General features: G+C 43.2%; 1 protein-coding gene and 3 pseudogenes across 1 annotated transcript; 1 reads left to right on the forward strand and 3 right to left on the reverse strand.

Annotated features, from left to right (window-relative positions):
• Positions 1–33,240: 33,240 nt before the first annotated feature.
• LOC148091498 (transcription factor BTF3-like) lies at positions 33,241–33,759 on the reverse strand. Its single transcript, XM_087824235.1, has one exon. The coding sequence runs from the start codon at positions 33,757–33,759 to the stop codon at positions 33,241–33,243; it is 519 nt and encodes a 172-aa protein (XP_087680361.1).
• Positions 33,760–39,622: 5,863 nt separating this feature from the next.
• LOC107532551 (metastasis-associated protein MTA3 pseudogene) lies at positions 39,623–41,424 on the forward strand (annotated as a pseudogene).
• Positions 41,425–41,705: 281 nt separating this feature from the next.
• On the reverse strand, positions 41,706–45,118 carry LOC107532550 (S-adenosylmethionine decarboxylase proenzyme pseudogene; annotated as a pseudogene).
• A 17,530-nt stretch (positions 45,119–62,648) lies between these two features.
• Positions 62,649–63,098, reverse strand: LOC107532549 (ubiquitin-conjugating enzyme E2 B pseudogene; annotated as a pseudogene).
• Between the last annotated feature and the right edge of the window lie 8,991 nt (positions 63,099–72,089).

Consider the following 72,089-nt stretch of genomic DNA (forward strand, 5'->3'; position numbering starts at 1 on the left):
AACCAGAATAAGTAGAAGGAAGGAAATAATAAAGATCAGAGAAGAAATAAATGACATAGAGACTAAAAAAATAATACAAAGGATCAATTAAACCAAGAACTGGTTCTTTGAAAAGATAAACAAGATCAATGAATCTTTAGCCAGACTCATCAAGAAACAAAGAGAGAAGGTCCAAATAAATAAAATCAGAAATGAAAGCGATGAGGTAACAATTGACATCACAGAAATACAAAGGATTGTAAGAAAATACTCTGAACAATCATATGCCAACAATTAGACAATGTGAGAGAAACTGACAAATTCCTAGAAACATACAATCTTCCAAAACTCAATCAGGAAGAATCAGAGAACCTGGATAGAAGGATAACGACTAATAAATTCAAAAGAGTAATAAAAATAAATAAAAAACTCTCAGCAAACAAAAGTCCTGGACCAGATGACTTCACAGGCAAGTTTTACCAGACATTCAAAGAACTAATGTCTACTCTACTCAAACTATTCCAAAAAACTCAAGAGAAAGAAAGACTTCCAAGCTCTTTCTACAAGGCCAGCATTATCCTAATTCCAAAATCAGATAAAAATACTACAGAGAAAAAAAATTACAGGCCAGTATCCCTGATGAACATAAACACTCAAATCCTCAACAAAATATTAGCATATAGAATCCAGCAATACATTCAAAAGATCATATACCATGACCAAGTGTGATTTATTAGGGATGCAAAGCTGGTACAATATTTGCAAATCATAAACATGATACACCGCATAAACAAATGAAGGATAAATATCACACAATCACATCAATAGACACAGAAAAAGTATTTGACAAAATCCAACACCCATTTTTGATAAAAAACTATTAGCAAAGCAGGAATAGGGGGATAATACTTCAACATAATAAAGGCCATATATGGCAAACTTATAGCCAACAATATACTCAGTGGGCAAAAACTAAGAGCATTTCTCTTAAAAACAGGAACAAGGCAAGATTGTCCACTTTCACCACTCTTATTCAACATAATACTGGAAGTCCTAGCCACAGTGATCAGGCAAGAGAACATAACAGGCATCCAAATTGGAAAGGAGAAAGTAAAACTGTCATTATTCACAGATGTCATGATATTGTACATAGAAAATCCTAAAGACTCTACCAAAAACTTACTAGATTTAATAAATGAATTTGACAAAGCAGCAGGATACAAAATTAACATCCTAAAATTGATGGTATTTTTATACACTAATAATGAGCTCTCAGAAAGAGAAACTTAAAGAAACAATATCATTTACCATTGCAACAACAACAACAACAACAACAACAAAAAATATATATATATATATATATATATATATATATATATATATATATATATATATGATACATAGGAATAAATTTAACCAAAGAGGTAAAAGACCTATACTTGGAAAACTATAAGGCATTGAAAAAAGAAATAGAGGAAGATATAAACAAGTGGAAGAATATTCCATGTTCATGGATTGGAAGAATTAAATTATTAAAATGTCCATACTACCCAAAGCAATCTACAGATTCAACACAATCCCTATTAAAATACCAACAGCATATTTCACAGATCTAAAAGAAATATTCAAACAATTTATATGGAACCAAAAATAACTCCAAATAGCTGCAACAATCTTGAGAAAGAAGAACAAAGTTGAAGGGATCACAATACTGGATATCAAACTATACTACAAAGTCATTGTAATTAAAACAGCCTGGTACTAGCATAAGAACTGGCAAATAGATGAATGGAACAGAACAGAAAACCCAGAAGTCTACCCAAGCCATTATGCTCAATTAATATTTGACAAAGGAGGCAAAAACATACAACAGAGTAAAGACAGTCTCTTCAATAAATGGTGTTGGGAAAATTGAACAGTTACATGCAAAGAAAATGAAACTAGATCACCAACTTACACCATACACAAGAATAAATTCAAAATGGATAAAAGACTTAAAAGTAAATCACAAAACCATAAAAATCCTAGAAGACACGTGGGCAGTAAAATCTCAGACATCTCACATTGCAGGATTTTTGCCAATACATCCCCTAGGGCAAGAGAAACAAAGGAGAAAATAAACAAATGGGATTACATCAAACTAAAAAGCTTCTGCACAGCAAAAGAAACCATCATCAAAATAAAAAGGGAACCCACTATATGGGAAAACATATTCACCAATGACACATCTGATAATGGGTTAATATCCAAAATATATAATGAGCTCATATAATTCAACACCAGGAAGACAAAGAATCCAATTTAAAAATGGACAAATGACCTAAATAGACACTTCTCCAAAGAGGACATACAAATGGACAATAGACTTATGAAAAATGCTCAGCATCACTAATCATCAGAGATGCAAATTAAAACAACAGTGAGGTATCACCTCACACCTGTCAGAATGGCTCCATCAATAACTCAACAAACGACAAGTGCTGGCGAGGGTGTGAGGAAAGGGGAACCCTAGTACACTGCTGGTGGGAATGCAGACTGGGGCAGCCACTATGGAAAGCAGTGTGGAGGTTCCTCAAAAATTAAAAATGGAACTACCATTTGACCCAGCGATCCCACTTCTGGTAGTATATCCTAAGAATCCCGAAACACCAATCAGAAAGAATAAATGCACCCCTATGTTCACAGCAGCACTATTTACAATAGTTAAGTTCTAGAAACAGCCCAAATGCCCATCAGTAGATGAGTGGATGAAAAAGCCGGGGTACATTTACACCATGGAATACTACATGGCTGTGAAAAAGAAGGACCTCTTACCCTTTGAGACAGCAGGGCTATACCTGGAGATTATTATGCTAAGTGAAATAAGCCAGTCAGAGAAAGATGGATACCACATGATGTCACTTAAATGTGGAATCTAATGAACAAAATAAGCTGACAAAATATGTCCAGAGGCATGGATGCATGGAACAGACTGAGAGCTGTCAGAGGGGAAGGGGTGGGGAGGACAAGTAAAGATTAACCAAAGAACTTATGTGCATATATGCATAGCCCATGGGCACCGGCAACAGTGTAGTGAAGGCCCGGGGTGGGGGGGACTGGGGGGGTAAAGGGGTGCAAATGGGGGACATTTGTCACACTATCAACAATAAAAAGAATCTGACAACAAGAGAATCTTTATTTTCCTAAATTGACAAGAACAAAGGGTCCCCAGTTTTACATTCCCACAAGATCTTTGCCTCAGTTAATTAATCAGCTAATCAAACCTGTTTCTTGAATTCAGTCCTGCTAAGCCCATTTTCTTATCATCACAGACTAAGACTTTTGGTAGAACAGTGTCAGATGAAAAGGAAAAGTAGGTCCCTGAGATGAAAGAGGAAGAGAGGAAGGGAGGGAGGGAGGGAGGGAGGGAGGGAGGGAGGGACATTAAAGCTATAAATGTCCCTCTAAATATTAGTTTAGCTGTACCATGCAAGTTTTTTTTTTTTTAGAGGCTTAAACAACAGCCTTTTATTACCTCTCTTCTATAGGTCGTAGATCCAGGCAGGCTTGGCTTGCTTCTCTACGTAGAATTTCACAAGGTCAAAAATCAAGGGCAGAGCTCTTATTTGGAGGCTCTGGGGAAGGGTCTGCTTCCATTGAGGTTGTCAGCAATTCCTTGGTGTTGTAAGGCTGGTTCCCCTTGCAGACTGTCAGCCAGGGGCTGCTCTCGGCTCCGGGAGGCCACAAGTCAGCAGTGGCGCATGGAATCCTTCTCACACTAAGAGCGTCTCTTATTTCCACTCCTGTGACCAGCTGGAAAAACCTTCCTGTGCTTGTCCCACACTGTGCGCCTCAGGGATAGAAACCTCATCGTCATCTTCGGCCCAGCACCTCCACGTATGGCTCCTGGCACTTAAAGGGTAAATGCTTAGATTGATTAGTAAACGCTTAGATTAAATGAAACCGGGCAAGGGCACAGTCGCATTGTACCTGGTGACAAGTACACAGTGCTTCTCTTTTCCTTTTCTGGTGGTGGTGACCTGAGGTTCAAAGCTGCAGATGCTTCTGAATATTTCTTTATTTCTTTTTTATGTTTCTGGACTTTATTCCTCCTGGAATCTGTTCTCTGCCGTGTCCTCGGTGCCTAGAACAGTGCCTGACCGGGAGGGCCCATGGCCGCTGCCCTTTCTTCCTTCTCTCCCACAGTTGCTGACCCTCTTTCATCGCCCTCTCCTCTGCACACCTGCATCTCCAGTTTCAAAAGTCTGTAGCATGCAAGTTTTTATATGTACTGTCTTATTTATTTTTTAGTCCTACAGAATTTACAGTAACTACAAAAGACCCTGAAAAAGCAAAGCAATCCTGGGAAGAAGAAAAAAAAAAAAGCCTGAGATATCACACTCCCTGACTTCAAACTACAATAATCAAAACAGCATGGTACTGGCAGAAAAACATACACAGACCAATGGAACAGAATTGGGAGCCCAGAAGCAAGCCCACACATATTTGAGCAACTAATTTTCAAAAAAGAAGCCAAAAAACATAAAATGGAGAAAAGAAACCTCTTCAATAAATGGTTCTGGGAAATTGGAAAGCCACATGCAGAAGCATGAAACAAGGCTATCTGACACCACACACAAAAATTAACTCGAAATGGATTGAGGACTTGAATATAAGACCAGAAACAATAAAATACATTTTTAAAATAGTACTAAACTTACAGACTTTGATCTCAAAAAGGTTTTTGTGAACTTGACCTCAAAGACATGGAAAGTAAAAGCAAAAATAAATGAATGGAACTACATAAAACTAAAAAGTTTCTGCACAGCAAAGAAAACCATTAACAAAACAAAAAGACAACCAGCCAAATGGGAGAAGATATTTGCAAACCATACTTTCAATAAGGGCTAATATCCAAAATATTTAAAGAACTCACACAACTTGACAAAAAAAAATTCAATTTAAAATGAGCAGAGGACCTGAACAGGCACTCTTTTTTTGACAAGAAAAACTTTTGTCACAAAAGTGCAAATTTATTCTTTTTTGAACACATAACACAAAATATTCCTGCAGGCCAAAAAAAATTGCAAAATCTAAACAATAATTATCTTATCTCAACATGGGGATCCCACCCCTTCCTTAACAGTTTAGAAAGTGCTTCATATTGCTAGAGGCATACGTATAGCCTAAATTTACTAAAATACACTTTAAAATGTTACAGGTCTAACAAAATAGAAAAAAAATTACACCATTAGTCAAATAAACAAATACAAAAATTTTCAGCCATTAGACATAGAAAGAGCATGAATATGTGAATAGCTAAGCATAAGAATATAGTTAATCGAGAACAAGATGTTCTCTTAAATTTCACAAGGAAAAAGCCTTGGAGTTAAAGCTGGATTGACACAGTGCCCTCAGCATCCACCTTCTTAAAATGAAAGCAGAGTTACCACCTTGCTATTGAGCATGAAAATCTTACAGCACATCCACAAAGGCTTGCTAGGGCAGGATGGAGAGGGTGAACCCGCACAGGCACTTTTCCCAAGAAGACACAAAAATGGCTAACGAATATATGAAAAGACCCTCAACTTCACTAGCTATAAGGGAAATGCAAATAAGACCACAATGAGATACCTCTTAGAATGGCTGTTATTAATAAGACAAAAATTAACAAGTGTTGGAGAGGCTGTGGAGAAAAGGGAGCCCTCATTCACTGCTGGTGGGAATGTAGACTGGGGCAGCCACTATGGGACACAGTCTGGAGATTCCTCAAAAAAAATTAAGAATAGAGCTACCATATGACCCAGCAATCCCTCTCCTGGGTACCTACCCTAAAATTTTGAAAACATTTATTCATAAAGACATATGTAGCCCTATGTTCACTGCAGCATTATTCACGGTGGCCAAGACATGGCAACAACCAAAGTGTCCTTCAGTAGAGCACAGGATAAAGGTATTGTACTTATATACAATGGAATCCCAGTCAGTCAGAAAAAAAGATGAAATACTGCCATTTGTGACAATATGGATTGATCTTGAAAGTATCGTGTTAAGTGAAATAAGTCAAACAGAAAAGGGCAAGAACCGTATGGTTTCACTCATATGTGGGACATAAAACAAAGCAACGCATGAACAAAGTAAACAAACAAGCTCACAGACACACAGCAGTGTGGTGGCTGCCAGAGGGGAAGGAGGGGAGGGGTGGGGAGGGTAAAGGGCATAAAGTACATGAAGCTGAACACACAGTGCAATGTACAGATGATGTCACTCCAGTGCGTTTAACTTGAAAACAGAATATTCATTATGATTTCTTATTTGTCCCATGAGTTATTTAGAAGTATGCTTTTAAACTACCAAACAGATGATATTATTAAATAACTTTCAGGTTTTGATTTCTTTCTTTTTTATTTCTAATTTAATTACACTGCAGACTCAAAACGTGGTCTGTTCAATAGTGATTTATTAGGCAAACCCAGATTTGAAATATCATGTCTTCCTGGAAATTGAAAACTTTATCAGTAGTCATCCTCCACTCCCCCTCCTCTGTTTCCTCTCACCCCTCCTTTGAGAAATGTAAGTAAAGAACTTGAATTATTTTTAAATAACTGTTGGTAACAGCACTGTGTTCATTTGTTCACAACACTGCCCTGGGACTGAACCACATGGGTCCCAGCTCTTTGTGTTACATAATATTAGGGAGCTCATGAGATGTTAAATCATCTTCAAAACAAATTCTTCCCATAACCTCCTGGGCAGCAACCCAAGCGAAATCTAGATGGCTCAGAGCCCCACTGTGCCCTGGAGCTGCCTCTCTCTTAAGTCAGCAGGATGAGATGAATGCTGACCAGCAGTTTAACTATGTCTAAAAGCCAACCACTGGAAAATGTACTACAGAATTTTTTTAGCAGGTAGAAGGCCATCAAAACTTTGAAACAAATATAAATGTTTCTTTCGAAGCAAATGAACCAGAACAGATTGGTGAAAAATAGATTTGCAGTGTCACTTGGAACAAAACTTTCAGGACAGTGCTTGTGTGAGAAGAGCCATTGCTTTTGCTGTCCTTTAAAATTGCTAATGAGTAGATGTGCACCGAGGACATGTCCACACCGTTCCAAACACACAAGTTAAGCAAGTTATTTAATTCGTTTATAAAACTCACTTTTGCGTACATAATGTCAATTCTCCAGATAGCTAGAGTCATATATCTATTTAATTAGGGTTCTTCATTAAAAGCAGGTAAACATAGACAAATTTCATAATGTAGTGAATTTTCAGTCCCTCACATTAACCTGAATTTTTTCACAGTCAGAAGAGAGCATATCCAGAGTGATATTAGAGAAGAGCCTTGTTAATAAAGCCATAGAAAATGACTCTCTGTGCTTAGGTCACAGATACTCAGCAGTCCCAAAAACAAGAGGTATTTTTATTGTCTGCTGAAACTCCTTTGTCATGAAAGACAGAGTTAGCAAATAAAATTACAAATAGAAAATGCAAACTATCATATAATGTCAATATATTTGTAATAGAATCCAAGTCTGTGACTTTTTCTTTATAACGTTCTAACATATAATACATTTCTCAGAAAATGCCACAATTTGTATAAGTGGTAAACACACACACACCCCAGAAACAGCATTCCCAGGACACCAATGACAACGTTGTTAAAGCACTCTCAGATTATGCATTTAATATTCTCTGTTAAGGCCTCACAGCTCTCATAATTTCCCCCAAATAGCATTATGAAGTCATGTAAGGGGTTAGTCAGATGGAAACAAAACCATTGAAAATATCCTCCAAAAGAAATGAAAAGATGCCAAAAATCACACAAGAACTTAATAACCATAGTATTTACAATAGAAAATAATGCTTCAGCCCTGGCCAGTGTGGCTCAGCTGGCTGGGCGTCGTCCCGTGCACCAGGTCACTGGTTTGATTCCCAGTCAGGACACGTGCCAGGGCTGCAGGCTCGACCCCCAGTAGGGGGTGTGCACGAGGCAGCTGAACAATGTTCTGCCCTCACATCAGTGTTTCTCTCTCTCCCTTCCTCTCTAAAAATCAGCACACTATTCTCTAAAAAAGAGAAAATAATGCTTCTGCCAGGAACAGCACTATTTTTACCATCCAGGCATGATTTTTCATGTTTAATTTTATATACAGGCTTTTTGCCTGGATTTATCATTAAATTATTTTCCACTCAACCTCCCCTAAATTTTACTCCCCTGCTTTTACAGATAACAAATCATTTGACTTGGCATCAACAGCAATAAAAGTAAAAGCTAACTTCTATATAGTGTAATTGGGTCCAGTTCTCATCATTGAAACAACCCTAGGAGCTAAATACTATTGTCACTTTTTACAGGTAAGAGATCTGAAGCACATAGAGGTTAAGTAATTGTCCCAGGTCAAACAACCGCTAAGTGGCAGAGCTGAGAGTTGAACCCAGGCAGGCTGGCTCGAGAGCCCATGCTATCTAAACTGCTTCGTTATAGCATTTATAGAACTCTCAGGGCAGCAATCCAGCTATTTTTATCCAAATTCTTGGATTTTGCAAGTCACAAGTCCTACTTTCCCTTTGAACAAATCTGTCCTGAACACAGTTGAATTTGCTTTATGCATCTGTATGCAAACACAAAGGCAGATGCAAAATTATATATATGCATATGTATGTTATATATATATATATATATCTCCTAATCCTGAAAGAGTGCCATGAAATTGTAAATTCCATGTGCCATTTGACAAGAGAAGCTGAGCTCCAACTACAGCATCTTCTCAGCATGGTCCCCATGCTCACGGCATCCTTCATGCCTGGAGTCCTCTGGGAACCTTCTCTCTGCTCCACCTGCTCTGTAGCCCACCTCTCCGGCCCGGGTCTCACCCCAGAATCGCCCACACGCATTATGGTGAATCCTGTCTCCAATGCAGCAGGTAGAACATCTTCAGCTCCTCCTGCTTCACTCACAGGGAAGAGTCCAGACTCCAGCTCTGAAGGTCCTAAATAATGTGCCACAGTCCCAGGGTCAGCTCCACCATCTCCCATGACCTTCTGTTCTCAGCATACAAGCATTCCCTGGCTCTTCTGCCTTTGCTCGGGTCACTGTCTCTTCTCTCTCCCACCGTCTCAGCTCTTAAAGTCTATGCATCCTCCAAGGTCCAACTCATGTGCCATCTCCTCCAGGAGGCCTGCCCACCTCTTTTGGTCAGAAGGAGAGATTCCCACTTTCTGTGTTCCTGGGTCTTTGCACCTGCCTTGATCAGAGCACTCACAGCGATGCTGGCAGCCTTCTAGAGAGGAGAGAGCCTTTCGCTGTCTGCCACTTCCTCGAAATAACACATCCCCTGAGGGCAGGTCATCTGCTCTATGTGCCTGTATCCCTCAGGATTTATCACAAAGTGCTGATGTGAACGGTGGGAAACCTGTCCTCAGGCCCAGTGTTCGGTGCTGCCCCAGCTAACACCGTCTCTCCAGGGAGGCCGCTGCACCCTCGCTGCCGTCCGCCCCCTCACCTCTGTGCACTCCCATGGGGCTCTGCAAGGTTCCAGGACACCTGTGCTGGTGGGAGTGGGGCGGTGGGCTCCTCCGAAGGTTAAGTTTGGGATCTGCTGACTCACTTGCCCCCTCCCTTCCAAAGGTGAGAAGTAGCAGGTCAGACAGTGTCCCCTGAAACACACCAACCCATGTACTAGCCTGGGTGGTCTTTCCCTCCCTTTTTCCAGATTTCATTAGTTTTTTATGTGCAACAATTCAGACAAGGTGACCCAGAAGAGTAATAAGTTAGGCAGACTCTGGCCAGGCAGGGCTGGGCCTGGTCTGGGCCGCTTTGGTTCAGGTGCCCCACAGCCTCTCCTCCCTTATTCTTATCTAAGTCCCCAAGCATTTATCCCTCCCTCCCAGCCATCTCATGCTGTTGTGCACGTGACAGATTAAACACAATCCTCGGCCCTTAAAATGCTGCCAGTTTGGACGAAATGAAACATAAAGTAACATTAAGATACAGCGTGGTGAGCAGTGTTGTACTGAGGTTTCTTACAAAGCCCCAGGGAGCAGGAAGAGATGGGTCCTTGCCAGGAAATTAGAGAAAACTTCCTGCAGGTGATGTTCTCCTAATTGAAGGACAAGGTCAAGACGGGATCTTCTCTTCATCCCTAAATCGCCAGCCAGAACTAAGTTTGGCTCCTTCAACAGCATCAACGCCGACTGACCCTGCACAGGACACACAACAGGCAGCGAACTTACAGAGACCAACGGGCCACAGGCACCCTGGAGGCACCCATGGGTTCCGGGAAGAGGGAAGCATGCATTACCCACCCCTTCAGCAAACACTGACCAAACCCTGCTTGCCTGGCAGACCTGAGAGTGTGCCGCCTTCCCACGCTCAGGGGCGGGCGAGGGGCACGGCCGTGACTCCGGATGCTGGGAGAGAGGGGCCTGCGCATGGATGGAGTGACAGGAGGTCAGAGAAGGCAGTCCTCAGCAGAGCTGGCCCAGAATGAACACCCCAGGAAGGGAGTGTGCCAGAGGGGCTGGGAAGGGAGCCTGGGAGGCATGCTGACTAAGCTGCAGGGTGATGTGGCTACGCTTCTGTGCTACCTTCCTTTCCCTGGAGTAGAAGGGGGCCGGTCAGCTTGGAAGGGGTTAGGGGCAAAGGCAGGAAGAGGTGGCCCGAGGAGGGGTTGAGAAGGCACAATGAGCAGCCTCAGGCGAGAGGAGGAGAGAGGGATGCCAGGAAGACACTGCGCACTTGCACCACTGAGCCTGCCCCTCCCAGCTGCTCGTGGATGTCTCCTTTCACTTACCATCAGCGAGCCAGCTATATTCTGGGACGGTTTGTAGAGGAAAAACATTTTGGACTCATGCATATGTGAAAACATTTTCTTGGCAGAAAAAAGGCTAAAATTAGCCTAGGTTTTATAGGAAATTTTTTTCTAATTTTAATGCCAGGGAGTTCATAGGATTTATTTTTTAATGCATTTTATCCATGGTATCTGTGTTTTTCTAAAGACAACACCTTTTTTTCTAATTTGTTTCTTTTCTGATCTAATCAATAAGCTTTCCTTTAATTATTAGGACAGCACTTCATTTCAGTCACTTTCAGAATCTCCTCCCAGGACACACCTTCCTTTCTCTTTATTCGTCTTTGGGTGAGCTGAGCCTGGCAGTAGTCAAGCTCGCCATCTGCAAGCAGACACGGTACATGGCCTGGGTGCAGAGTAACCAAAATGTCTGGGTTGTGTACGAGTTACCTATAGCCACATGACAAATGTCCCCACACTCAGTGACATAAAACAACTATTTTATGATGGTCCCAGATTCTGTGGCCCAGAGCTCAGACAGGACGCAGTGGGAACTTGTCCCCACACTAGCTTCTCCACATACATGTCTGGTGTCAGGACTGGGATGACCCGAAGGCACAGCTCAACAAGGCCTGTCACCTGAAGCACCTGCATGTGGACTATGAGCCTTCTGATATCATGACAGCTTTGTTCCCAGAGGGTATCTCCCAGAGTAAGCTTTCCAAAAGACCTGGGTGGAAGGCTTTTATGATCCAGCCTCGAAGGTGACACAGCTCCCCTTGTGTGATATTCTATTGGTGGAAACTCCACCTACTCAAGGTGAGGGCTCAAAAATCTCACCTCTTGTTGGGAAAAGTATCACAGAATTCGAGGCCATATTTTAAAGATGCCACAGGACAGCACTGGTCAATGTCAGCATCGCTCATCCCTGAGACTGCCCTGGGCCGCCAGATCCGATCGCACCCGGACACTGCATGTCCTGCTCCCTGTGCTGGTCTGAGGCCAGGCTCAGCCCCTCCCCAGAACCTGCTTCTCAGAAGCTGGGCTTTTTCACGCCTTCATCTCCAGGGCATGGCAGTCCGGGGTGGGGGCGAGGGTGAGCCAGGCCCGCAGGCCCACTCAGAGCTACAAGAGCGGTAAAGGCTCATGGGCATGGCACCTGGCCTCCTTTCTGTGCTGACGGTTACATGTACCTGTTGCAGGGCTACTGCATCTGTTGGCCCCGAGAAGTAATATATCTGTCGAAAAGTACTCCTTATGGTTAACTGGGCCAAAATGCACGACCAGAGTCTAGCAGCCACTGCTACCAGAGGCCCCTCATGGAGGCTGCACTTCAGGAAAAAGCCCGCTGCCTCGCCCGCTGCCCACGGCCACACTGTTCTGAGACTGGGCTGAATCGCATTGAGCTGTCACAGCCGAGCTGTGCCACAGCTGAGCTCTTATCACTGACTAGAGCCTGTCCCCTCCCTGCACCCCAAATTGGGGACTGGAGTTGTTGGTGAATTGTGACCTCGTGGACACGCCCTGCTGCAATAATCACGCTGGTGTTCATCTTCCTCTTGCAAGTCTTTAGAAACCCCGCCCTCCTCTCCCCCCTTCTCTTCTGACCTTTGACCCTCTACTTGAAGTTTCCATAGACCTCAGCCTGCAGGGTGCCTCAGCCATTCCTCCTCCTGCCAAATTACAGTCTCCAGTTTGCTTGCTTTTCTTTGTTTTCTTGAGAAAATTGTCTGGGAAGAAATATATTCTCTGGTTTTCTGGGCTTGAGAAGGGGTTCTCTAGCTTTCTGCTTTTCTCTACCATGTTTGTGGTTTCAAAGAAAGCAAGTTTCTTAGGAAGTTTGGCTGATTTCACTATGTAATTGTAAAATTCTAAGTGACCCGATAAGGAAGTGGTAAAAGACCTTAGAAAGTCTAGCTCCTGGTCAGCATAAATGAGAAATGGAAGTTCCCCTTGCACGCCAGGAAAAATTAGAAAGTCTATAAAGCTCAGGAAGTCCACAACTTCTTTACAGCAGAAAGTTCTGGGTTCGTGGTGATTCATCCAACTCAGTGCTGCAGAAAATACAAGCTGGGCTTGCTGGTGTCACTCCATCCCTTGCTCTGACTTGGAAGGCTTTGAGATGGCTCTGGCAGGACAACTCGGTACATCCGTGTCACCGGCGTCCATCAGTAGCAGCTTCTACCCCTCTCCATGGTTCTGGTGTCCCCTGAGGTGGAGGGGCTGGAAAGTGGGGACAAAAGTGACCCGTGGTGTCCTTGGAACACGGCGTTTTTCACAGAAAATTATTTTTTTCTCTTGGTCTAGCTGAAGTTAGCATGATCTTCAAAGTCTGACTCAAGTCCAATTATATCCAAGATTTTTCCCTGGTGACTCCAGACCACAGGAATGTCAACTGTTTCTCCACTCAAATTCCACTCATGGCCAGAGCACACAGATACACACATGGTTGCTTGTGTTTTCCACGTGTCATTTGTGCACCCCATCCCCCCACCTAGACGGTGAGATCCTTGAGATCAAGGGTTTAGTCCATGATCACCCAAAGCTCCCTGCTGTGAAGGATGGATTTTCATTAAAGACTGATGTGCAATAACAACAGTACTAGCAGGCCCATGTCTAACAGACTGACTGGTTGGTTAACTGAGGCCTTTTAAGGTGACGGCTCCCACGAAGAACAAATGGTTCTTCCTCTACTTGCCCAGGTGCCCCACTTTCAACTCACTCTTCATGCTGCATGAGATGCTCTCAGGGTGCCGATAGCTATGATGCATGACCGTGTCCATCCACTTTTCTATTTGTGAACTCTCTTCAGGACTAAAAAGTAAAAATCTTCCTTCTAGCTCATTCTGGGGTATCCTCCAGAGTCTGGTTTTAGAAAAACTTAGAGCATTAAAGGGCCCTCTAATTCCTTAGTTATGGAATGTCACAACCAAAGGGGGGAAAAGTCTATTTCTGGAAGTTCCATGATGAACTGCAGAGTCCCTCCAGACACAGTGCACCAAATAACTCCCACTACAGAGGGAAAGCTCAGAGGGAGCGATGTTTGCAGAAAAGGCTAACTGCTGCTTTCTAAAGAGAAGGACACTAATTTCCAGACAGCTAAATTTAAGATGTTTGATAATGGAATCATTAATCTACTCATTGGTGACTTCTCCAACTCACTTTCCTTGCCTATAAATACCTACAAGTTCTATGAAATTGTTTTCAATTTCAAGGTGCCTTTTGCAAGTGGCCTTACCTTGGCCTCCTCCACATCCTTATGGACACCAACAGAAGGAGCAGTTCCCAAAAATGACCTTCTGCAGTACTTCAGCCACACCCTCTTTCTGGGCCTCTGAAGTCACATGGGTGACCAGCTCCAGAGAAAAGATACCCAGTGGAATTGACTCACCTGGGACCACCTGAGCCACTGCCCGGCCATGGCTGCTGACTCTGGACAGGGCCCTGAGATCTGGAGATGGACCCACCCAGGGGCCTCGAGGTGGCCTGAGCAGGGGGCTGGGCTTTCAGCTCTTGCTCTTTGAGCCTAACTTTCCTTATCTGTTTAATCAGGGTGCCAGCCTCCATCATCCCTAGACCCACTTCCTCGCAAGTATTGTGACTTTAGTCCCTCATAGACCCTGTGATAAATGCTATTTTAACCTTAGCAGAGGCAGTTTTATTTCTTTGCGTTCTGGGGAAATGGTCACTGCTGTGACCTCCCTGTCCCTTTGAAACCTTTCCTGTTGTACCCCGGCCAAGATAGAGGGGCCTTCTCCAGCTCAGCTTCATACTCTCGACTTTGCATTTAGCATCTGGAGTGCTGATTTTCTGCTCGCACCCCAGCTGGCACACGCTTTGAGTCTATGCCATCTCTGCCTCCCTTAAACTGGAAAGTTCTCATTCACAGTGTCACCAGACACAGCCTGGCACCGGGGAGTTAGAGCACTTTGCCAGGAATGCAGCTGGCATCCAGGTCAGCTGGCTCTCAGGCGGCACACGCGCAGTGGCCCAGGAGCGTCCCGCGTGGGAGATCTCCCCTGTGGCCACACCTTGCTTGGATTCTTTTCCTCACAGGGAAATGGAAATGTCAGGACAAAGGGGCTTTAATGTCCCTCTAAGTCCTACAAAGTTGGTGACAAAGGGACACCGGGACATCACCCTACATGGTCCAGAACCAGCTCAGCTGGCAGCCTGTAGCGGCAAACAGCAGCTGAGGTGCCCGCTGCCAGGGCCACGCTAGCAGGGCAAGCCGGCAGCCGTCCAAACTGGGGGGGGACTCTGATGCCTTTGCTGACCCTTATGAGGACTAAACTGACGGGTCGGCAGAGACGTTCAAGCACAATTCTTACATCGCTTGGGGCTGGTTCAGTAGACACCCAATCAAGACTGTCTTGTGTTGCCCTGGCCTTGTGGCTCGGTTGGTTGGAGTGTTGCCCACACACCAAGAGGTGACAGGTTTGATCCCTCCGGGTTTCGGGTTCAATCCCCAGTTGGGGGGTGTACGGGAGGCAACCCATTGATGTTTCTTTTTCAAATCAATGTTTCTCTCTCTCCCTATTTCTCTCTCAAATCAATAAAAACATGTCCTCAGGTAAAGATTTAAAAAAAACTCATCTCATGCAGGGAAATAGGCTTTTCTTTCTATTCTTTCGGAAGCATTAAAAGGGGCAGCGAAATTTCCAGGCAAAGAGACCTCTCCCAGGGAACCTACAAGCATCACACACCCCTTTGCTCTCCTTTTTTGCAGTCTGCCCAGTCCCTCCTCTATGGCACGCGGCCCCTCACTCCTCCGTGCTCAGAAACAGAAAGCATGGTCACTGCCTGTCACCCACGCTTTCTCCCCATGCAAGGAAGACGTGCTACCCAGGCTTCTCAGAGCCTCCGAAGGCTCTCCTGTAAAAGTGCCAGGAGATTTGGATTACACACGCATACCACGCACTGGTGTTAGGCTTCCTGGAATATGAAAGCCTTAAGGTGAATCCTGAAAGTGAACAGGCTTCCACAGGGGGCAAAAATAACATTTGAAAAAAAAGAACCACATGATTTTGATATTTAATGGTCTGCACAAGGAGCTGGGGCCAGTCTAGGCCAGAGCATCAGAGGATGTTGTTGAGGCTTAGCTGTGCCCATCGCTCACTGTGACCTTGCCTGTCACTTATGCCTCAGCCTTCATTTCTGCACCCATCTATTGGACACCATATTAATCCTAGCCCAGCTTCACCCCAGGGTGCATATGATAAAAGGACCTAGAAGCCTGTGCAAGGAGTGACTTGCTAAAGTAATGTTAGTTGTTTATATTATTAAAGTCAAGGCCTAGCATTCAGAAGTGTTAGGAGGTCCCATCAGTTCAATAAGTTGAGCAGTTCAAATACAGAAGACTTTGAATGTTAAGCTGATTCATAGGAAACACTTGGACAAAGGGAATCCGTGAGGGAGAAAGAGAACTTGTATTTATTGAGACACTGCTATGTGCCAGGCACAAGATTTTATGAAGCTGGTGCTAAATGTTTACATTTCACTGGTAAGGAAATGGAAACTGTGGGAGGGTGGTTTACAAATTAACACACGCCTGGTGAGGGGAGGGTTTTTACCTGGTAGCCAGATTCCTGCCTACAAAGGGAGGGATTTCGAGGAGGAAGAACTAGAACACATCCCATTGCTCTTGTATCAAGATCCCCTGAGCACCCATACAACTGTCAGCTGATTTCTCAACAGAAACTTTGCAGGCCAGAAGGGAGTAGCAAGAAATATTCAAAGTGATGAAAAGCAAGGACCTATAACCAAGATTACCCAGCAAAGCTATCATTTAGAACTGAAGGTCAGATAAAGAGCTTCCCAGATGAGAAAAAGCTAAAGGAGTTCATCACCCCAGACCAGCACTACAGGAAAAGTTGAAGGGTCTTCTTTAACAAGAAGCTAGTGAACAAAAGAATCTGACGAACTAAATAGATCCAGAGACATTGACACATGCAACAGACGATCATATCTCAGAGGAAGGGGGGAAGGGGGGTGGAGGGTGGGAAGAGATTAACCAAAGAAGTTATATGCATATTTGCATAACCCATGGACACAGTCAATAATGGGGTGAAGGCCTGGGGACCGGGGTGGAAGCGGGGTGGAGGGGGTCAATCGGGGAGGAAAATGGGACACTTGTAATACTTTCAACAATAAAGATAAATTTAAAAAAAAAAAAAATTCCCCGACAGTGCAGAGGTCCCGGGAGCTCTGCACATGAGTTTTTAACCCAGTTGTGCCTGTTAAATGAAGGGTCATTTCCCAGCGTCCCACAGCCGCCTGCCTCTCTAATTCTGCCCTGCGACCACCTTCCCCTTGGCGGATGAGGCACCGTCCTTGCCTGAGACCCTCCCTCTATTTCCACACACCTCGGGCTGTTCCTCTGGGCCGCTCCTCTGGCTGCCCGAGTAAAACGTGTCTGCTTCGTGCATTTTTCCAGGGAAAAAGTTACTCATGTCTTCCAAAAATATGGAGCCAACAACTAATTACTTCACATATGCTTTTTCAAAAGTGAGCATAGACAAGGCCAGCGCATTATCTCCAGACTATTCTAAAAAGCTCTCAGCACTCTCAGAACTCACAAAGGACATGTGACCAATTGTTCAGTTAACAGATGACAGCCTATTGCTGTACGACTCCCACAGAAAACTTTACAGCCAGGACTCTGGGAAGATCTGGCAAAAGAAGAAATTGACTTCGACCTTGGTCAGACCGAAAGCTGAGGAAACAATTAAAATTCTTAAGACAAATGGGGTTGGAACAAAAGTATTACTCAGGTGCAGAAAATCGTTTAAAAATGCATATCCCTAAGATGCTGGAGTCAGAGGAAGCAGACGCTGAGCAAGGTTCATCTGCCCACAGCAAAATCCAGTCCCCCGCCCCACACACCACCCCAAGCTATTGTCTCTCTTGCCCTCCCCACAACGGGTCAGTCTTGCCTTCTCAGAAAGGTTAATCTCACCCAGGTTAATCAACCTAAGTCCCTCTTTTCTTTCTAATTGAAAGTGATCCCAGGCATGCAGTACCCCTCGCAGCTGGGTTTCAGACCACCTGCTCTCAAACTTTAAAACCATAATGGAATGGAATTCAAATTTTTGCAAAACTTAGGAACTCATAACTTGTCCAACTCTGCAAATTACAATTTATTTCTAAGAGAGGTGTCCTATACTATTTCAGTTTGCTGATACTGATGAGCCGTATCACAGATTCATCCTTAATTTTTTATCTAATCTTTTTTTAATTGAGAAGTAATACAAGTATGTGTCGGAAAAAATCCAAATACTATATAAAGGTTAAAAAATGAAAAGCTTATCTTCCTCACAAACCAGGCCCCCAAACTCCTGCACAACATAATCTTCATTAACAGTGTTGGGTATCCAAGGATGTCCTTGCATCGCGAACCCCTGGGTTCTTTTGTGTATGTGTTCAGATCCTTTTCATATCAAAAGAGTGTATCCAGTGCCCACTCTTCTGCACCTAGCTTTTCTGTACTCTAACAATACATTTCGGCTCCTACAGACCATCATTCTGTTTCAAGACCCTGTATTTTTTTATGGAAGCATGTCTATTGGATAATTCTTAGAGAAGCAATTGTAAGATCTAAGAATCTGTGCTCTGTTCGTTTGCTCTGTCGCTCTCCAAAAGTAACACATAGATGCACACTCCCACCAGAGGGTAGGGGAGGCCCTTTCACATGTCCTGCCACACAGGCTAATGAGACAATTACTCTCTGCTGGGCTGATAAGCGATACTCCACCAATTTTGTTGTTTTCAGTCTTTTCTTTTTCTGATGATTGCCTGTGCATGTTCTTCATCAATTTTCTCGAGTGTGTTACTTTGGTGATGGATTTGTAATCCCTGGCTTTACATTAGTGACATGTTCTTTTTCTGACATGTATGGCAAATAACTTCCCAGTTTGAAATTGTCTTTTAACTTCTGCCATTTTTTTCCTTGGTGAATATTATTTTTATTCATACTTACTCGCATCCATTTGTCTTTTCCCTTGTAGTTTCTGGGTGTTTTTTGGTTTTGCTTAGAAAGGCCTCACCCACTCTCTTGAGAGACATAAGAGAAGACTGAAAGGAGACTGAAGAAAATGAGATGTGCTTTTTTCTGGGAGAGAAACTCTCAGAATATGTCGTACAGTGATGATTAACTTAATGCCATCACAATAACAATAAAATGTTTTCCTTTTTAGAAACTTGTTTAAAATGAACTAACAAACAAAACAGAGACAGACTCATAGAGAGCAGACTGACAGCTGTCGGGGGCTGGGTGAGGGGCACAGAGGGATTGAGGGAAAAACCCATGGGCAGGACGCAGGTAACAGTATGGTGATTGCCAGGTGGAGGGGGCTGGGGGGTAGAGGAGGGTGTAGGGGGCATAAATGGCAATGGGCAGAGACTTGACTTGCGGTGGTGAACACACACAGTGTACAGATGATGTGTTGTAGAATCGTGCACCTGAAACCTGAATAATTTCATTAACCAGTGTCACCCCAATAAATTTAATAAAAAAGAGAGACTTGGTTAAAAATTGTTTAATATCAAGACTATTAGAAAAATAAATAGTTAGGGGGAGGTAATGATGTTTGCCCTGCCAGATATTAAAAACTAGAAAAGAATTAAAATCCCATAGTTCAGCCAGTAAAAAAAAAAAATGATAGTTCTGTAACATGATAAAGGTGATAATTATCACTGCAATGGCAGTGATATATTTATATTTGATATAAATATATCAAATTAATGTGGTACACCTTAGATTTACATAAGGCTATATGTAAAATATATTTCAGTTTTTGAAATCCAGCAGTTCAGGTGCAGAAATAAACAGAAATAGAACCAGACAATCAAAAAATGCAAGCAAGTATTAAATTTTATAAACGTGCCATTTTAGTGAGAAAGAGAAAATGAGTTCTTGAATATGGTGTCATAAAAAACAGCTAGATTGGGAGGTGAGGGCAGAAGGCAGAGTCTCCTACCTAAATTCTGATGTCAAACTTATTTGTTATTTTGGCAAATATTTAAACATAAGTGAAATTATAAACATACCAAAAGAAAATATATTTTTATGGTATTGGAATATATAAAATCTTTCTAAACAAGCACAGAATTAATAAATAATAAAGAGATGGACAAAAATAACTATGTAAAATATAAGTAGTTCTGCAAAATCATCATAATCAAAATCAAAAGATACTGTAAAAACTTGGGAAAATATACATACAATACACATGACAAAGAATAAGTATCCAGAACACATAAAAAATTTTTCTAACAATTAAGAAAGTAAGGAGATTGCCCGACCGGGCGTGGCTCAGCGGTTGAGCATCGACCTAGGATCCAGGCGATCGGGGTTCGATTCCCGGTCAGGGCACATGCCCGGGTTGCGGGCTCAATCAGTGACTCTCTCATCATTGATGTTTCTCCCTCTCTCTCTCTCCTTCTCCTTTCCTCTCTCTGAAATCAATAAAGATATATTTAAAAAAGAAAGTAAGGAGATTAAGGTAATGATAGAAATTAATACATTAGAAAGTAATAAGAAAATGGATACATAAAACCAAGACCTTAGAATTGACAAAGGTGTTGGGGGAAAATGGCCACAACCAGATACCATTAGTAGGAGCATTACCTGGTGTGTATGGATCTGTGTCTGTGTGTGTATGGTACATACATAAGGAGAGCAATTGCTGTGGCGGAAGATATGTACACCTTCAACTTGCACAAATTACACTGTGTATATATGTGAATTTTTCTCTAGGATACACACACACACAAGTGAATGCATGAATATAATTATATACATTTCATTTCATGGGACATGGAACTTATCTACATATTTTTAAAATATTTCCATATTATTTTTACAAGAAAGGTCATGGATTATGATACAAAGATTTTATTTTCCCTTGTTCATTTGAAATTTTATTTTCAAATCTTTTTCAGGTACCTACCAATGTAAGTATACTGAATTCATGGGTAACAGTCTCTGTGTCTCACATTCTTTTGTGTTTCCTCCTTAAACATAGTTGGGATAGTTTGACGTGAGAAAGAAGATACTTATCAAGAAGGGCTCCTGGTGGCTCACTGGGCTCAAATTTAAAAACAGAGCCCGGCAGCCGGTTCTGCACAGAGGCCTCTTGGACAGGCCTCGCTTCAGGGAGGAGCCCGCGCCAGGCGGCCGCCCCGCCCCGCACCGCCCACTCTGGGCCCCGTCTGAGCCCGTCTTCGAGGTGTCCGGGAGCCCTGTTTCCACCAGCAGGATGGGGCTTCCCCGCCCAGCGGAGCTGCTCAGCCACATCCCCATCAGCTTCCGCAGGGACAGATCAGAGCAGCTCCACTCCGGTCAGCCAGGACAGTGCATGTTTGTGCATGTTTCTTTGTTGTCCCCAAGGGTTGAAATACGTTACCCTCCACTTTCCTTGCTGTTTATTTGCTTGGCATTCCATTTGAGTTCATCTAGTGACCTCTCAGCAATGCCTCATTGCAGTATTTTTTAGTGATTGCTCTAAAATTCCTGTGCACGTCCTTCCCTTTCCAGCCTACTTAGAGTTAGCGTTGCACCGCCTTATAGGAGTCCTGCAGCCATATAGGATCTGACAACATTTGAACCCTCCCCTTAACACAGGGACTTGAGTGCTTGAAGTTTAGGGTCTTTTGCTTTTCTTTTTTCTTCTTCTGTCAGTCTGAGGAAGAGCAAAAACTGTAAATTCTTTTTTATGGGTATTTTTCTTAAATTCCAAAAGAAAACAAACCTTTCATTTCACTCCCTTTCATTTCTTATCCTTCCTCCCCATTCACGGACACGTACACGAAAGCATGAGTACTCCCACATTCACACACACACACCTAGCCAATGAAAATTCTCTTGCTGTATATTTAATTTTAAAGACTATTGTCATATGAATATCAATAAGAAAAGATTTTAATCTTCACAGACTTAGTCATCGTGATAAGGAGCTTCTCAGGAAAAGCCAAGTGAGGTGGAAAATGCACTGTAGTCTCATGTATTGTGCTTTGAGCCCCAGTAATATGACCACTAAGTTCCCTCAGATCCGAGGATGTTCTGGCTCTAGGAAGTGCTGTGCTTAAGTATGTGAAATATCCCATCAGATGTTTAATTTGACTTTATGTACCCACAATGATCAATAGACTGGCCATGTTTCAGGTAATCAACCAACCAGTGGCTTTGCTTGGCAGAAAAACTCTGGAGTGTGGGTCTTTCTCTGCTGGGGCACAGGCATGGGGGAGCGGGGGCAGGGGCATTGGCACTGCCAAGCTGGTCTACAAGGGCAGAAGTTGTTTCTGGGATAAATGAGCCATCAGAGCCATGTTCCATCTGGAACGCTCAAGATCTTTGGCAGCCAGTTGGTTTCCAACTATAGCTCATATGCCTTCTCTATAGGTAACAGAGAATTTAATGCTTCAAAGTTTTTTCATGGACAGAGATGATCAGTCATCATCTTTTTAAAGAAAATTAAATTTCAAACTAAAGTTGGCATCAGGCACATGAGATGCTATTGGCCGCCAGAACCCTCAATAGTAACTGAACCGATGCAACAACATGTGTTATTTGTAAGCAATTACGCATTCGCTGGAGGAAGCATAACGAACAAAACTACTTCTCTCGTGGTGACTCTTTAACTCTTAACATTTTCAGAGATTGTCAACATTTTCACAGGTGTTCTGTTTCCTCTTAAGAACCAGATTGTCACCAATGTCACCCCAATAAATTCAATTTTTAAAAAGAAATAAAAGAGATGATCTTCGTTTGTATTGAACCTTCCCATGGCATCAAGACTCAAGCCTTTGTTCTGCCATCTGGGGCCACCCAGGCCACAGAAGATATCTGTAAACAAGAGCTGTGTTCAGAGCTTGCCCCTGTGAAGCCAGGCCTGGTCCCTTAGTGTGGACAGCATGGCGATCCTTGGCCAAGGCCTGTCATTTTCTAATTCGCGTGCAAGCTCGTCTTTCTACCAGGTGGGAAGCTCTCTGGGGACAGAGACTGTGAAGTGGACATTTCTGACCTCCACACAGCATCTGGTCAAAGCACACAGAGCAGGACCTCAGGAAATTCCTGTCGAGTGAACGAACGAGCAATCTGAGGGGACCAGAATTCCCAGGGCGTGACTCTCCCCCTCTCCCAAGGCCATTTCTGGCATCGCTTGCTTGTCGCTCAGCACCTTCCGCATGTCTCCTCAGCCTCTGGACATGACTGTGCACTAGGAATACGAGGTGATGGGGAGAATCAGAGAGCAGGGGCGGGGCACTTGCTTGGAGATGGTGAAGGCTTCCTTGCAGGGCAGCAACGTGGGTAGCAGGGTGGGAAGAAGAGCAGGGTGGCGGGGAGGAAAGACGGCACTGAGGGCCCTGGAGAGGGTCTTAGGGAAATACTGAAAGTGAGACGTGAGGAGAGGTTTCAGGACAGCTGGAAGGCAAGTGAAAGGCAAGGAGAAAGGGGGAAGATAGGATGCTGGCCACAGAGGCAGAGCTGGGAGTGCTTTTGGTGTCCTTAGGAGATACAATGATTGCAACGATTTCTATTTCGGGGGACCAGATTGTGTTTCTCTAAGGGTGATACACATTTGGACTGGGCCACATGGAGCTCTGCGATTTATTTAGGTTACAAATGAATAAGTGGAATGTGGGCAGATTGGCCTGCCCACTCTCTGGCCCAGTCATTGGTGGGGTGGGGGTGAGGGTCTCAGGTCTGCAGCCACCTCCACACAAAAAAACAACCAAAAAAAAATATCCAAGGTTGTTAACATCCCATTAGTTAGCTTTCCATTTTGGTAAATCTCTCATTCTTTCTTTCTCTCCCCCTCTCTGGCTCCTTTTAACTAACTTCTTAAAATTTTTTTATAAAAGCAATACATGCTCAAAGTAAATAATTCAAACCATATGAAAAAGTATAGCACAAAAATAAAAAGGTCCTCCACCCCGGGACTCCCAGAGTTAGTAACACAAACATTGCTGTCTTTCTAGAATTCCCCTTCATAGCCAGAGAAACATAGATTGATAGATTAATTAATAAGAAGATGGCTGGATAATACTATATTCAATGCTCTAATGCTGTGTTATTTGCTTTCTCATACTTAATATATGTTAGAAATGGTTTCCTAGCAGTTCACAAAGAGATTTACAGCCCTTTTCAACATTTGCATTTTGTTCCAATTTAGAAATGTACTATCATTTATTTAACCAATATTCCACAGATAGATATTTAGATTAGTTCAGAGGTTTTCATATTAAATTTTCCAATAAATACCTTTACATGTATCTTTGAAAAATTGGGTTAGTGTATCAATAAGAAAATTTTTTTTCTTAGGCCTTTATAAAATTAAAATTTTTGCCCAGCCTGTGTGGCTTAGTGGTTGAGCATCAACCTATGACCCAGGAGATCACAGTTCTATCCTTGTCAGGGCACATCCCCCGGTTATGGCCTCGATCCCCAGCAAAAGCATGCAGGAGGCAGCCAATCAATGACTCTCTCATCATTGATGTTTCTATCGCTCTCTCCCTCTCCCTTCCTCTCTCTGAAATCAATAAAGATATATTAAATTAATTAATTTATTAATTAAATTTTTCTACCGATACAAAAATTTAATGATTGTCAAACATAGAGGAAGTGTGTGTGTTTTTAATTTCGTTCTTTTAAAGTTTCTTCTCATTCTCAAATGACACTCTTTTTTGCTTTGGTCTTCTGTAAACCTGCCCTAAGCTGTGACAAAGTTAATCTCTTTTTCAAAGTTATGTTGATTCATAGAGTCCATAAATTCTTTTTTATAAATCATTCAAACAACTGTGTTTTGTGGACACGGGAGGCTGGAGCATAAAGCACCCGCCCCTGCCCCTTTGAACCGGGTATTCCGGAGATTTTACCCCTCGGCTTGACTGGCCGACCTTTGTTGATTTTACTTGAAGCTATTATTTTAATTGACTGGATCCTGGCTGACATCTGGATGTGTTTTATAACAGACTGTTTTCATAATTCCACCAAAAAGTTCTCAGGATTAATACTTGTTTATTTTCATCTTTCATTGGACCTTAAATAAACTGGCAGCCAATCGTAGCAGACTCCTTACTGGAAGACTTTACATAATGAAGGGGGTGGTAAATCCATCAAACCTTGAGTTTTCTGTTGTTTTAAAACCTCTTGCCGATTAAACATTATTCTGAAATGACTATAAAGTCAACCAATAACAAAACACTTGGGAACATTTGCAGGTTTTCAAGGGTAGGAGCAGCAGATGTGTGAAGAGGAGATGCAGCTACCGGCCTGTGCGCTCAGAGGGGCGACTAGAGCATCCCTGCATGAGCGGATGGGCACCAAGCATACAGGTGGCGAAATATTTTATTGCAATATTATATATTTTGTACTCTCTGTTGTAGGTATTTTTTCCTCCCTCATATGAAGATTTTTCCTTGGCTTTTGAGATTACACTTTTAAAGACATTGAAGACACTCAGATTTCTAATTTAGGATGTTAATCCAGGGTTTTGATTTTGAAGACCTAACTTCAAGGAAGTAAGTTAGATCTCCTGGAGGAAAAAAGTTATATAGAAAAAAGATATATATGTACAGATATAATCCTTTTCCTAAGGAATCGGCTCACATAATTACGGAAGCTGGGAAATCCCCAAATTTGCAGTCAACAGGCTGGAGACCCCGGAGAGCCACTAGTGTGGTTCCAGTCTGGACGCCAAGGTAAGAAATGTCCCAGCTCAAAGGAGTCAGACAGGAGTTCCCTCCTGCTCAGTCTTTTAGTCAGGTCTTCAACGGATTGGATGGGACCCATACACACAAGGGAGGGCAATCTGCTTCACTGCCTTCTCCAGAAACACTCCCACAGACACAGTAGAGTAATGTGTGACCAAATCTCCGGGCCATGTCAACTTAGCACATAAAACTATCACAACACTTATGCCCCAAAATCTTAATGGAGCATCGCAGTTTATAGTTCATAAATAAATCCATGGCCAAACAAAGGAGCATGTGCAGCTCTAGCCACACAAGCAGGAAGACTCAGGGAAGGAATATGTTCTCCCATGTCACAGGCAGCACTCACAACCCAACATCCCTCCTCAGGAATATCCCAGAATATGTTAAAACCTTGCAATGAAACCCCTGTTTCACAGGGGGGGTGACCGTCCTCTTCCTGGTCCTTTAGTTTTATCCAATCCCTGACTGGGGCTTACGAGTAAGCCACAAGAAAGAAGGGGGGTAGAGGGTGGGACAAGATTAACCAAAGAAGTTATATTCATGTATGGATAACCCATGGACACAGTCAATAACGGGGTGAAGGCCTGGGGAGGGGGTGGGAACGAAGTGGAGAGGGTCAATGGGGGGGGGTATGGGACACCTGTAATACCCTCAACAATAAAGATAAATTTTTTTTAAAAAAAGTGAACTGTTCTGAGGCCTCTTTGCTCCTTCCTACTTATCTCACCCCACCCGCTCTTACCTATCCCTCAGGCTCCTAACTTCTCTCTGCACTCAGGGTGTAGATTAGCATCTTCCTCTCGTCCTCTCAATTTGGTGCTTTCGCAGACTCACTTTGGGAGTTCCCAGAACTTAGATTCCCTTTGGGCACTAAGCTTTTTATTGTGGCACTTCCTGTGTTCTCTGTAAAAGCTTCTCTACTCCAACCCCAGCCACAGGAGCCCCCAGGCTATGCAGAAATCTGTTCATTATATTCCCAAACAGCACTGTTAATTTTAGGTCAGTTCTATCAAATTTTCTTATAAGGTTTCTGACTCTAAGATCTTGATTCAAGAAGCCTTTTCCATCCCAAGATTACAGAATTATTCTCCCAGATTTCTTTTTTTTTAATATATCTTTATTGATTTCAGAGAGAGGAAAAGAGAGGGAGGGAGGGAGGAAGAGAGAGAGAGAGAAACATCAATGAGAGTCACCGATCGGCTGCCTCCCTCACGCCCCTGACCAGGGATCGAGCCCACAACCCATGCATGTGCCCTGACCGGGAATCAAACCCCGATCGCCTGGATCCTAGGTAGGTCAATGCTCAACCGCTGAGCCACGCCCCACCAGGCTCCCAAATTTCTTTTATATTTAATTAATCTGGTAAGAATCTAAATTTTTGTTCTTAATATTTTGCCAAATAAGTACATAGTTGTGCTAACACATTTTACTGAGTAATAAACTAGCTACGCTGATTTAAACACCACTTTCACTGTTTTAGAAATCTTCCTGTATATATACATCTGTTTCTAGATGTATGTTTCCGTTCTATCTTCCCCATTGCTCTGTCTCCCCTGAGATGAGTTAAAAGCTATTCTGATCATTGAAACATTGTTACATTTTTTAATACAACAAATTCTATTCAGCAATTACCAGACAATTACCCTCTTCTTTTCCAGAATTTTCTTGGCTTTCCTTTGCATGTTTCGCTTACAGATAAACGTTAGAATCTTTTGGCTAAGTTCTGAAAAATAATAACGTTGGGATACTGACTAGAGTTACACTAAGTTTGCATATTAATGGAAAGAATTGACATCTGTACAACACTGAACATTAATCCTGAAGCTTACTCTGCAGTTTTATTTTTTAAATGTTGTCTTTATGATGTTATGTTATCAGGCTTATGTACTATCTTTTAAAGCGACTTGGCAATTTTATTTCTCTTGCAGCAGTTTCTGGAGCGGTTTCAGTAAAATAATTATGTGTTCCTTAAGTTTCAGCCACATAGTCTAGGTTATTATTACTCTCTAAATAGTCTGTAATTGCAGTTCTGATTTCTCTGTGACATAAAGAGTTGTTTTAAAAAGTATTTTTGAGCTTCCAACTTGTGTCGGCTTAACCATCTGTCCTTAATTTCTATTTTTGTTCTATTTGGGAACACTTTTGAACTTTCCAAGTGACCCCTGTGCATAATTTCTCAACATCCTTTGTGGCTCCCCTATTATTCCCTATGAGTGCACGGACATCCATGGATCTCACTTCGCTTCTCATCTTTGTGTTCATCAGCTTTATACCTGTACAATTTCCTTTTACTGTGGGAGGGCTTTTATGTTATGCTTTAATAGCCACGTGGAAATTAACAACCAATTATTTGCTCATGCAAGTTCCTGCAACACCTTACCTGTTCATCATTGCTTCTGTGTCATTTTCATTTTTGGTAATGCTATCTTTTATCTTAAATCCATTGTTTTCTTTTCAAGGGTTGGTCTTCATAAATTCACAATACACTTACATTTTATTGAGAATTCAAATCCAAATTTTTAAATGATTTCTCCTTTGTCTTGGAATTAATCTATTGTTCTGATTCCCAATGAAACCAGGTATGTGGTTTCTTTCTGCCTGCCTAGCCTTACAAAAGGAGGTCCACACATATTAGGAGAGGTCTGTCAGAGGCTGTTAGCTTAGGTAGCTAGATATTAATAAAGAAAGGAAGCAAAGGGAATCAGATATTATTGAGCCTATCAACTGGGAAGCTGAATCCAATGTTGGGCCTGCTTCACTAGGAAGCTACAGCTCACACTCTCCCCAGGGAACCACTGGTCCATTCGCTGGAGATTACTGAGGAGAAGGGATAAAACAATAAAGGGGAAATCCCTATGCTGGGTGCATGCCCAGGAAAGGCCAAGATGATGCAGTGGGAAGTGCTTCCACTCTGAGGCATGCGCAATAGGAACTAAGATGATAACCATAAAGGGGGTTGTCTAATCTGGGAAAAGGATCTCATTGGATAAGGGTCACAGAACCCTGAACTATCTAGGAAATGTATTGGTTAGGGGGAGGCCCCAGCGCCAGCCCGTGAAAGCTTAGGAAGTTGACCGTTAGTTTGAAAGGACACCTGGTCCTTCCCAAGTGAGAGACAATATAACTCAAGCTTAACAAAGAGCGTTCTCTCTCGCTCGCTCGCACTCTCTCACTCAGTAACATGTTCTCTGTTTGTTCACAAGTTCTCTCTTCATAGCAGCCATGTGGCCCTAGCAACGGCCCAAAGCAGACCGTTGCAAGTTTCAGGTGCGAACCTGGGCATAGCACCAGGCAGACCAGAGCCTGGAACAGAAGCTGAGCTAGGATGGGGACAGAGACATGGACTGACCCAAAGGTGCAAGATGGCTGGACACTGGGCCTGATGAAAACAAGGCTGGACTTCTTTCACGGTGGGACAGAGAGGAGACACTGCAGCTGAACCCGGGACAGCCCTTTGTGTTTGCTTCAGCTTCAATAAATCTGATCACTAAGCCACAACCTTCCGTAGGTGGGCCCGTGGAATGCTTTCCTTGCGACTTCATGAAAGGGCTTCATTTCCACGGCAACATCACTGTTGGCTTCCAATGAGAATCTCTCAGACTAAGATGTAAGAACGGAAAAGTCAAGATCTCTAAGCATCCCCTTTCTCCAGGTGAGTTTCCACTCGTGTGTAGGAGGTAGAAATGGACTTAGAATTGGAGATGGAGGTAACGGGAGGTTTCGGCTCGGTGCTAAGTGATTCAATTTCTATAATTCTTGGGGCACTGACAAGGCTGTCCTTGTTAGGAGCAGGCACACCCTTGCCCCTGGGTTTGATTTTAATGGACTTCTCTCTCCATCAAGGCAACTATAAGCAGGTGAACAAAGCCCTCAACTCTCTCATTTGGGGCCTTAACTGTTGGGTTTTACCGTCCCCAGAAGCCATCTTTCCCATGAGGCCTTTTGCTCTCACTCCATAGGTTGCAAGCCTTCTTTCCTCTTTTCTCTAAAACATTCTTATCTTTCCTACAAATGATTTTGCATTTCTTGAGGTCTGCTCTTCCTCTAAGTCCTCCAGAAAACTAGTTCTTTTCCTTGAGCTGCAGAATCATTCCAGGGACCCTTCCTTTTAATGTTGCTCAAACAAGGAAGAACTGCATCCAGGCCTGGTGTCTGCAGGCAGACCCAGAATGTGATTTGCCCTGGGTCACAGCCCCATCCTTCCCTTTGAGCTCAGTGCACCACTACCCCAGGACTCTCAGAACTGATAAAAAGGCCCCTAGTTCAACTTTCAAGTCAGAGCAATAACTCAGGTAGAGCGCATCCTGGATCTCAGTAAGGTGATGATGTCCCCGTGGACCGCCAGGTTCAGTGGTTAGAGAGTCAGATGCAATCTATCAACAATTTAGGGCTCTGTGGTGAATAAAATCTACCCATCACATTATGTACCACTCTTATCTTTGCTTCTCGAACTTTCTCTCTTTAGGAATAAAAACAATAAGCACACTGCCAGCCACAGAGTACTTACTCTATGCAAAACACCGTGCTAGGAATTTCATATGCGTTATTACACTTAATCCTCATGAGATGGGAAAACTGAGCTGAGAGGTTGAGTGACTTACCAAAGGCCACACAGCTTGTAATTGGTACATATGGAATTCACCTCTGCTTATCACTTGTCAACCCTTTTGAAAGGTCTCTGAGATCAGAGACCCTGTGTGCCCCTCATGTGGCCCTTGGCCCCACTGAGTCATAGGCTGTGTTGTCTCCAAATGGAAGAACAGAGGCAGGGCTGTAGGTGGCAGAACACGCAAGGCACGAGTGCTGGCCCAACCTTCCTGTGCTCCTGTCATATCACCGTGAGGTTTGGGGTGGCTTCTGGATTCTTTGAGTTGGTCCCACCGGGGATTCTGGGCAGCCATTGGGGCAAGCAGAGAATTCCCCTGCCTCCTTGAGGCTGTGTTCCACATGCTGGCAGGGGGCACAGGGTCTGCGTTTCTCAGCCCACCTCTCTCTATGACACAGAATTGGGCTTTCTCACCACTGGCTTCCGTGTACCTCCAGAGGCATTTAACAGAGGTGGTAGGTGTGGCCTGTCTTCCCCCATGTTGACCAGGAAACCTCGGCATCAGTTTATTGGTTTGCATTTGTGCCCAGTCTTAGCCAGCCACCTGGTCCCATGCTCCCTGTTTCCTTTGTCGTGGTCTGTCATTTTCCTTCAGACTGTGGTTGCTTTGCCTTCACCTCAGCAGCAGTGAGCGGGCTCTCACTTCAGACATCATCCCACAAGTTCTGCTGATGGATCGGACACAACCTGCCCCATCTGAACTCCTCCTCCCCTCCTCCAGACCTGCACTTTGCATTTCACGGGCCCTACAGAGACCCTACACTACCCCAGGTCCACAGGCCAGAAACCGAGCCTCTTTCTCCCTCCATCCCCTCGGCCAGCTAAGCGCCACTTCATACGGTTCCACCTCTACGTTCCCTGTCTCCAGCTGCCTCCTTTCGGCTCTTCTGCCATCGGCCTGATCAATCAGCCTCCTAAACTGTCCTCCTCTTACCTCTCTGACGTACCTTTCATCTGCTGCTACTGACTGCCCGACCACGTGCTTCCACCGCGGAATACCCACGCCTGTGCCCCAAGGCTTGCCGAGCCTGGCGACCACGGCTGAAGCTCCAGCCTCCCCCCGGCCCCATTTCCACCTCCCGCCCCACCTCCCCAGCGTCTCCACAGCCTGGTGGCGCCTGGCCTCCCACTCCCCGTTTCCTGAACGAGCCGCCTGCTTGTGAAAGCTGGTGCCTCACTCAGGGACGTTCTTCTCAAACTGAACCTGCTTGTGCACATTCGGAGCCCGGATGTCACGCCACCTCCTCAGTGGAACTCCTGAGGACGCATTCCTTCCTGTCACCTGTGACCGCGTGCCTGTAAACTAACTTCATGGATCCCAGCCCTCTGGCCCCCCTTTGAGTGTCATAGCTGGGACAACCTGGTCGGCATGTAGCACTTGGAACGGACATGGCCATGGCCACAAGGACACTGCAGCCACCAACAGGAGTGTCTTCACCCTGCTCTTTTCTCAGGAACAATAAGAGCCACGTATTAAACTAAGTGGCTGTGAAAAGGTTGTCGAATCCTGCACAGCATAATGACATAACAATTATTATATATAAATAGTAATCACATATCACAACCATTGACAATAATGGTAATGAATTATAATGAAAAAGATTGACTTCTGATTACTGATAACATTAATATCAGTAACTACTATCATGAGAAACCTCCCTTGGGAAGAGGTGGATTTTCTCTAGAGCCGACTGCCCCAGGGTGGGGACAGGACAGAGCAAAGAGAATGGGCAATGGAGAGCATGGTTATCTGCGGAAAGGCAAGAGGGGCCCGTGAGGAGGGGCGGGATCGCGACAAGGCGCAGTCTGTCACCTTTCCGCTCAGCTGCTCTCCCCTCCCAGCTCTCTCAGGTAAACCATAACTGCCGTAGCGACAGTGGTAACTAACATGGGACACCAATGAGTCAGGTGAACATGGGTTTTCCTCACATTCAGTGTATCTGCGTCTCACAGCTTACGGGGCACATGGGACAGGGATCTAGAGTAGAAAACCAAGACCCCTTCCTGTCTGCCCCAGATCCTACACTCGTTATGGGCCATTTGTAAGGGAAGCCCCACTGGTGGCTAATGGGAATGAGGGAGCAAGTGTGCCCTGGAACCCACCAGGGGAGGGGGCAGTGACAGTGCCCCTCTGCCCATTGGTTGCCCTGCTGCTGGCAGAACAGCACACGCACCTGGGAGTCCTGGACCAGCCCTCCTCCCCGGGGTCCTGTGGCTGCACCGAGAGGACCCGGCCGCGATGGCAGGAAAGACAGGGGAGATCTCAACATTTACAATGGACTCAAATAGCTTGTATGAAACAGCTGAACTGACTCCCAGAGTCAGGAATCACCTTCCTCAGGAACTTCATTCTTACAAACCCACATTTCAAAGAACATCTGTCACTCTCTGAGAGAGGTGTTTGTTGACAAATATCTGGTCACATACAGCAGAGCCCTGGCCATTCGAAATTGAATCCACAGATGTGCTTAGCTGCGAGCTCCCCGTAAAGACACCGAGGGACTGTGTGTTGGTGATAAGCAATTAGCAGAAGCACGGGAAGCCCCCAACGGGCCGGGAAGGGGTGGGGAGGCCGTGGGAGAACCCGTCCTTCACGAGACCCAGGTCCTCTGGTCAGACTTCAAAATGGAAAATTCTTTATCAATTAAAATAAAATAAAGGAATTTAACCTAATTATATACTAAGTTGGTGTTTTCCAGAACAGCATTCAGAAAAACTGTTTTACGTAAATTCAAAACACAGTAATGAAACTACTCATCTCTGCTGGAATATATCTTAAAGACAAAAACAATGCAAAGAAATTAAACTGGAATTATATTAATAATAAGTAGTGCTGTTGATATTATTATTTTTAAATGACACACAAACACACACAGAAACACACACAGGCACCCCACAGTGTTAATAGGAATCAAGAACTTTTACTATAAGAGTAAAGAAAATTAACATAAAGTCAAATGTCTTAAATAAAATCCCTCTAATCTTTTTTTATTATTATTAACCTGTTTCAAACTTTATTCCCAGGCTTCTTCAGCTAAATTAGCTGCAAAGAATGATTTCTGTATAAACAAAAACTGAAAAGAGCTGCAATGTCCAGGGGGGTTGTGCTAAAAAATATTAGAGATCTAGATTTTTCGGATCCATAAACGAAATGTGGAAAAGCAGTCATGATACAAAACAGCGGCTCCCACTAACTTCAAGCTCATCTTCTTTAGGAGTTGCCTTGGCTCCGTTTGCTTCCTTCTTGGAAACCTCTTGAAAATTCTCGCCAAGGCCGGGGCCTTCACCATGATCGCCCCGTCCAGCAGGGGCGCTTGGCGCCCGCAGGCTGCGGGGCAGCCACAGCCTCCTGGCCCGAGCCCGGCTGCCGCCCGCGCTGCTCTGAGGCCGGTGGCATCTCCGTCGCTGCCTTGTCTCCGCGCGGCCTGCCTGGCGAAAGCCGTCGCTGCCAGAGCTGCCTGCCGCGGGGGCTGGTAAAGGGAGCACTGTTCCTTGGTCTGTGAGCATATTTACCTCTTCAGCGCCAGAGAGACTGGTCACCCCTAACTTCTTTAAGGAGAACTGAAGTTCGTTATCACGGCTGTGGCTGTTCTGTGAGCCACCTGCTTCTCCTGTGAGCGGCTCCCTTCCCTTCCCACCAGTGCGCACTTGCGCCTGCAGTTTGGCGAGTTTCTCTTGGTTCATGAGAGTTTTTCATCTCGTCGGAGAGGAAACGGGGTGCGCGGGAGACTAGGGCTGGCGCTCAGGGGGCCTTGGGCAGACCAGCTGAGAATAGGCGCACACACGGGGAAGCAAGATGCACCTAGAGGGTCTAATCTTAGATTTGACTTAGAAATGCAAGTTATAAACTCACAATGTATTTTTCTTTTTCAAATCAAAAGACATATATTTTCCAGCTCCAGGGAAATATGTACTTCCACCAAAAATATCTAGAAACAATGAAAACCAAGTAGGAATAATCACCCCTGGCACATAAACCTCAACGTCCAGTTCTTAGCAGAAAATATGTGAAATAATTCTAGACTATCTCATTGTACCAGAAATCAAGGAGGCTAACCAAAACTACCAAGGAAACATCAAAAGGTACAAAGGGCCAATCTGAGTTTTCATTGGCCAAGGGTGGGACAATGTAACCGTCGAAAAGAACAATGCTTGCAACGAGTTACGCTACATCAAAGAAGTTAAAATGCAAGAGTCTATAATGATAACTGCATTTGTCATATTGGAAATTGCTAGAACACCAAATTAGTATTATTCTAAAAACTGTAAGAATAAAGCATTTATCTGGACTTTCCTGTACAAACTGCCTTTTGGGGACACCACCTCATTGATGACCTAAAGTTCTTATTTTGGGATTAATTGCAGCTAATAAATATAGACAGAATTATTGTGCTAGAATACCATTTTGCAATCCTAATAAAATAATAAACCTGACAATGATGGTCAATAGCTTCCAAATCCAGTGGGTAAAAGATTGATGAGAAATTTCTTACTGGATGGTTCAAGCTGACATCACCTGAGCTCACTGATGAATCTTCACATCCCAAAACGAGAGACTCAGCCTTCCAGTGCTCCTGGTGGACGCAATGGAAAACACAGCACCAACTGATCAATAGTTTTGCAAAAAATCCAATTCTGATCAAGCCTTTAGATCTAATTAACAACTTACATGAAGCAGAAAGGAAAAACATCATCACAGAGTCGGCAACTCCAGAATGTGGAAAATTCTACAGGACAAATGACTCAACAAATATATAACAGGGGGAGAGGGGAGATTTTTGGTTGAGGAAAAACAGGTATAGATATAGTGCACATTGTTTTATTTCCTTTTTTAACTGTAGAAAGAAGCAGGAGGATTTAAGCATTGACTGGATATTAGGTGATATTAAGTAATTATTTTTCATATTCCTAGTGTGATAATGATAAAATGATTATATTTTAAAATACCCATTTATCTTAGATATACATAGTTAAGCATTTATTCATAAAATTGTATAATATCTGGATTTTCTTTCAGATAATTTGGGTGGAACATTAAAGCAGGGATGGAGGAGATGGGGTATGAGTGAAACAAGAAAAAAGCTGTAGCTTAATGCTTAACTTCAGTGTCTCTGATCTAAACATCCACTCATCACAGATATTAGCAAGTGTGTGATTACTTCTATCAGAGAACAAGAATCACATATGGAGTGTGACAATAACTTTAGTTTTTAAATTAAGATTATTTAACATATTTTCTAAATATTGGTCATGTGCCCCTCACGCTAAGCACACTGGATTGGCAAAACCAACAGCCCCTCCAACAACCCCAGGTCTCCTGCTGGGGAGACACCTCAACTGTGGCCTTGATGGCCATGCCTCCCCCAACCCCCACCCCAGGCCTGGTGCTGCAATTTGCATGGGCTGCTCTTGAGACGACAGAAACCCCACTCACCTGACCACTCATCTTGGCTTGTAGAGTCTCCTTTATGTCCAGCCAAGTCTTGACGGCTCAAAGTAATGTTTTCTGCTTGTTTTCTTGACATCTTATGACCTACATTTATCGAATTAAATTGGAGATTTCATGTAAACACCTTTCCTTGCTCCTTCCTGCTGAGCCCCCTTCCCACTCCTGTTAGAATTCTTAGCTCTGTCTTTTGCTGAAAGTCTCCTGCCTCAAGGAATTGGTTGAGACAGTCTCTGCCTTCTCAGCAGAGGGGAAAATGTGGACTTCCTTCTCACCTCTAACAAAAATGTGTCATTGCTCGTAAACCTTAACTAGTCTGAAATCATTGCAGCCAGAGAAAATGAATGGGCTTCTCAAAATTAGAGACACAGCTGCACAAGAAACCTACTGGTGTTTAAAGGCAGTGGGCAATCAGTGGTTAAGACCTGTCAACCAGTGGCTGTCCTGTTCAAAATGAGCTGTGACCCTGCTGCAGGACACAGGATGGTGTCATAGTGCAGGCCTGAGCTTTGAAACCAGACAGATGTTGATTTGGAATCCAAATCAGACTCTTGCTAGATATTTTAATTTGGACAATAACTATTGCTTTCTGGGCCTCGTAATGCCTCACTGGTTTGCTGTGAAACCCCATATGCAAGCCCTCAACACAGAGCTCACGCGTGGGAGCCCTGGTAAGGTTCACTGTGAGCACCAAAGGGCTACTTTGGCAGCAGAAGTTGATTTTTCTGGAACATTGTGTCTATGCTCAAAGCAAATAGTTTACTCATCTCTTCTTGTTCCAGAGGTCTTCATTTATCTTTTTGGGTTTTCAGTCTTGCTCTCCAGCCCTGAAAGCCTTTGACCCCAGCCCCCTTCCAAGTTCAGGGCTCTTGCATTTAGCAGGTCTCATGGCAGCAGCCTCCCAAGTGGTTTATCTTGATAAGGCACCGTGGGAGAGAAAGCTCTGGCAAGGACCAGCAGAGCTGCCACGCTGGAGCAGATTGAGGGAGGCAGTTAGGCGGTTCTGCAGTTCCCTGCCCATCTGAGAATGATGAACGATTTCCTGCCAAGGCTGAGCAAGCTGCTAATTAATGATCTGGTAATGGCACCAACTGTCCACTGCCTGGCTCATTTGTCTTCCTTGCGTGGAAAGATTTAGAGCTGTAAATACAGTCTGGCGCTCTTGTTCATTCCGTGGGTTTTTTCGTTTTCTGTTGGTTTAAGGCCTGATGACCTGGAGAAGGTGCCAGTGGCGAAGGGTGAAGTGTGAGCATGCTTTGCAGGAGTTCCCAGGGAATCCAAGGCAGAAGGACAGGGAGGGGTAACATTTGTGAGTGTCAGTCATGGGCCAGGAATATACAAGGTCTTTAATGTTTCTTATCCCATTAAATGCTCAGGGAGATGAGGTGGGGAAGATCACCCCTCTTTGAAGCTGAAGAAACTGATTTTCAGAGAGGGTGAATAATGTGTTTAAGTCCACGTAGCCAGTAAATGGTTCATCTGAGAGTTCAATATGATCAGATTGACTCCAAAACAATTGTAACCACTGTGCTGCATGCTCCTAAAGAAATGCAGTGTCTGCAGAATCTAGACAGCATATTGTTCAGAGATCCATACATATGTACACTTACAGGCACAGGAACACACACAAAAGTCAGGTTTCATGGAAGAAAGAGGTGGAACCTGAGAAGAGCACAAAGACAACCTTTCAGGTTGCTGGTAACTTCATGAGTATTCCTTCTTATTGGGCTTCATCACTGACATGGGCTACATATAATATATATCAAGGGTATGTCAAAATCTAGCCCTTTCAAAACCTGAACAGATGCTCTCATGGCCAATAATTTTCACCAAAAATAAGTTAAAGGTAAATCCATTCATCGGAATTATTGTGCAGAATGTTATACTAAGTTCTATTAGAAATTAAAAATAAAAAGAAGCACAAAGTTGCAGTTTGCATGACACAATAAGATTAGGAGGCTAAGCTAAGGTGCGTGAAGCAGACTGATCATTTTAGGGACTTGATTGAGGTCATCTGACCTTTGTTCTATTTTGCAAGGGTGTTTCTCTGGTTAAAGAGAGGATGCCCAGAAGGCTAGAATTTCACCCCCGCTCCTGGTGCTGCTTCGCGGACCAGTGGCCCAGGGCCTGACTCCGGCCCCTCCTGTCAGGGCCGCTCCCTGCCCATGGGGAGCTTCTGGAGCAACCCTCTCCTGTCACCTGAGTTGGGGTGGGGCGAAGCCTGTGTCCCTCTCTGCTTCTTAATTCAAGGTACTGACAGTTTTCATTTTTCTAGGCTTTGTTCCATAAATGTTTACAGTTTTTCAACATTAGATAAAATTTTTAAGCATATTCTAAAAAATCAGACTTCAAGCCAACAAATGTTACCACACCTCCTGGGATACTGTTCAAGAACAGACTCCACTTTGAGCCTCGTCCTGAAAACAGCCCGCAACACGAGGTGCTGGGCCAGCTGCAGAATAAACTGATCTCGCTGGCCAAGAGCTGCGCGGAAACTCAGTCAGCAGCCTGCTTAACAGGACAGTCCAAGCTGGGTTCCAACCACTGATTTCAAAAAAGCAGATTTTATGTTTAGAAACCCTCTAAAGGGTATGAAATAAAGGAGGAATAAAATATTGCTGCATCGATCTAAAATAATATTTTGAGGACAAAAGGAAATGCAAAGTTTCGTCCGCTCTGCCGGGCTCTCGGCGGCTTGAAGGCCGCAGCATTTGCGGGCATCGCTGAGAAGCGCCGGCTCTGGCAGCGGGTCGGTGGAGGCGCTCGCGCGTGGGCGTCGTGCGTGTGCTTAGAAGAGGCTCTGCTCGCCGTGGGTGTGGATGCCCTCAGCTCTCCTGAGGATCAGCCTGGCACATGAAGCCACGCTGGAGGATCCACCGCAGTGAGAGCAGCGGGCAAAACCAGACGCAATCACAAGGCCGCAGGGTCGCAACCTGGAACACAGTCTTCTCTGGCCCAGGTTTACAGGGTATTATTAGAAACCTGTGGAAACAGCTGCTAATGTAAGGTACGGCCAAAGATTCAAGCCGATGACTTACTGAACCCAGCACGACCTTCATGCTGAATCTCCCTGCGAACAGACTTAGTGATAAAAATCCTTGTGCCCACTATTTCGCAGGTTAGTAAAGACACGGTGCTCATGAGAACCTGACCTCGTTTACTGGGCAGCACAGGGTGGCACGCGGTTTCCGCAGGATGCCGGCGCACCTGGACTCCGTCTATAACACTCTGTGGGCTTCCTCGATAATCAACACTAGAAAAGGTGATTTTTTTGCCCTGCTGGTGTGGCTCAGTTGGTTGAGCGTTGTCCCATGAACCGAAAGGTCACCAGTTCGCTTCCCTGTCAGGGCACAAGCCCAGGCTATGGCCTCGATCCCCCTGTAGGGGGATGCGGGAGGCAGCTGATCAATGCTTCTCTCTCATTAATGTTTCTCTCTTATCTAAATTTCCCCCCACCACTCTCTCTCTCCATGTCCCTTCCACTCTCTCTAAAACTCAATTTTATTTTATTTTTAATATATCTTTATTGATTTCAGAGAGAGGAAGGGAGAGAGATAGAGAAACATCAGTGATGAGAGAGTTATTGATCAGCTGCCTCTTGCACGCCTCCAATTGGGGATGGAGCCCGCAACCCGGGCATGTGCCCTGACCGGGAATCGAACCCCGATCGCCTGGATCCTAGGCCGATGCTCAATTACTGAGCCATGCCTGGCCGGGCATCTAAAACTCAATTTTTTTAAAATATTTTTTAAATAAAATTTTTTAAAAATTTGAAGTTTATTTTTTGTCACCACCTTCCAAAAAAGCCCATACCATTAAAAAGGAAGTTAAATTCCCTTGACCTTAAAAGAAAGTTAAGCCCAGAATCTACCCTACCTTCTTCTTATGAGGTATACAATTAGTATAAACCCACATTGTAATAGTGTATTGCTTTGTTGAGCAGTGGGGGGAACGTAAGAAATCAATTATAAGACTACAAGTGCAGGGAGCAATAATGTTAAAGTAGTAATACACAAAATTAACAACTGCAATTATTTTCTTGAGAAGACTCAGTTCATGCCCCCTCCCTCCCACCATGGTGAGGCGGTGGGCAGACTGGTGGCCAACATGTGCCAGGTCCGAGATTGTGTCTCCTTTGAGAATTCCCCCAGCACTCCGTACCTAATCAGGAAAATAGAAGAGCTCAGCAAGCCTGCAGCTGGCAACATGGAAGCAAAGGTAGTGTGCTTTTATAGACAACGAAATATTTCCAACCTGCTTATAGTGCTTGCAAGCAAGCATGCTGAAGAAATTGAGGAAGAAACTGAAACACCTGAGGCCAGCTTGACTGATAAACAGAAGCACCGGTTGAAACAGGGAACTCTCTGTCACAGCAGTATGAATCCCTGCCTGCAACGCACATCAGGGGAAATGCAGTGCTGCCCTTCTCAATGAGACGGTCAGTATCGTTACCTCTTGATAAAGAGGATACTTTTTCTACTTGTTGGTCTATAACCTCTCAGCTGACAAAGGTGAAACCAGAGCGGGACCTAGTATCAAGCAGATATTCCAGAAATGCTGTTAGATGTTAAAGCTTGGGATCCAAATAGCCCTCCTACAGATGGACAGATGGACAGTTTTTAGTGGTAGCATGTGCTGTTGGGACATTGGCTGGAGCCCCTGACGGCAGCAGCAATTCTGTAAGGCGGCCCAGTTTGCACATGTGCGCAGCTGCTGCTTCTCTCACCCTGCTTCAGGCTGTGGGTACACTGCATGGACACAGCTATGACCTGAGCAGGGCAATTAGTATCTCAGTGACACTTGGAGGACCTGTTTTACTCAAAGATGAAGTGGAAGAATGGGCAGCCTCTGAAGCTACTTTATTTGAAGAGGTACTGGGAAAATATGGCAAAGACTTCAACTATATACAGAAAGACTTTCTCCCTTGGAAATCACTGGCCAGCGTCATTGAATATTATTACATGTGGAAAACTCCTGACAGCTACGTGTGGCATAAACATCTGGAAGCAGCAGAAGCTGAGAGTAAACTGAAACAAGTGTGTATCCCGACTTATAGCAAACCAGATTCCCACCAAGAATCCATCAGCAATGGCCAACCTGGTGACGTGAAGGGAGCTGAGGGGACCACATTCCCGCCACTGATCCCCCCTAGTGTCAGCCTGTGGGAGCCATTATGCTGCACAGTCTCACCGGTGGTATTCTTGGAGCCACCTAATATGCAGTGTGGATTATGTGCAACCCGCTGGCTCTACTGGGAAAAAACCATGGAGGCCTGAAATGCCCAACCAGTGAGAAGGAGAGTTATCTCCTGCCCACCTACAGAGGACCCCGTGTTAGACGCCACATCTCACAAGGCCATGCCGGGGATGCCGGTCCAAAACCCTGGGAGCCCAAAGTCTGCAGAGAAGGCCCACCAAGCTTTCTTCCTTCACGCTACATATTTCACAAAATTTGCTCATCGGGTCTGCAAAACTACCCTCCGGCTGCGGCAGGCAAGGAGAAGGCCATTCGACCCTGTTAATTACGCTGCCGTGAGGGCAGAATGTAAGTTGCTGTTAAATTCTTCGCCTTCCGTGTTGTGCTTGACCAGTTTCTCCCTTTCCCTCCCTCTCTGTTTTGTTTTTGTTTGCAATAAACATAGTTCTTGTGTAAAAAAAAAAGACAACTCATGAAAGAAAAACTTTAACTGCTCTTACAAAAACACATCTGTATGAAGTAGAAATCAGTTTCAATCACATTAGTAGAGAACACATTCTAGAAAGTAGCGGTAACTAGATGCACAATTCTGGCAGCAATTTAACAGAACAGTCCCAGGTGTTGAGGCTGAAGCCAACACCTAATGAGGACAAAAGCTTTGTGCGGAGTCTTGGGTGACAGCTGTAGAAATATTACACTGTGCCTGAACCAAGTTAAATTGTTTGCACGAGTGTTGTAAAGTTCTGCAGTAAAGGGGATTTTTCTACATGCGCTTCAGTTTCTCAGGAGGAGCGGGATAGCATACCTACGCACAGAAGAGGGAACTCATGCAAGATACCTAACTCCGTGAGGCACGATTCAGGAGGATCACTATCATCCCCGCTAGGCCTTCTGCAGCTACAAGGCGGTGGTGATGCCAAGTATGGACCCCGGTATCCATATCTATTAGCAGCCACCGCTTCTTTTTGCATTTTTTCCTTCATTTTTCTTAATCAACTCTGCTTCTTAGCAAACTGGTAAAAACAAAATTTTAATCACTGAACACAACACTCTGGCAATCAAGACATTTAAAGCCTTCGATGTTCTGGGGCAAAAAAAGCACCACGGGACATCTGGAACTCTGGCTTACACACAGGGCGGGCACAGGTTTTCCTGGCGCAAGGACTCCCACAGCTCTCCTGATCAGATCCTTCCAAGAGTTCTCACTGAAGTTTGTTTCAAAGCTACCATAAGAACATTCTGGTTCTGGAGTGATGAGGATGGTCCCATAAGTTCCCTCTGATTCCATTCCATTCATTAAATACAATGGCATCAATGACATCAATCAGGTCTCGAACTCTACCCTCATGAATGACGTTTTTGCAGTCCCACCTTAATTCCTGTAGAATTGGTCCATAACTTGTGGGTGAGGCCCACTCACCAGTATTTCCAGCGTTTGCTCTAACTGACTGATCGCCTGACTCTCTCGGAATCCAGACTACTCCAGTCCAACAGTCAGAATTCATCTGCCTCATACAACATGCTGCTCCATTTGGGAAAATTGCATTAAGAAACTATTTCTTCCTGGAAATTCCAGTGTGAGTTCCCTTGGTGAGAAAGCTTCACGAAATTCTTAGGAAAATAAAAAGAAGCTTTGAATCAAATCAAACCCACCATAATCCTTAACAAGGTTCAACAGGGGAACCAGTAGACGTCTTCAAAATGACACGTCCCTTGGAGACAAACATGCTGCCCTCGTTAGGGACACAGCTTCTTGCTTGTTAGCTTTTGTTACACTTATGATTGAACACTAAACAGCCTTCAAAAGTATGTCCCACTGGGATCTTGGGATGGAGTGAAGATCCCCAGGCCCTTGGTTTGCAGCAGGTTACTACCGGGAGAACCAATCCTCCAGCAGCTGCTTTGTCCCTTTGAAAAAAATGTACAGCTTCCATCACTGTGGGACCAGCAAACCAACAACCACAGAAAATTAACTAAATGTCTTCTGTTGCTATCACTGCCACCAATTATGCCAGCTGTGTTAAATTCAGGCTCCTTTTTTTGCTATAATTTTAACTTTTTTAATAAAAGAATTAATAAAAATTTCCCAACTTCCTTTTTGAGGGGGGAAGAGGGATGAAAGTTGAATGTGAGTCTGCATCCTTCTGGGCCCCCACTCTTGGCCCCTGCTGGGGCGTCAAGCCTGCTGGCCCTGAGACTCCCGACTCCAAGTAGAACTCCTGTCCTCTGCCCCAACAGGATAAACCCGCACAGGAAAAAGGGTGCATGAGGCCCAGAAGAGGCTGAGGCGGTAGAGATGCCTTTCCCTGTCCAGCTTTGTGCTGGGCATCTCAGAGCAGAGAAAAGTGGGGGTGCGATGTGCTCCCCCTGAGGACTGAGAGGAGGCAAGGGGAGCTTGTGTCTTTCAGGAATTTATTGCAGCCTCTTTTGGTTTGCCATAAATTAGCCTAACCAATTTCACCAATTTTTTTGTTTAAAGTACATTCTTCCGTGAGAAACACTAACCTGGCACTTAAAAGTTTGCTCTTTGGTTCCTCTGCAAAGTGTTCACCCCCATGCACAACCTTATTCTTTCTAATATTCCCATCATATCATCAGTTAATCACAAAAGAATACAAAGAGATGGTGGACCATTATCTCCACCATGCTGGGCTGTCCCGATGGCTCCACAGTGACAGCTCCGGCTCCCTTTGTGTTCTCTCTGAGTTTCTGTAATGCCACTACTTCCTGATTTATTGTTTTTAAATCAGGTAATTCTGGGTTTTCAAAAACAACTCAGCTGGATGTGAAAAAAGTCTTGGATAACCATTTTGTAGCAATATCACTGCCAAGTCAGTGGGCAATGATGCTCACCAGAGCTCTTATCTTATCTGCCCCAAAATAATTCTTATCTGTCCCAAATTAAGGGAAGTTTTTATTTCAAGTTAGAGCAATTCAGAGAAAAAGCAATGCCCTGACCTTTGGCAAAGAAAATTAGCAGTTGGGCCTTTGCCATTTTTCCCGTTAGCCAAGGTTCTCTCCACTCTGAATTTTACAGGGGCCACAGACCACTCAGAGATGCCAAACCAATCTCCACTTATCGATGGGACAGAGAAAGTGCCAGCCACATAATGGAGAAAATCAGAATCAGGCAAACATGAAGCTCCTCTAGGTCCATGTGCTGTGTGTCAAACACTGGGTGCCGTCAGAAATGGGTAACAATGACTTCTTTCTGAGAGCTACCAGTCCAGGGAGAAAGCAGGCACAAGATACGAGACCCGCTGGGATGTGCTCAAAAAATTAGGGGCATCTACAGGGGATGATAGATGAGATCTGGAAAAAAACTTGGAGGAGGTTGGACTAGAGCTGAGCCACTCAGCACTGAGATGGTGGATTTGATGAAAACATTTGCACAGAAGTAAAATAAGCAGGATATGTTCCAAAAATAACCCAATATACTAGAAGTGTGAGGTGTAGAAATATCCAAATATCCACGGGCCGGGAAGAAATGTTTTCCAACCAGTGTCCCTGACGATCACCCTGTCCCAATCTGGGGAACCTGGAAAGAACACCAAAATTATCAGCAGCTGTGGTCCTTCTAGGCTACTCTTACTGCACTGTTGATCCCAAAGTACCTGCTAGCCTCATCCAACCATTCAAAAAGCAGCTTTCAGGCCCATGTAGTGGCTCAATGCAGGTATTGCGTGATAGAGTGCTGCTTCCTGAAATCCAAGCAAGTTATCAGAGAAGCCGGTACTAAGTCATGAATCACAAAGGGAAGGTGCAGTGATCCAGACAGAGCTGCCTAAATGAAGGTACCGCTAGAGGCTGTAAGGTTTACTTTTTATTGAATTTATTGGGTGACATTGGTTAATAAAATTATATGGGTTTCAGGTGTACAATTCTATAATACACCATCTGTATATTGCATTGTGTTCACCACCCCAAGTCAAGTCTCCTGCCATCACCATCTATCCCCCCTTACCCTTTTCTACCTCCCCCAGCCCCTTTCCCTCTGGAAATCACCATAGTGTTGTCTGTCTATGGATTTTCTTTTTCTTTGCTTAATCCCTTCGCCTTTTTCACCTAACTCCCTCCCCTCTCACTGTATCTATGTCAGTTTCTATTTTGTTTGTTAGGTTATTTTGCTCATTAGATTCCACATATAAGTGAAATCATGTGGTACTTGTCTCTCTCTGGCTTATAGAAGGTTCTCCACAGCTGTTTCAGAAAGGCTGCAGGTTTGCTCTGGGGCTCTTGCACCTGAGCTGCTCTCCTAAGAATTTTCCACTTGTAAGGCAAGCAAGATGCAAGATAACTATAATTCTTTAATTTCTTTATTTTTAATTTGTTTTACTTTTCAATTTCAATTAACATGCAATATTGTATTACTTTCAGCTGTACAGCATAGCGGTTAGACATTTCTAAAACTTACAAAGTAATTCCTCCAATAAGTCTAGTACCCACCTGACACCATGTATAGTTATTACATTATTGACTATATTCCCTATGCTGTATTTTACATCCCAGTAACTATTTTATGACTTCCAATTTGTACTTCTTAATCCCTTCACCTTTTTCACCCAGCCCCCTCAAGCCCCCTCCCATCTGGCAACCATCAGTTTGTTCTCTGTATCTATGAGTCTATTTCTATCTTGCTTGTTTATTTTGTTTTTTAGATTCCATAAATAAGTGAAATCATATGGTATTTATCTTTCTCAGTCTGACTTATTTCACTTAGCAAAATACCCTTCAGGTCCATCCATGTTGTCACAAATATTAAGATTTCATTCTTTTTTATGTCTGAGTAATATTCCAATAAATATATGTACCACTTCTTTATCCATTTGCCTTTTGATTAGAGCAGTTAACTTATTTACATTTAAAGTAATTATTTCTAGCCCAGCCAGTGTGTCTCAGTTGGTTGAGCATCAGCCCATGCACCAGGAGATCTCCGGTTTGATTTCCTATCAGGGCACATGCCCCGTTGCAGACTCGATCCCCAGTAGAAGGCGTGCAGGAGGCAGCTGATCAGTGTTTCTCATCAATGTCTCTATTTCTCTCTCCCTCTCTCTTCCTCTCTCTGAAATCAATAAAACATATTAAAAATATATAAAGTAATTATTTATAGGTATGTAGTTATTGCCATTTTATTGTTTTCTGATTTTTTTTAAATATATCTTTATTGATTTCAGAGAGAGGAAGAGAGAGGGAGAGAGAGATAGAAACATCAATGATGAGAGGGTCGTCACTGATCAGCTGCCTCCTGCATGCCCCCGACTGGAGGTCAAGCCCACAACCCGGACACGTGCCCTAGCCAGAAATCGAACTGTGATCTCCTGGATCCTAGGTCGCCCCTCAACCACTGAGCCATGGCTGGCCGGGCCTGATTTTTTTTTTTTTTAGTTCTTCACTATTCCTTTCTTATTCTCTTGCTTTCTTCTCTTACATGTTGTTGACTTGCTGTGGTGTTGTGTTCGGATTCCTTTCTCTTCTTGTGTATCTCTTGTAGAATTTTGGTTTGTGGTTACCATGTGCTTCATATATACCAAGTTATGTTTATAACAGTCTATTTTAAGTTGATAATCACTTAAGTTTGAACACATTCTATAATGAGTACCTTTTTACTCACCCCTCCATATTTACGTTTTTGTCATCATTTTTATGTCTTGTGCATGTGTGTTTGTGTTTATCACTTAATTTCCTGTTGTAATTACACGTGATCATCTTACTGAGCTTTCCAAACTTTATACTAGCGTTAGTGTTCATTGATTCACAGCTTTTATTATGTTTGCTTTTGTCAATGAGAATGTTTTTTTTTTCTATAATATCTTATTCATATTTTGTATTTCTTTTTCTTCTTCTTAAATAAGTTCCTTTAACACTTCTTATAGTACTGGTTTGGTTTTGATGAGCTCTTTCAGCTTTTTCATGACTGGGAAGCTCTTTATCTCTCCCTTGATTCTAAATGATAGCCTTGCTGCATAGAGTAATCTCAGTTATAGGTTCTTGCTTTTCATCACTTTGAATATTTCATGCCACTCCCTTCTGGCCTGCAAAGTTTCTGTTGAGAAATCAGCTGACAGTCTTATGGGAGCTCCCTTATAAATAACTGCTTTTCTTTTGCTGCTTTTAAGATTTTCTCTTTGTCTTTAACCTTTGGCATTTTAATTATGATGTCTCTTGGTGTGGGCCTCTTCGTGTTCGTTTTGTTTGGGACTCACAGCACTTCTTGGACTTATATATCTGTTTCCTTTACCAAGTTAGGGAAGTTTTCAATCATTCTTTTCAAATATGTTTTCAATATCTTGCTCTTCCTCTTCTCCTTCTGGTACCTCTATGATGTGAATGTTGTTATATTTGATGTTGTTGTCCTAGGGGTCCCTTAAACTATCCTCATTTTTTTATTTTTTTATTTTTACTGTTCTGATTAGGTGTTTTCTGCTACCTTGCCTGCCAAATCACTTAGTCCTCTTCTTTGTCTAATCTGCTGTTGACTCTATCTAATGTATTCTTCATTTCAATTATTGCATTCTTCACTTTTGACTGGTGCTTTTTTACCTGTTTTCTATCTCCTTTTTAATGTTTGCTATCTATGCTTTCTTGAAGCTCTCATTGAGATAATCTATTCTTTCCCTTAGTTCATTGAGTATCCTTATAATGAGCATTTCAAAATCTGCATCTGTTAGATTTCTTGGCTTTATTTTGTTTAGTTCTTTTGCTGGAGTTTTGCCCTGTTCTGTTCTTTCATTTAGGACATGTTTGTTTCCTCATTTTGGATGACTCCTTGTGTTTGTTCTTGCTTATTAGATAGATCTGCTACATCTCCCAGTCTTGACAGTGGCCTTATGTATTAGGTGTCCCTGGGACCCAGTGGTGCAGCCTGCCCGTTCACCTGAGCTGGGTGATCCAGGGGTGTCCCTTGTGTGGTTTGTGTGTGCCCTCCTGTTGTAGTTGAGCCTTGATTGCTGTTGGCACATCAGTGGGTGGAGCTGAACTTCATGCTGATTGGCTATGAGGACCAGCTATGACTTTAGCAGACAAGCTGTTCTGTGAGGGCTGACATCACAGAGCAGGATTTGCTTTAGCAAGGCTAGCGTGCTTGCCAAGTAAACCCTTTGGGTGTGTCATTTATGGCACTAAATGAATGGTGTTCTGGTGTGGTCTGAAATTGGCCACCTGATGTGTTGGTTCTACAGTCTCTTGAGAGGGGCTCCAGTGCAGGCCAAGGTCAGCCTCTGCCTGTGTGTGGCCTAGGGCCAGCTGGTAGGAGCTACAAAGTGACCTTTTACTAGTAGTTTTCTGTGGTGGTCTTGGAGGCATCTGAGAGTGGTTATGCTGTGAACTGAGGCTCGCTGCCACTAGTGCTGGGCTTGAGGCCACTTAGTAAAAGGTATGGGGCTTGCTAAAGCCAGCCACTTTTTGTTTGGGGTTTGTGGACCTTTGAAAGGTTTATAAATGTCCACAGCACAGGCCCAGACTGGCCCCTTGTTTGGGTTAGCCTCCAAAGAGGTTCCAGCCAGGTGCATGAATTGGGAGGGGCGGGGTTCAGAAAATCACCAGGGTGGGGCAAGGGCAGTGTGACCCAAGTTAATGGAAACTCAGACTTAGTGCCCACCTTTGCCTGCAGGCTGTATGAGTGGAGGGCTCAACAAAAGCACAGTGAGGCCTGCAGGCATCCCCTGGAGAAAGCTGACCCGCCAGCCCTTACCCTGAAGCCAGACAATTCAGTTTCTCCCCATATGTCCCTGGTGACTTTTGAGCTGCTGTCCTTTTGTTGGAGCTTAGGGTAGGTGTTTGTGAGCAAGTCTGTGCATGGGCCCTTTAAGAGGATGCCTGGCATTCAAGCAGCCCTCTGACTGAGTCCCTGCTGGTTTTCACTATGAGTTTTTATGGGGAATCCTATCCCCGGCACTGGTGTTCCAGGCTGGGGAGCCCAGTGTGGGGATGGGACCCCTCATTCTTCAGTGGGGACTTCTGTAGCAGAGATATCCCTCCTGATTCTGAACCACCACATGTGGGTGTGTGAAAAGGCTATTTCACATCTTTTCCCCTCCTTCCAGACTTAGTGTAGCTTTTTCTTTATATCCTTAGTTATAGGAGTTCTGTTAGGCTAGTGTTCAGGTGGTTCTCAAGGGTGGTTGTTCTAAAATTTAGTTATAATATTGATGTAATATTATACACCAACATGGGAGGAGGTGAGCAGAGCATTTACCTACTCCACTATCTTGACCAGAAGCTCTGTAATTCTTCTTTTTAAAGTAATTTATGAAAAAACAGAATCGGTGAAACAGGAATTCATGTGTACATGTTATTTGATAAGATATTTGCCAAGTAATGATTTTAATTTTATGTCTCAAAGTATTGTCTTATTTTCAAATAGCAAGTATTTCTTTAGTGATTTCCAATATGCTAAGTTAGCTATGTTTCTTTTAGAATAGTATCATTTAATATTGTATTCTCTATTTTTAAAAATATTTTTGAAGATGAAGCTATCAATACATGTATACATATGTACAGCTAAATAAACTGTATGCTTAAGGATAATTTCTAGCCATGGCTCAGTGACTCAATTGGCTGGAGCTTCATTTTGAACACTGAAAGGTTGCAGGTTCAATTCCCAGTCTGGGCACATACCTAGGTTGTGGGTTCAATGTCTGATTGGGGCACATACAGGAGGAAACCAATGTTTCTCTCTCTCCTTTTTCTCCCTCTCTAAAATTAATAAACATATCCTCGGGTGAGGATTAATAAAAATAAATGAATAAATAAATTTTATCAGTAACCAGAGTGACTTGATTAGTTGGCGGAGAAGTATATACTATTGCTGTATTTATGACTGTCAGCATTTAAATAACTATTTGTCTTAAATTATTAGGTTAGATCAATTAATTTTACAAAAAGATCAAGGTATACAACTCATCATTCTCCAAAATGGGTCTTATACATAGGCCTTTGATAATATTTAATTTTCCTTCTGTATTATAGTAGAAAAATTGTTCTAAATTTATTATTAAAAATTATATACCATTTAACTACCTGGAAGAAAATGAGGATAATTCAACAATTTTTGTAAATATTTCCCAAATGCTTAGAATCATGATACTGTATGAATAAGTCATTGTTCATTGTATACAGTAACAAAAATATTTGCATTTTTTAGGATTGGGTTTGCCTTCCAGTAACAGAAGACCCAACAATGCTGGCTTATCTGTCTGCAGTGACAGGCAGTGCTCAGGAAGCAGCCCACAGCTAATATAAAGCTCACAGTGTCACAGGGATCCAAGCCCCATCTGTCATCCTGACCCACCATCCTTAGCATAAGGCTTCTGTACCATAGCTGCAGGGTGGCTGCTGCACTCTCAGGTACTGTGTACACATTCTAAGATGGAAGAAGGATAATGGGTGGTGAAGTGAAGGACAGAGGGCCAGAGGCACAAGCCAGCCTTGTTGGAGCATCAGAAATAATTTTTATTTGCTTTAAACTCTGCCTAACAACTTTTTTTTCTATCTAAGCAGCCATAATTAGATCACATGTTCACCCATAGCTGTTAGGTCACCTGTAGAGTTGAATGCCAGGGATCTATTAGTAAGAACATGGAGGAGAGTGGATATTGAGGAAGCAATTGGCTGTTTCTGCCACAATGGCATTATTTTTATTATGTGGTAGAAACTTAAATTGCATGGCACAAATTACTACTGTTCTTGATTTCTCCTACTTCAGCTACTCAGGAAGGAGACTTCCACACTCCCATGAAGTTAGGCACAGCACATGCCTACTTGCAATTAATGAAGTGTGAGCAGAAGTGGTGTGTGTAGCACCCTGGCCAAAGCATTGAGCTGCAGTGCTTGACTTGAAGCCCTTCTTTGTTACAGCAACCAGGGAGGGGAGTGTCAAGAGTGAGTGGAGTCAGAGCGATTGCTGTGACCAGAGCTCTCTGACAACCTCCACTTGTAGCACTAGAGCAAGCAATAAACCTTTGCTCTTTTAAGCCACCAGGATTTGGGGTTGGTTTGTTACTTAGCCTATCCTGACTAGCACAAACTGAGAGAAATTTGTTCAGTATTCTCAAACATGTTTTGTTTGTTTAATTAATTGGTGGAAATATATTGAAATGTAGTGACTTAATACGCCAGTAGCATTTCTTTAAGTATAAAGGGTTAAAAAAATTAGATGATCTACCTTTTCTTTTTTAACAATTTACTTCCTAAGATAATCGTATTTTGGATGCAGTGATAATCTCTAGTGATATGAAAAAAAAAAAAAAAGCATATAGTCTTTGAAGAGTTAAATTGGCTTTTTGAACAGGATGTAGAGATAAATGATCCCCATTAAGGAAGGTCTCTGGATAGGGGGCCAGTTCTTCAAGATGGAGAGGGTCCACTCCTCCAACCTAATAAGCCCTAACAAAATAATTTATTATATATTTTGAAATAGTATGACTTACAAAAATGTTGCCACATTAGTACAAAGAATTCCCCTTGACTTCACTCAACACCACACTCTCCTGCTTTCCCTTCTGATGATCTGGAAACTTCTCTTCCTTCCCTAGTTAAACTTGGGATGTTGGAGCTCCTCAAGGTTGCACCTAGGCCCCTCTCTTCCATCTACACCCTTTTCTCAGATGAACTTGTGTGTACCTAAGGCTTATCACCACACATGGCACCAGGTGATGACTTAAGCCAGACCACTCTTCTGATTTCCACATGTCTGTCTGTATAGTCTCTTTGATATGTCCAGTAATATTCAGTTGTTTACAGGATATTGACTCTTAAATGTACCTCAAACTTAAGTCCCAAACAGAACTTATTTTTCCCACCCTAACCACACCTGGTCTTCCCATTATCTGGTGTTTTCTGTTTCACTGAATTTTGCTATAACCCAACAAGTACTGCCAGCCAGAAATCTGTGCCCCTATTTGACACCTCTCCAATTTATCTTTCATATTCGGCATCTAATATCCCTTTCCTCAGGAAGCCTTCCCTGACCTCCCTAGCAGATAAATCTCCTAGAACTGTTCATCTCACTTTCATTGCACTTACCACAATTATGGTTTTATAATTACTTGTATGGCCACTTAACTAACACCTGTCCCCTCAGCTAGACCATGAACTTGCTGAAGGAAGAACTCTCTGGTTCAGTGTGGTATCCCCACTTCCTAACTCACTGTTCCAGATGGCCAGTACTCAGTAGGTATTCATTGAATGAACATGTGAAGGGAATCTTCATCTCCTTGGTGGATCACTTAAGGGAGGGAAGGTCAGTTTATGTCCCTCTCATTCAATCACCCCTGAGTATTCTCAACAGATTACATAAGGTCAGACAGACCCAACCTCTCTAATTCAAGCCAAAACTTTCTTGCATTACTAATATTCCAGAAATTGAGGTCCATTTTACCATAGCTTATAAATGATGGAAAGAACTCAACCTTGGTCACGCTGATAGTGGGCATAGCAGAGCATGCACACACTTGAAAGAACATCACAAGAGGAAGGCATAGCAAATACAAAGGTAAGGCAGGAGCTCACATGGGGTATTGAGAAAGATCGAGGTTGTCAGTGTCAGGAGTGGAGTGAGTGGGGGGCAAAGACTTTTACTCTGAGATGGAAAGCTGGTGGAGGTGCTCAGGAGAGTAACAGCATGACCCAACTTACATTTTATTTTATTTTATTATTTTGTTGTTAATCTTCACCCAAGGATATTTTTCCCATTGATTTTTAGAGAAAGTGGAAGGGAGGGAGGAAGGAGGAGAGAGAGAGGAAGAGAAACATCTATGTGAGAGAGACACATCAATTGATTGCTTCCCCCATGAACCCTGACTGGGGCTGGAGATCAAACCTGCAACCCAGGTATGTGCCCTTGACTAAGAATCGAACCTGCGACCCTTCAGTACTTGGGCCTGTGCTCTAACCACTCAGCCACACTGGCCAAGGCCTGACATTTTAAAAGAATCACTGTAGCTACTGCATGGAGACTAGACTATAGGGGGTGGATGGCAAAGGGAAAACTGGAGACCAAGTGCTGTTACCTATTTTTCCCACTTTCTAGTCCGCAGCTGTTTAATGTTTCCTTGAATGGATCTGGAAAGAGAAGTCTGTGGGAGAATGGGATACAGGAAAGAGGTCAGTAAATGGTGAGGGTGGTGGTTCTCTGGTCAACGTAGAGTAACTCCCTTGGAGGACATGAAAGGCTTAACCACAGCCTGGGCTTCTGAACCGGGGCCACCCCTACAGAGGAAGGTAGTGTTTTCCTCAAAGTGGACTGACACTTGCTCCATCTCAGGCCAGAGGAGAACAGTGGTTCTTATTACAGTATTCTCGATTATATTCTCTATGCTGTCCCTTCCATCCTCACAACTGTTTTGTAACTTTCAACTTGTGCTTCTTAATCCCTTCATCTTTTTCACCCTTTGGTGAAAGTGACTGACATCAGGAGGTCACACTGATAACACCTGCACTCTCCACCCACTCAGGAGGGGTCGGCCACACCAGGGTGATAAGCTGAACTTTTGGTGACTTAGGAACTTAGAATTCAATTTCAGGTCTGTTGCACTCTGAGGAAACCCAGACGACATGTGTACGAATGGATGTGTCCCTTTGGTTACAGGTAGGATGAGGTGAAGACAGGTTGGGCCCCTGGAAATAAATAAGAAGCAGACCACAGTGTCCTTAGGGGCCTCACAGAGCAAGTCAGCACCATGAGGTAGAGGCCTGGGTGCTCATGGCCAATCCCAGTGCCAGCATGCCTGGGATAGTGGTAGTGTTGAATATACAACTCACATGGCAGATTTAAGGACTGAGTCAGCTAGCTATGACAATCATTGATCCCTCTGTGTAGGTAGGAAACACAGCCTAATGCTTGGTTCAGAAAAGGGAGGGGCATTGAATTCCGACTTGTTGCAAATGTCCTGAGGGCAATGACCTCTGCTTCCCCGCCACCACCACCACCTGGATCCCAGCACTGGAGGATTTGACTAATTAGCATCTGGCTCTTGTCTGGAAAGAGCTGCCTGGCAGCAGTGAGGTAGCTGGGCACATGCCCCACCCCATTCCACTGCTGAAAAATCCTCCATTTAATTAGGTTGCCAGAAGAATTAGTTTTATATCTTTTTCATTCCCTTGTGGCCCCAATCATGCTTGCTGAAAGTTCTGCGCTCTCCCTCCCACTCCCACCACCTCGATAACAAGTGTGCTCCAATTAAAGTTACTATTCCCTGAAGAGCCAGGTGTCTGCTCCAGGCCCACACTGGCTGCACCGGGCACAGGCTCCTCCCACAGCCGCAACCCCTCTCACACTTTGAGCAATCAACAAGTTTAGTTGCTTCTGTACACCAGAAGTACTGAATTTTAGTATGATCCGCTGTAGTCTCAACTTTATAATTTTCAGGTAATTCCAAAGGCTTTTTTTTTCATCGCTTCACTGGTTCCTGGACTGTTAGAAGGCAATTTAGATACTTCAAAGTGTTGATATGGTTCAGATATTTGCAGTCTTGGGAATATTCAACTCTACAAATTGTGGAATAAAAAGCTTACTCAGTAGAACTTTACAAAGAGTGAACCTTAATACACACTCAGGACTTTATTTATAATAATTTATCAATATTGGTTCATCAAATGTAACAAAAGAACTGCACTAATGCAAGATGTTAATAATGGGGAAAATTGGGTAGGGAGAGCATATATCTGCTCAGTTTTTCATAAGCCTAAAACTGTTTAAAAAATAAAGTTTACTGATTGAAAAAGAATAATATTGGCAAAGGAAGTAGATAGAGACATTGATGTAACAAGATTAGCAAATAGTTGGTAACTTTTGAAGCTGGGTTATGGGTCCATAGATGGGGGTTTATTATATTATTCTGTGTTCACAATAAAAGCTTTTCTAATCCTATGTTATTTCAATAATTTCTTTTCTCATTATAAAAATAATTGAAGCACATTTTACACATTTTAAAAATATTGGCAAATACCTACAATGATGTCACATAAGTACCTACCATAACATTTTGACGGGGACATATATAAAATAAGAAAACTGGGATCATACTGAATAAGAAGATTTGGATCCTACATATTTTTGTAACTTAGTCTTGTACCATGAATATCTTTCCATGTCTTAAAATAGCTCCAAGAATAAACTTGCTTTTTAAATAGTTGCAATAAGACTTCAAGTATAGAAATTAAATACTCACCTGAATGGTCCTCATTCCATCTGGCTAAGGTTGTCAGAGGTGTGAGATATGCAACACACACCCAGTCCTGCGACACAACAGCCTGACAGTGAGCAAGCCATGTGGCCTCAGTCCCCAGCTGGTGGTGAATTTCTCACACTTTCAGCTCTAAATGCACCTCAAAGCTATTGAACAGAATAGAAGAGCACTTTTCTTCTTTAGAATGTACCCATCTAAGATAGCTTTCTACTTCCAAAACCACAGTGGGGCCAGATTAGAGTGTTTAGAGCCCTGCTGTGTGTGCAGACACTCTCCAGAGACAGACTGACAGCCAGCACTTGCAGGGGGTGCCCACGGATAAAGGCCATTCCTAGCACCCACTGAAACACCTTGACCCTTCCATCCTGCTGAAGAAAGCACCTCAGAGGGCAAATGAATGAGAATGGAGTTATGACAACAAAATTCACTTAGAAACTGTAGCTAATCCTCGCAATCAAGCTTACCCCAACCTGTGACCGTGCACCACCACCTAGAGGTGTGGCCCATTGGCTCCAGGTAGGCCCTCCCAATCCACAGCTGGGCCTAAGGACAGGTCTTCGCAGAAAGTCACACCTGCCATGGCATAGAAAGTCCCGCTTAAAGTAGGACTGCAGCCCAGCCAGGCATGGCTCAGCACTTGAGCATCGACCTAGGATCCAGGAGATCAGGGTTCGATTCCCCGTCAGGGCACATGCCCAGGTTGCAGGCTGCAGCTGATCAATGACTCTCTCATCATTGATGTTTCTATCTCTCTCTCTCCCTCTCCCTTCCTCTCTCTGAAATCAATAAAGATATATTTAAAAAAATAAATAAATAAAGCAGGACTGCAGTGGGACCAGCCAAGCAGCTGGAATGCGCACTGGCCAGCGGGTGTAATATCTGACTTCCGGGTGCGATCTGGAAGAAGCAGGCTGTTACTGCACGAGCCAGCTCTTCCGAGGCTGAGCAGAAACAGGCGCCAGCTCACTCAGCCTTTGCCAAAAGTATTTTGTTCCACAAAGCTGGAGATAAAAGGGGCTTTAAACTTTAAATCTGAGGAAATGTGTTTTCTAAAATCTAACTCCCTTGCCAATATATCAGGGCCTCTATCTTAAACAGTTTAACTCATCAGACAACTATAATTTGCACTGTGATGCAAACATCAAGAAGTGAAATGAGTGTTGGGAAGGACAAGCACCATCAGAAAAACCTACTGGACCAAGACCTGAGAAGCCTTAGCTCTCACTCAACCTCCTGGGTCAAGGATCATCTTTCAGGTCAACTCATCCAGAAGAGATTATCTATTGATTGAATTCCTGAGTCACAAGCTTCAGTGAGGTCACAGGCTTCAATGAGGTGCCCACCCTTGTGAACTGGCCCAAATGAAGAGTCTCTTGGGCACCCAGAGGGCCACCTTGTTGAGCAATGGGTGGGTCAGCCAGATTCAAGTGGCTGGTTCAGAGGGGCTGAGGGAAGCTGGCTTCAAAGGACAGGCAGGCAACCTTGTTTCAAGAGAAGAGAAAATGCTTCCACCAAGAGAAATAGCTCCTCTTGGCCCAGAGAAAACAGAAAAGCCAATGGCAAGAGCATTGCTGCAATACAGGGAGCTGTGACTGTGGATTCATGAAAATTGAACAGTCCTCTGGGGCCCTAGTCTTCTCAGCACTTCTCTACACTTGTAAGAAATAGGCCTCCTCTCTAACCCTGCAATGTAAGCAAGCCTGTGTCACTCACAAGGATCTCAGGTCTTCTGTCGCTGAGGCCTGTGGAAGTAACCCTAGCTCCCACCAGCTCTTCCTAGGGCCTGAGGAGGGACAAAGGAACTCAAAATTGTTACCCTGCCCCAATAGAAAGCTTAAAGTAAAATAAAAGAGACAGAGGCAAAGGGAGAAGCAATGGCAGCCTTTTGGCTGCAGAACCATGTGCAGCTTCCCAAGGACTGTTCACTTGGCCCCTCACATCAGGCTAGAGAACAAGGTGATTTCCTGCATCTCCTAGAAACTCCAGAATTTTGAATGTTCTCTCTTTGAGAAGAGATGATCAGAATGTGATTCCAGAGGGCACTGTGGGTTAGCCAGCTGCAAGGAGAACACCATCAATGTCCTGAGGACATTCTTTAAAGGAGAGGTTTCTGAGAGAGCCAGGATGAGGCTAGAAGAGACCAAGGGGAGAAGGTGCCGCAGCAATGAATCACTGCTATTTCCCAAATGACCACAGTAAAAACAAACCGAAATACATCATGGAAAAAGGAAATAGCCTGGCCAGTGTGGCTCAGTGGTTGAGTGTCAACCCATGAACCAAGAGGCCACTGGTGGGATTCCCAATTGGCTAGCTCCATCCCCATTAGGGGGCAGGAAGAAGGCAGCCGATGGATGTTTCTCTCTCATCAATGTTTTTCTTTCTATCCCTCTCAATTCCTCTCTCTCGAAAATCAATAACAATATATTTAAAAAATAATAAAAAGGAAATAATTTAGAAAATACAAAGAAGGGAATAGATAAAACTAAGAGATTAAAGGTGAACAGGCCATAATGCTAAACCACATAGAGAAAATGGCATTTAAAATATCATAAAGACAAAAAATTAAACTGAAAAAAATTATTTATAAGTAAAATATATAAGCAAAATAAGCTAAAATAATTAGAATAGATAAAAGAGCTATTAAAAACCAATAAACCAAACAAGCGAAATGAGTGCCATTTTCTTCAAATAAAAATGAAAAATATATATATTTTAAATGTTCACAATAGCAGACTAGTTAAATTATGATCGATTGTTTGGTACAATAATAAGACTCTCCAGGGAGCAGCCCGGTGCACTGGACCATCTGTTGTTCGTGGCCACGCTGTCAGCATCACCAAGCAGCGCCTGGGTGCAAATGCCCTTCTCTCAGAATCTACTGTGATTGCTCTGAGCCTGGGTATCCTTTAAAACAGTGGATCTTCCCAGGCAGACTGCCTCCTGCCTCCCAAAGGTAAGCGGGCCTCTCTCTTCTGTGCCACACTTGTACTTCAGATGTTCCTCGGTGGCTTTTTATTAGTTTGTGCTATAATGGATTTATTTACATGTTGAACTATTAGCCTATGAAGTCCTTATGACAGTGAATTCTTCTGAGGAGCAGAGTTCTTGAGCAGTGGTCTTTGGAGCCGGGCCGTCTAGGATAGAATCCCAGGCTCACTGCCTATTAGCACTTTTGAGAAAGCTACTTAAACTCTCTGTGCCATCCTCCTCTGTAAAATGGGGGCAATAACAAAATTGCCAACCTAGTAGGGTTATGGTAAGGATGAAAGCAGTTAATCCATGTAAATCACTAGAATAACTTATCAACATTATGAAACAATTTAGATGTGAATAGAAAGGGAAATTGATAAATTAAATACAGCATGTTCATACAATGGAAAATACCTTTCAGTTAGTAAGAAAAGCAATAGCTATACACACCACCACTGTGATCGATATCATTATATTCATCTTTGCATCCCCAGCTCCTGTCAAACCTGTGGCACAGCAGGTGTTCCATAAAGGTTTTGTCAAACGAATGAACAAAGAAATGTACTTATAAGACAGTGACCAGGGTAAAATAGAAACGTTACCTGCTCTAGTCTAGGGCAGTCACCACTGCCTGGGCCACATCTAAAAACATTACGATCACTGCTTTACTCAACAAAAGGATACACAGGAAATTCAAGGACTTGAACTTAAGGTTTCTAAATTTACATACCTAAGTGAAAAGCACAGGCCTCCACACCACATAATAAAGATCACTTATTTGTTAATAAAATATGCAAAGTAAGAAATTTTGTTTTAGTTCAGATTAAGTTGCCTGGCTGAAACTGCTAGAAGCCTATGAGAAACCTCAAAGACATGGACAGAGGTGAAAAAGACCGAAAAGGTATCCAACATACTCTTCCTCTTTCTTTTTTTCTTTTTTTTTTTTTTCTTTTTTGGTAACATTTTTTATTTTTTTAAACAATTTTAAATTTTATTTTTAACCACAGCTTGCATTTAATATATTCTACATTAGTTTCAGATGTACAGCATAGTGATTAGACAATCATATACTTTACAAAGTGTTCCACTAGATATTTCCAGTACCCACCTGGCACCATACTTGGTTATTGCAATAATATTGACTGTATTCCTTATGCTGTACTTTACATCCCTGTGAGTACGTTGTAACTATCAATCTGTACTTCTTAGTCCCTTCACCTCTTTCACCCAGTTCCCCCAAGCCCCTCCCCTTCTGGAACGTTTGATTTAGAACAGGTTGGAAAGGTAAACACTTTAGAAAACTTCCAACACAAAGATTTTCACATGAGGCTCTCTGGGTGGGGGTGTGTGTGTGTGTGTGTGTGTGTGTGTGTGTGTGTGTGTGTGTGTTTCTTTATGTGTGTGTTGAAGCACTAAATGGAAAAGTAGCAGATTCAAGGAACTTGTAAAGGGAAATGAGATGTTTACTTTCAAAAGCTATATACTTTTGAAAGTCAGGTCTTTCCTATCTAAAAGAGTTGACATCAAAACATAAGACAGCTTTTGGAAAGACTGGAAAAGGCCAGAATCTAAGATAATTATAGTACCTAATATTTGTATACTGTATTCAGCTTACAAAACCCTTTGATGTTATTTAAATTTTAAAAGATTAAAGATAAGTTTTATAAGTAAACATAGAGCAACTCTTACACATGAGTTCAAGGAGAAAAATATCAGAATTTTTATTGCAGTCTTTTCTGTTACACAGTCAAACCTCAGTTCTTGAATGTCTCCCCTCTTGAACAATTCGGTTCTCAACCAAGTTGTTCAAGGAAAATATCTTGGTTGTCGAAGAAAACTTGGGTTACCTACCCAACAACCCTTTTATGCTGATACCTGTATGATCAGTCACGTTTGTCTCAGGTGACAAAGGAGAGAATGCTCAGTATGAATCAGTTTACCACTAAACCTCACATTGTTAACATCTCAGGAAATTGTGCTGTTAATATTTTCGTGTCTTTTGGGGGTTTTTTGCTTTTGTTGCTGCTTATCATCATTAAATACATACAGTAAGTCACCGTGGGCCCTAAGAAGGTTAGTGATAGCATCAAAGTTAAAAGGAAAGTTGTGAGAACAATGATGGAGCTTAAAAAAGAAATAATTGCAAAATATGATAGAGTTGTTCATGTGTCTGATTTGGCAACCTAGTATGGCATGGCGAAATCGACAATTAGCACAATTTTAAAACATAAAGAAGCCATCAAAAGTGTTGATGTTGCTAAGGGTGAGAAAGTGCTCACAAAACAACAATCACAGGGCGACTGAGAAAGGTTAAACGGAATCATCTGGGGGTCTGGAACTGATTAATTCAATTAACATTATTTCTAATGGGAAAAAGTAATTCCATTTTCAACAAATCGCATTTTGAACAGCCTTGCAGAACGAATTAAGTTTGAGAATCGAGGTTCCACTATAGTGAAAACTTGAAATAGGGGAAATGCAATGAATAGACAGATTGGTAAATTCACTATAGTATACGGATACAATGACAAAATATCACAAAACAAATACAACAAATTGTACATAAATATGTGTATATGTATCAACATGAATAGATTTCAAAAGCATTAAAGTATAAAAAGGAAGTTTTTATGACATGGTTATATTTATATGACATGGTTATATTTATGGTATAACTTTTATAAATTAAAAGAAATAGCCATGAACTTCCAATGATATGACTTTCCGTAGCAGCAGAGTAGTTGTGTGTTTTTTAATCTTCTAAATTCCTTCTTAAAACTAAACAGTCCAAACACAAGAGTGGAAAAAAATAAATCCATGAATAACATCTTCAGTAACACTGGACGATAACACTCTATAAAAATGAGTAAGAGAGGAGGGCAAACAAGACTGCAGGAGATCAGCAGCTGTGGGGCTTAAGTTAGGGAAATGAGAGGAAGGCCCCAGTACCCGACAAGGAATGAAAACAAAAAGGCAAGAAAATAAATACAACCAAGATTTTCAGAACACATTGGGAGGATTCTGAAAAAGCAGCTACAATTGCAGCTGCATAGGTTGTGAAACCTCCCTCCTAAGGGCCTCTCTCCCTATACATAGAGCAACTAGACTAGCAAAACCTGAATCTCACAGGCAATATCTACCAAAACACTGAGATGACAACCTATCTCTATGAATCCCAAATTAAAAGTAGGCAGAAACTCTCTGACCAATGTAGCTTGGTCCTGTGCAACGGAAAGTTGCCAATCTGATTTCTATTCAGGGCACATACTTAGGTTGTAGGTTTGATTCTCCCCTCCCCCCATACAAGAGGCAACTGATCAGTGTTTCTCTCTCACATCGATGTCTCCTCTCCCTCTCTCCCTCTCTCTAAAATCAATAAACATATCCTCAGGTAAGGATTAAAAAAACAGTAGTCAGAAACAAACCATATGCAGCTCAGTGACTTGCATGAGACAGAGACTTCTGATAACACTGGTAGTCAACGGACAAAAAAACTTTCGCTCACCTATTTCACTGAGTCCCCCAACGCCCCTCCCCTCTGACAGATGTCAGTCTGTTCTCTGTATCTATGAGTCTGTTTCTATTTTGTTTGTTACTTTATTTTGTTCATTAGATTACACATATAAGTAAAATCATATGGTACAGTATTTGTCTTTCTCTGACTGGCTTCTTTCACTTCGCATACTACTCTTCAGATCCATCCATGCTGTCACAAAAGGTGAATTTCCTTTTTTTTTACAGCTGAGTAGTATTCCATTGTGCAAATGAGCCACAGCTTTTTGTGCACTCATCCACTGACGGGCATGTGGGCTGCTTCCAAATCTTGGTTATTGTAAATAACACTGCAGTGCATATATCCTTTTGAATCAGGATTTCAGATTTCTTCAGATATATTCCCAGAACTGAAATCTCTTTTTAATTTTTAATTCCATTTTTAATTTTTTGAGGAAAGTCCATACTGTTTTCCACAGTGGCTGCACCAGTCTGCATTCCCACCAGCAGTGCACGAGCGTTCCCTTTTCTCCACACCCTCGCCAGCACTTGTTGTTTGTAGAGTCATTGATGAGAGCAATTCTGACAGGTGTGAGGTGATATCTCATTGTGATTTTAATTTTTTTCTCTAATGATTAGTTAGTTATATTGAGCATACTTTAATGTCCATTGGTCATCTGTATATACTTTTTGGAGAAGTGTTTATTCAGGTCCATTGCCCATTTTTAATTAGATTGAGGGGGGTTGGTGTTGAATTGTATAAGTTCTTTATAGATTTTGGATATTAACCCTTATGAGATGTATAATTGGCAAACACGTTCACCCATTCAGTGGGTTGTCTTTTCATTTTGTTGATGGTTTCCTTTGCTGTGCAAAATCTTTTTAGTTTGATGTAGAATCATTTGTTTACTTTTTCTTTTGTTTTCCCTTTCAAAGGAGACATATCAGAAAGATATTGCTATGAAAAATGTCTGATATTTTGCTGCCTATGTTTTCTTCTAGGATTTTTATGGCTTCAACTCTTACTTTAAGTCTTTAATCCGTTTTGTTTATTCTTGGGTATGGTATAAGGAGGTGGTTTAGTTCCATATTTTGTTCACACCATGCAATAAAAAGTACATTAATCAAGATGCACAAGTTTTTGTAGGTTCTAAACTGAAGGGCTTTTTTATTTCTGCAGAACCCTTAAAACCTGTGGCACTTAAAATTTGTTAGCCTTTCTACTGAGAGGTAAATTATACCCAATGATGATAAAAAGTATCAGGCCAGTTGTCTATTATGAATCATTCTAGCTTCGTACAACAATGACTGAAACTTTTCTCACATTCTCACTTGTTTTCCTGACAAAGTTGTGGTGCCTGGCTATTGGCTGGACCGTTTGGATTTGGTTCATGCAGCAGAGACTGCACTGATGCTCAGGTAGAAGATATATCATGTATTGGACTCCATCGTTTCAGAAGGACATTTAAACATGTGCTACCATCAGCATGCATGTTTGGATGAAACATTTTAAACAAAAATCTAACAGTTGGAAGTTTATTTGGATATTCTTCAGAAAAGTCTATTACTAGTTTAAAAGTACCATCTTCAAAAGGATTCTCTTCAGGTCCAAATATAACCACATTCCAGTGCATGATGCTGTTTTTTAGATGGTGCACCACTGACAACTGCCAGTGGGCTTTCCTGCAATTGCTTAAAATTCACAGGAGCCTCCTCTGGGCCAGGGTGGACATGCTCCTCAGTTGCCCCAGTCAGTCTCAAAAATGAAATGCTTTGAAGAGTGTCTGACACAAGCACATACTAATTGCTAACTATTGTCTCTGTCATCACCGTTATCACCATTGTTCCTCTCTATCCTAGCAGATCTCAAGCTAACAATGAATCTAAATGTATTCAGCATTCCTGGATCACAAACACTGGCCAATTGCCTAGGCTCTGAGATAACACTTCCCCTTTGGAAAAAAAAGAAAAATGCTGCCTATCTAGTAAATAATACATGATAAATTGTTTATTAATGTTTGAAGTGGGAAAAGAACAGCACAGAGCTAACAAACTAAGGACAAACCTCTACAGAGGCCAGTGTGCGTGGCCGTGGTGATGAACTGTTGTTCCTGAGAGTGGAGCATAGATGACCGTTTCACCCAACATTTCCCTTGGGTCTTGGAAACGTGTCAATTAAAAATATATTAGACTGATTGCATAAGGAAAACATGCTCCTTAACAGTAATCATCTCATCCCAAGTTCCTCCCCACCCTGTCAGCCAGGTCTGAACACCATTCATTGCTACGAAGTGACAGACCCAGGTCCTCTGACAGGTGACAAAGGCCGGACCATCCAGTCAGTAACTCGGAAGCCAGGGAGTCTCTACCTTAAACACATTAATAAAATCAATTAAAATTAGGATATCAAAGGAAGATCCTCCTGTCTGACACTCTCTTAGATCCTGACACCTCAAAATGTAGGAACTGCAGTAAGTGAAAAGACATAGAAAAGACTGAGTGAGTCTTAAAATCTCACTGAGAAACAGGAAAAGACTGAGTGAGCCCTAAAATCTCACTGGTACCTGGGGCCGGGTGTGGGCTGGAGACGGCACAAAGTGGAATAAGTCGCGGTTTTTCTACAAGTTGGTGTCTGTATCTGTCTCCTATGCTAGGCTACAATCCTTTCCCTGTGGTTATTTCTAAAATTAACAGATATAATTAAAAGGTGAGTACCTAGACATAAATTTAAAGGACTTAAAAATCACAGGAGAAAGCTGAGATGGCCCAGTCACATTCAGACTTGAGGGTAAGGAAATCTTCTTTAATATATATCTTTCTCTTTAGAATTTTGCAACTTTAGATAAGGAGAGGGAAAGCTCTAAATAAAGTAAAACTTTTTGCAATTACTTGTTTTTCCAGAATACAGTGAGCATTGGAATCAACAATATTAAATTCTAAAGCATTTTTGGCCCTCCACCAACTATCACACATAAGAATTTTATCGTGTAAAAATTTCCTACAAAACTCAATTATTTTTGCCACCTGGACATGCCAGCGTGTGGTACATGGCTAGAAGTTTAAAAAAAAAAAAATTGCCCCCTTGCATAATGCTATTTAAGGATCTCTGGGTAGAAAACTCATCAACCAAAGCTTAGCTAAGGAAATAATGCCTAGAAAATGTGATTGGGGGGAAAAAAAACAAACTAAAAAGTTGGAAGATCTATACTGGATTGTATTTTACACTATTTTCATGAAATATATTTACAGACTACCAAAACTTGAAGAGTCAATAAAAATCAATTTCTTAGTATGTGTCTTTGGGATTTCCCAAGTTTAGGATTGGTTGGTATGTTTGCTTTGTACAGCTCCTTGTTGTCAATTTATCCCATAAGTTTACTCTTATAATAGACACATTTCACTTTGTGTCATCTATTGTTTTCTTTTTGTCTGTAGTGGGAGTCAGACCCTGTATATGTGGTTTTTATCCACAATAAAAAGCAAGAAAATAAAATCATTTAGCCCTGGCAGGTTTGGCTCAGTGGTTAGAGTGTCGGCTTCAGACCAAAGGGTCCTGGGTTTGATTTGGGCCAAGAGCATGTACCTTGGTAGCTGGATCGGCCCCAGTCGGGGCATAAGCAAGAGACAAACCAACAGACTTGTCTCTCTCTCTCACATCGATGTTTCTCTCTCTCCTTTCTACTTTCTCTGAAAAAGCAATGGAAAAAATACCCTTGGGTGAGGAAGAAATAAATAAATAAAATTTTTAAAAACAGAAAAAGAAAGTCATTTATATGGAAGAAATGACTTACTCTCCCTTATTACTTGTAAGAGAAAGGAAGAAACAATATTCATCTCAAAAGAAGATATTTTTTGTTGAACAAACATTAATCCAGTTATGGATACATAATGAAAGTTATATAGAACGTGTGACTGTAAGGAAGTAAAGAAAATTCAGCATTTCCCCTACACCTTTAAGAAATTACATGAAAGCGAGAAGGTGGAGCGATAAGCATTATAAACCCCATTCTTGAAACAGTAGTGAAAGTTCTAGAGCTATGAAGCACAAAACAGGGAGGTGCTCTGAAAGCATTTATGGTCAAACACAAGATAATGCAAAAATAAAGTGTCTGCAGCTTTCAGTCTTTAAAAATGAAAATCTGCAAAGCTGAGCTCTCCTGGTGAGTAATACAAATTGAGGTGCAAAAGCCATTATCTCTTGATTACTTCCGAGGGGGCTGGGTGCCTGGCTGATCACAGGAGCCACCTGGGCCTGGTTTGGTCCCCGGGAAGGAGCATCAGAGGCAACGGTGAGTGAGAACCCGCAATGTTACGCCATATTTGCAGGAAGCAGACAGTCTGTGAGGCAACGGATAAATTATGGAAAAAGAAGCTCTGAGCAGCCATTAGTTCCCACCTTTGTTGGGCTAAGGAGAAAGAAAGGAGTAATGACCAAAGAATAAAAGCATTTTTCTCAAAAAAGGAGAAGAGAAAGAGAGCTGCCTACAGCCCAGAAGAAAGGTGAGAAAAGAACACAAAGTTTCACAGATACAAAAATGTGAATGCTTCAATCTGGGAAAATAGTTTCAATCTCACTCTTAAAAAGAAGGCAAAACAAGCTACACACAGATATTTTTCATTCAAAATCCCAAACTGTGATGGCAAACTCTGAATGACAGTGAAGGGAAAGAAATACCTTCCCATCGCTGCAGCGGGAGTGCAGATGGGCCCCAGCTCTGCAGAGAGCCATTTGGTCATAGCTCTCAACATGTGGAGTTTGATCTAATAATGCCACCTCTAGGGAGTGTATTTTTTTAACATCAAAAGTCTGAAAACAATCTAAATGTTCATAATATGCAGCAGAATAAATTATGACACAATCAAACCATGGAATATCATGCAGCTTCATAAAAGAACGAAGCAGATCTGTACATACTGATATGGATGGCTCTCCAAGACGACACATTGTCAAGTTCAAAAAATAAAGGCTGGGGAAAGTGCTCTGCTGCTGCTTGCATATGAAAACATGAATAAATACATATATGTTTTCTTGTATGTGTAGAGAACATGCCTGGAAGCTGGTGGCAGTGACTGCATGTGGAAAGAGGAAAATAGGTGACAAAGAGACTAAAACGGGAGGCACACAAACCATTAAAAAGTGTGTTTGTGTGTGTGTGTGCACACATGCCCATATATATAAAGAAAAGAAACATTAAAAGTTCCTACGAAGTGTTTACTGCAGTTCTCTCTGTATTGTAGTGTTATGGGTGATTTCTCTCTTCTTTGTAGTGTTTTGAGTTCAAAAATATTCCACAGTTAAATAAAATGTATTTATTTTATTTTCTTATTTTAAAAAAAAAAGGCTATTTTGCAGCAGTTTACAATAGCTAAGATCTAGAAACAGCCCAAGTGCCCATCAGTAGACAAGTGGATAAAAAAGCTGTGGGACATTTACACCACGGAATATTACGTAGCTATAAAGAAGGATCTCGTACCCTTTGGGACAGTATGGATGGACCTGGAGAATATTATGCTAAGTGAAACAAGCCAGGCAGAGAAAGACAAACATCACATGATCTCGCTTATATGTGGAATCTAAAGAACTTAATAAACTGATGAACAGAAATGATTCAATGACATGGAAGCATGGATCAGACTGATGAATGTCAGGGGGATGGAGGAGGGCAGGTGGGTGGAGGGGGAGAGATTAATCAAAGAATTCATATATATATATATATGCACAACCCAAGGACATGGACAATGGTGGGGAGAGAGACTGAGGAGGGGGATGGGACGGGGTGGAATGGGTCATTGGGGAGAAAAAGGGACATCTGTAATATTTTAAAGAAAATAATAATAATAAGACTTTTTTCTTTCTAAAATTCTCAATTATCTTTACCAAACAAAATACCTGGCCAGTTCATTCAATGAAAACACATAAAACACATCTTTTGCTCGCATGGCTCTCTGGGTGGCCAGTTGGGTTGGAGCTGGAATCCCCAGCTCTCTGTGCCCAGGTGCCTGGAGTTGGTCCCATCATTTCTGTGCAGCAGGCAGCCCAGCAGCCCATGCTCCCTGCACCCCACAAAGCCCTGTGCGCCAGACCATTTGAGGGCTGAGTTGCACTTACTCTTTCTCTCAGGTAAAGGCCTCCCCCAAATGGTGCTGTCATCAGAATGAGACTTGAAGCTATTTTGGTTGCATTCTTGGCTTTAAGGGACAGGTTTCCTGTTAACGCTGTTTTGACTTAAATTGTTTGGGTCTCTCCAGCAGGGGACCAGATTTAGATCAAACGCACAGGATCCTCCTGCTGAAACAAGAAGAGCCTGGAACACCCAGGGAAGTCAAAGTCCCCATTTTTAGAGGGTGGGAAACAGCACTGGGCCACTTTCTCTGCTGCCCTGGGAGGCCCCAGTGGAGAAAGGCCCGCCTTCCCGGAGCCACACGAAGCCAAGGCTGCTGGGCCAGCAGCTTGGAGGTCAGAGCATCCCTGAGCCCCCTGCAGAAGGCAAGTCCCCCTCCGTGGCCCTGCACCAGGGTCAGGGGGCCCACAGTCTATTTCAAGCAGCAGCCCTAGCAGGGTCCTGTGTAGAGCCTCCCTCGGGGCTGTTTAGGGCCTGCCACCAGTCAACACTATTTGAGCTGACAGCCAGGAAGCCTGGGAATATGGAACCAAAGAAAACACGAGGCAGCGTCTGTCCAGGCCCCCTCAGACTCAGGCGGCCTGGTAGATGCCCTTATAGGCAGGAAAAGACTCTGAGGGGGGGCTGAGCATTTCAGCGCCCAGCACATTTCATTCTTAAAGGTAAAACTGGGTACCCCCCAGGGCGGGAGGCACCGAGCAGGCCTGCCCAGCCCAGGGTGCGAGAGAGGGACCCCACATGTGCCCGCACTGCTGTGAGGTGGCTCTTAGGTCACTGCTTGCTGAGCTAGCCCAGGCCTCTGAGGCAGGCAGGAAAGTGCCACGCTGGTCCCCAGAGTTCCCAGAGCAGTTGAATGCTCTCCGTGAGACATGCCCTTTGCTCCATGTTTGGGCTCCATGTTCCCTTCATTGGGGCTGGGAGAGTTGCCACAGCACCTGAAGTTTCACAGGAAAATTTGTTTTCAAGGGCCAGTCCCGATCAACAGTGAGACCTTCCAAATGGGCTCAGAGCTTGGCTGTGACCAGCTGACATTTTGTTCTGAAAGAGGCCGGCAGTTTTGTTTCCAAGGCCTTTCCCTTTGGGTCTTTGTTTTACTGTGGGCCTGGGAACTGGCATCTACAGTCTCCTGAGTGATCATGGGAAGGGGGCCTGTGGCCCAGCCTGGGCCTCTCACAAAAAGGCACCACTTTCTAGCCCGGAGGCGGGAAGATGCTGTGCCCAGCAATGAACAAGGGCCTGAGCGCAGTTCTTTCTCCTGAGACCGGAGGAACCTGGCCAGCATGCCTGCTCCCATTGCAGATGACAGACTGTGAAGAAAAGTCTTGGCTTTTGACAAAAGTCTTGACATTTAACTTTCATTGTAAAGGTTATAAAAAATTTTTTAAAGTGTTAGAAACAAGCCAGCCTTTTTCCCAACAGTCCTGCATCATTGGGCCACTGCTCCAAACGTCTGAGAAATAGCTAAGCTTTAGCTAAACAAGGACACAAAAATAATAAGGCAAGTTACACAGAATTCAGATGCCAGGAGAATGGCCTAAAAACACATATGCACATGAAAATGCCTTTTTATCTGAAATAACCAAGGCTTGGCCTCTTTATAGAGTGGTCCCCACGTGAAGCTCAACGCAGCATGTGTACTTACAAGATGTTGATCCCACCTCCAATACAAGGGTTCTGAAGCCCACCAGTTCGCCCCCATTCCCTTTACCAGTCATTGCTTCAGGGTTAGCCATGGGACCTCAGCAGCCCCCTCAGGACATGTGTCATACCTACTGCTTAGAATTCTGGTCAGAATCTCCACCCTTCTGACATCACAATGTGGGGAGAGAAAGCCTGGAACTTTTGCCACCACGTGGAAAGCAGCTTAAGAATTAAGCCTACAATGGTGGGAACGCAAAATAGCGCAGCAGCTATGGAAAAGTCTGGAAGTTCCTCAAAAAATTAAACATACGACCCAGCAACTCCTCCTCTGGGTGTATGTCCAAAAGAAATGAAAGCAGGGACTCAAACACCCATGTTCACAGCAGCGTTATTCATAATAACCAAGAGGTGGAATCAACCCAAGTGTCCATCAGTGGATGGTAAACAAAGTGTGGTGTACACATATAACGGAAAATTATTCAGATTTAAGTAGGAAGGAAATCCTGACACATTACAACATGGATGAACCTTGAGGACACTATGGTAAGTGAAACAGGCCAGTCATAGAAAGACAAGTACTGTATGATTCCACTTACTGAGGTTCCTAGGGTAGTCTGCAGAAACGGGAAGTAGAATGGTGATTGCCAGGGACGCGGGGAGGGAGGAATGGGAAGTTGTTTAGTGGGTGCAGAGTTTCGGTTTTGCAAGATCTGAAGCGTTCTGGAGATGGATGGTGGCAACAGCTGAGCAGCAGTGTGAATGTACCTAATGCCACTGACCTCTCCTCTTAATGTTTAAGATGGTGAATTTTATGTTATGTGTATTTTACCACATATTTTTTAAAGTGTTTAACTTAAAAATAATCCCACACATGGCCAAGCTGAGAGAACAGCGGAGAAATAGACCTGGAGTCCCTTGATCAAGCTGGTCCTGAAGCTGATCATCTCCCAGATTTCCAGGCTGTTTAAGCCTGTTGGCTTTAGGCTAACTGACAATAATGAAGAAGTCGTCCCTACTGCTATATTGTATGAAAGAAGACATTACCACTAACTTCCAGAAAACCAGCCCAGGGGAGCTTCCAGTCCATGGCCGTTCCCTCGTCAGGTAAGGCAATATGTTTATTCAAACAGAAGATCATCCTGAGGATGATACATTGCAACCCCTAACCTTCAACATTTCTTAACCCCTGATCCACTGAACATCTACCATTTCTGCACCACCCCTAGACTTTCGTAGATCCTCACGCAGGACCTCCAAAATTGTATGTTCTGCTCCTATTATGGCTTTGAGAAATTAACATTTGTTAAGTGGAGCACAAGCTGTCAGGTGGTGAACCACAGTTCAAGAACAGACCACAGGGAAATTTAAATGGTGAAGTCTGTTTCTCACAGGTCCTGGAAGAAGTACATGGCACACAGAGAGGTCAAGGCAGGATGCAGTCAGAGAGCAGCAGGACCTGAAACATGCATTTATCAGGGTCCAAGGTAGAGTGCTTTGGGGTTCCCAGGCTAGAGCTGGACTGGTCAGTTCAAACCAAATGAGTGAGGTTTTGGTAAGGTCCGCAGGGGTCTTGTCTAAGGGGCATGTAAGGCACGAAGGCCGGGGAGAGTGGGGAGGCTGTTGCTCACCAGGGCTGTTAGGGATGTCATAGCAGCAACTTGCATTTGCTTGTGGCTCTGTGGGCTGCTGTTTGAGCGCGTGCTTGCAGGGGTGGCCGTGCCGGTTTAAACCCCAGCAGGCCACGTGGCCAAACGAAACGGACGTGGAGGCAGCAACACCAGGGGGTAGCGTAGCTGAACTTCAGCAGCCCCTTTGTCATAATCTGCTATCCTTGTACTCTGCTCACTCCCTCATCCCACTCTACGGCCTTTAAACTCTGGACTCCACTTTCCAGCCCAAACTTCATGATGTAATAGATCCGTTAATAACTTCCTTAAGTGCCTCAGCTACGTTTGACAGTGAGTTTTCCCTCTTTTTCCCTAAAGTGGCTCCTCCTTACCACTGTCCTCCAAACCCCAGGCGCTCCCTCTCCACACGACATGTCTTTTCTTTCCTGTATTTTCAAATCATCTCTCTCTCACTCTTTCTTCCACACTCGCTCTCGTTTTCACCTCCTTTCCCACAATCTATTAACATAGCTTTTCCCATGTTTCCCATGGTTAAATAAATACATGTCTCAACCTGCTACTCCCTTCGAGCTGCCACCTTATCACTCTCTTTCCCTTCACAATCAAGCAGCTCAAAATACTTGTCTGCATGCCTTGTCTCCATTTCCTAACATTTCCAGACTACTACAGTCAGGCTTCCGGCCCCAGCCACTGTAATGAAAACATTCTGTGAAAAATGGCACAAGCCTCCCGATTGCTAAATTCAATGGATCTGTTTTCTAGTTATGCTCTTCCCTGAATTCCCCGTCACACTCGTTATGATTTCCTTGGTATTTCTTGCTCCCTTGGCTTCTGGGACACTACTCCTTCTTCCTCCCTGGGATTCCTCCAAGGCTTCACTGTGAAAGTCACTTTCTCTGAGTATGCCCGAGAGGTTGGGGTGCTCTACAGCCCTGCCCATGGCCATCTCTTCTTTTCATCCCACATAGTCATCCCAGTGATTCCATTCAACCCCATGTGTGCAGAAAAGGCTTGCTCCAGCAGGCCTGGAATCTCCAACCCTGCACATTCCAAAGAAAGGTCTAGCCCTTGCCTGCTCCCTGGAAGTTCACCTGTAAGCCCTTGGAATGCTCTAACTGATACGTGTGTATTTTACTGGGGCCTTGGGCCATGCCAGATAGTTTATGCTGACAATGTGATGTATGGTGGGGGTCTTGGGCCACGCAGTATAAATATGACCTCTGGAAAGGCTGGAGACTGAGTAGCTAAGGTCAGTCATGTGGACATCCCATGCTTATGTGACCAAACCCCCCAAAATCCCTGGACACCGTGGCTGTGGTAAGATCCCTTAATT

The sequence above is a fragment of the Miniopterus natalensis genome, chromosome 14 (genome assembly GCF_054644295.1).
Source record: "Miniopterus natalensis isolate mMinNat1 chromosome 14, mMinNat1.hap1, whole genome shotgun sequence".
In the NCBI taxonomy this organism is placed as follows: Eukaryota; Metazoa; Chordata; class Mammalia; order Chiroptera; family Miniopteridae; genus Miniopterus; species Miniopterus natalensis.

Coding starts and splice junctions, on each gene's coding strand:
- LOC148091498 (XM_087824235.1), bottom strand. CDS start 33,759: ATGAACCAAGAGAAACTCGCCAAACTGCAGGCGCAAGTGCGCACTGGT.